Source organism: Amblyomma mixtum, chromosome 3, assembly GCF_055824585.1.
Source record: "Amblyomma mixtum isolate Tamu chromosome 3, ASM5582458v1, whole genome shotgun sequence".
Lineage (NCBI taxonomy): Eukaryota > Metazoa > Arthropoda > Arachnida > Ixodida > Ixodidae > Amblyomma > Amblyomma mixtum.
The window spans coordinates 239,675,761-239,747,849 of NC_143014.1; the positions used below are offsets into that span (position 1 = coordinate 239,675,761).

Genomic DNA, 72,089 nt, shown 5'->3' on the forward strand with positions numbered 1-72,089 from the left:
GTGATGTAGGCCGAGAGAGGCAACAGAAATGCCAGGATCCAAAAGAACCCAACAAAAGCACAACATACAGCTCTTGGGAAGGGCACACAACAACCACTCCACTATGAATCACAAGAGGAGAAAGCAATGGAAGTACTAGATTGTAAATTCCAGTACCACTTCAGTTCAATACAATCGTTTTTGAGAAATACATGTGATGATTTTCAGAGTGACCCCTTTCAAAGCACATAGTTTGAAACTAGAAATGTGCTCCTAGCACCGTTTCAAGAGCCACTGAGGAGAACTCCGTGCAAATATCTTCCTGAATAAGTATATTCTCTAGGTCTTTCTGGGCCTGTTGACTGCTGCTCGGCAGCAGCAGGTACGATGAGAAATTTAAAATTTGCTCTGTTTTTCTTTAAGGCAAAGCAGATCTAGCTTCTATATTTTGTTGTGTCACTTGATCCTAGACAAAATAGGAGTGTAATTAAAAGAAAGGAACACAGTGAAAAGACGGGACAAGCAGCATTTGTTCTGTCCTCTCACTGTGTCCCCATGTTTGGCTTGCATTTCTCTTTTTGCACAAAAGTAAACAAAGTGAAAATCTCACCATCAACAGTCCCAGCTGTCGACCCCTCCAGCTTGCTGGGTGGCGCACTGTTTTCGTTCACGCTCTCCCCAGCGTGATTCAGTGGGGCTGGAGATGAACATGCGTCATTGATGGCAATCCAGGAAGTACAGAACACACTACTGTGTACAACCACAATGTCACATTTCTATCCTAATTGAATGCAGAAATGCTACTTCAGGATATTTTTGGAGAAGGGACAGAACAGTTGCATGGCCAGGCTGTTTTGCATACAGGTGATCTTTTTAAAACACAATAGACACAAAATTACGAAGTTCAGAAACAAATTCCTGGTTATATAGAGATGCCCGCCAGGCAATAGTAACACTTCCTTTGGCCGAAAAGATATTTTAATTTGGTTTCAATCACAGGCTGTACAAAGACTTCATAATTCAAAACCCATCAAAACCGACACCTCCATGACAAGTAGTTGACGTGACAAACAATGTCCAATCATGCAGATACCTATGACACATAAAAGAACGTTGTGATCCGACTGCGGCGGCGCGTTTCGATGGAGGCGAAACGCAAGAGGTGCCCGTGTGCTGTGCGATGTCAGTGCACGTTAAAGATCCCCAGTCGGCTGAAATTATCCCAGGGCGCTACAGCACTTCCTTCTTCCTTTCTTCTCACACTCCCTCCTTTATCCCTTCTCTTATGAATGTCCACCGAAATGCGAGAGAATTACTGCACCACTTTCTTTCCTGAAAAATCAGTTTTCAATTTTTTAAATATGTGTCTATAGTACTTCAATAATTACATTTCTCATGCACCAGCATGGTGCATTGGTACCGTATTTTCCGGTGTATAAGACGCGGCTTTTTTTCAAAAATCTTGCTGGTGCGTCCTATACAAGGGTGCGTCTTATATGCGAATTTTTCGTTTTTTTTAGAGTTCAGAAATTACTCAGGTTCATGTTCAAGCCTTTTTTACCGAAAAAATATCACTAGCAATGAAGCGGTTGTAACACGGTTAATACTTCAATACGGGGACCACCTTGCGCAACTTTTTTTAGGTGAACTTTATCATGAAACGACGGGGATGACGACTTCCGGGATCACAAACACACCACCGTTTCGGAGGCCCGAAGCAAAAGTAATGTGAAATGCCAAAAGATGACGACAATCACGCTTCTCGCCATTGTCAAGACAAGCCAGGACAAGCCGGCGTTCTTTTTTCAGCCACCCTTTGCCACTTTGTTTGCTCCATGTACGTAGTGCGAAGAGAATATTTCAGTCGCGTTGCCACCAGAAATGGGCGAACTTTTTGATAGCGCATCCGAAGGTGAAGACTTCCAAGGTTTTAAGTAGAAATAAAATGTTCTTATGGACATGTGGGAGAGTTCTTTCGTTTTTCTTTCTTTTTTTCCAAAACGTGGGCAGGAATGGCGTGAGTGTTGCCTTTTTCGACCACTTAGCGTTGCTTAAGAATTTCTCACAAGTACGGTGAATTTCGTGATGGTCGCGCAAGCGTGTTTAATTGATCCTCACTAGCCCAACTGGGAAAACTGGGGTGCGTCTTATATAGCAACTTTCAATTACAGCCTGCATATATGGCGGGTGCGTCTTATACACTGGAAAATACGGTACATTTAAGGACACAAAAGAAACTGTCATGGCGAAACCAAAAACAGAGAGCGGAATATATGTCATGTGAATAGAAACCTGTTCGCAGTACTGTTAACGTGGGTAAGAGAGTTTGCCACGAAATGGTTAATGGCAGATTCACTGCTGATCTGAGAGCATGGCAAATGTAAAAAGCTGATGCCAAGTCTGAGCACGTTCCATTTCTCTGCAATTAGCTACGGTGGAGTTTTTTTCCCAGATTTTGCAAGCATACTACCATAAATCCCCAATCAAAACTAACACAATGTCGACCTTACATTAAATAGAAATGAGAAATGGTGTTTTAGTTTTAAGGCGGTTAACATCCAAAGGCGACTCAGGCTATGAGGGACGCCGTAGTGAAGGGCTCCGGAAATTTCGACCACCTGGGGTTCTTCAACGTGCACTGACATCGCACAGCACATGGGCCTCTAGAATTTCGCCTCCATCAAAATTCGACCGCCTTGGCCGGGATCGAACCCGCGTCTTTCGGATCAGCAGCCGAGTGCCGTAACCACTGAGCCACCGCGGCGGCTTAACAAATGAGAATTCATGTCTTACGTGGTGACGGCAGCTGTACAACATCGTTGTGGCCCTCATTTCCTAAAAAAGAATTGCACATGAACGTCTTGTTGAGTATGCAAAATAATTTCTCATCAATAAAGAAATATGAGAATTTCAATTACCAGAAACTGCCGAGCTTTCTAGGGCTGAAGTGAACTCGTAGCGCCGCACCTTTTTTTCGGCGCTCTTGTAGGATCCTGCAAACATTCTCAATATCTCGACAAAAACCATGTCATCTCCAAGCAACAGTACGGATTTCAAAAAAACAAAACAACTGAGGCCGCCTTACTGGAAATCAAAGAAAAGCTAATTGAAAACATAGAAAATAAACTGCTAACAGTTGGCATATTCCTTGATATGAGGAAAACGTTTGACTCGGTTAACCATAAGATATTGCTTGAAAAAATGCAGTGTTATGGAATACGCGGCGTTCCTTTAACCTTATTTGCTAGCTACCTTGACAACCGATCTCAAACAACTATCATTAACGGTATTTCATCTGGGATCGGTCAGATTGTGTCTGGTGTGCCACAGGGCTCCGTTCTAGGACCAACGTTGTTCTTATTATATATTAATGATATCGTCAACCTTCATCCAGCAGACAACATTATAATCTATGCAGACGATACTAACATATTTTTTTCAGGGCAAGATAGTAATATTTTGCAAGCAGCCTCCAATAGTTGGTTATCCCAATTGTCTGTTTGGTTAAAATCAAATAGGTTAGAACTTAATGTCAGGAAAACAAAGTACATACTGTTTAGAGCCAAAAATAAGGAAGTTCCGAACAACTTCCAAATTCACTTCGAGCAAGCTCCTATAACTCGTGTCAGCTCTACAATGTTCCTTGGAGTCATTTTTGAAGAACATTCACTCTGTACAGATCGTGTAAACTACGTTTGCACTAAAATGGCTCGCTCTGTTGGTATCCTAAATAAATTTCGCACAATACTGCCTCGAAAATTCAAACTACAAATTTATTTCTCTCTCGTCTTTTCGCATGTACAATATTGTTTGTTGATCTAGGGAACGACTACCTCAACCAATTTTGTGAAAGTACTTACTTTACAAAAAAGAGCTGTACGAGCGATTGATAACTTACATTACAGTGAGAGCACGGGTCCTTCCTTCCTCAACCATAGACTGCTAACCATCACGGCCGCTTACCATAAGAAGCTTGCTGTTTATATCAGAAACCTTATGAAAGGAAACTGGCAGACTTTCGAGAGCACATATTTAATTGCCCAAACAGCATACAGTCTTAGGCGCCCTCAATACCATGCACCAAAATCTCGTACAAACTATGGGTTCCAAAAACTAACTCACATAATTCCTCATAATTAAACACGTATCCATACTTAACAGAATTGTCACTACAAAATATGTCCGAGGGCTGCTTTGCTGACTTGATGCCCGTTCAGCTGCCTGTATAGCAACACTCAGGCCAACAGACTATCAGTTTGAAAGCCTGTGAAACACTCATGTGGCAGAGGCATTGTTTTATTTACAATTAAAAGTGTGACTCTGGTTTCTAGGATTTAACAGCTTTAAGCTATGAAGAATGACGTAGCGGAAGACTCCAGATTAATTTAGACCACATGGGGTTGTTTAACATGCACTGATATTACAGAGCACAAGCGCATTCTGCACTGCTCCATTTCACCACAGACAGGATGTAACCTGGGCCCTCGGCTCAGCAGCATGGACCACTCAGCCACTGCGACAGGCTAACAATTCAAACTGAACAAAATGTAAACAGCTGGATGAGTTGGTTCTGAATTTGCATTATGAAACACTGTCTCAGTGCACAACAAACATGGATGAGGAAAGAGCAGACAACGCAAAGCATCAATTGATGTCTGGCATTTGTATTGTGTGCTCTTTCCTTGTCTGTGCTTTTTGTGTGCCAAAAAATGTTTCATAATGCAAAAAAAAAAATTACCATACTAAACCTTTCTGTACTAAATATTATTAAGCATACTGAGTGCAGCACTAATTCTGGGAACTACAGGTCTTCAAAAACAAGGCACTAATGAGTTTCAGAAGTAGTTCATCAGCTTACAAGTGCAATAGCTAACAGTTCATTCTGCTCCTCTTTTTGACAGCTGGCTAAGCGGTGGCTATCAACATGACTTCTTAGTCGTAATTTAGCCATGCAGAGGTGCAGACTCACAGAATCTAGCAAAGAGGCCTTTACAATCGCTGATGAAGCTACCATCAATATGTCTGCAATAAGACTACTTATGGCAAGTGGTAACGACGACCACTGGGCAACGCATCCACTCCCCTCCGAGAGCTGGCTCGGCCTCAGCTTTTGCGAGCCGCGTCACCTCCGAGCTCCTGGCCACAGGCCAGTAGCACTCTTCTTTTGTCTCTGTGAGCCATCCGACAGGGATGACTGCAAGGCAGTCGTCCTCAAGAGGAAACTTCACCACAGCGAATGCTTTTGACATGCTGCACAGAGGAAACACGACAAAAGATTAATGGGGAAACAAGGATTTTTACCAGACACTGTCTGTGCCATACTCTACTGGCACTTGCCTGTTTGGGTGCCGAAAACTTCACACTACCATGACAACTGACAGGTACTCTTACAACCATCTCGTTCTACTTCGCAACGCACTTCTGAACTTTCATGAGTTGAGAGTTACAAGTGTCACGAGCGCCTGCAATTTGGGACTAATTTAAACAATATTTCTGTGCCTGCTGTCATGTGAACCAAATAACAGCCAGCAATAGTGGCGTGCAACTTCACTGCATTGAACATCAAACTGAGTGCAGTCTACCAGGAGCATAGTGATGAAAAAAGAAACCAGTAAAACGCAAGATTGACCAAATGAGGAAGAGAGAAAACAAGCGCGTTCAATTAGCGAGCTCGAAACTAGCACTCGCTATATGTAGAGTCACACTGATCTAGACTTTGTAATACAAGGCTCTGAGTAGCGGGAAGGGACACACATAAATAAAAAGTACTCTCAATTTTTTTTCTGTAACCGATCACTGGCAGGAGCAGCATTACTTCTGGCAGTAGAGAAGAATTGTGTTCAATCATCCTGTTCTTGTCACATTTCTCTCATCGCACGGAGACTCGCAACGCAACAATGTCAACAATGCCATGGAAGCATTTGTCAATCAAGCACAAGGCATGCAGGCTGCGACTCTATGACGTCTGACATGCATGCCTGAACCAAGCGATTAGCCTCACAAAAGCAAAAATTGGCGATGAAAAACACTCAACTGCATCGCACGGGGCAACTGGTTGGTCATGGGGGGCGCCGCAGAGAACGGCTCCGGAAATTTCGACCACCTGGGGTTCTTTAGAGTGCACCGGTATCGCGCACAGTACACGGGCCTCTAGAATTTCGCCTCCATCGAAATTCGACCGCCGCAGCCGGGATCGAACCCGCGTATTTCGAGTCAGCAGCCGAGCGCCGTAACCACGTGACGACTGTCATTGCGATCATGATCATAATATCTATACACGTACATAAATGTACGATGTGCCGTGAGAAACAAACCCTCTCAGAAGCAATGCGCCAACAAGATTTGCAGGGATAGTGCGTTCACCCTGATGAAGGAACACACAAACACACACGACATTTAGAAGCGCTTCCCTTCGTGTACGTGTGTGTTACTTCATATTACCCCAACCCTTACACGCAGTTACACCTTGCAATGCGCCGCTGAGTTAATCAAAAGACAACTGCTGACAGATGCCTACAGACAAGTTAGATAAAGGGGCGACACACGAGGCGTGCTCATTGTCCTCACTCGCGACAAGTTCACAAATATTAGCTGACAACTAACATGAAAGGGAAAAAAGGACAGAATGTATACTTACGCAAGCAGTGCCTCCTGGTTCCCCTCGGTGACTCACGCGTGCCGCCACCAAACTTCAAAAAGCTTGAAGAAATAAAAATTCACAAGCGCGCGCTTTGCTGCCAAACGTCCAAACGAAATGACCACAAGCTATGGATTGGGATTGGCTTGGAACGCACGTGGGAGCGAGAGCGGATGCCTACGTTTATGCGTAAAGCGGTGGATAAATACACGTTTAGTTTCGGAAAATTTCTTTGAAGCTTAGTGTTGACAACACCGCCAAGAATAATTTTTATCAATTTTTTACACTTCAATTTATTAATGAGCAAAACATCTTATTTTACGCGACAGCTAAGATGGAATGGCATGGCTACTTTTGACTACTTTCAGCTCAAGTTTTGGCTCCTTTTAAAATGTTCCCAACGGCAACCCTGCCCGCGAGTCATGCCGCGAGTGCTCGCGCTTGTTTTTCTTTTGTGGTGTGGAGGTATTGGTCGTACTGCCTGTCTGCTGTCCCTTTGTGCGGCTGTTGCGGTCCTCGTCTTTCACCGCAAAGCTTCTGCATTTCGCCATGAATGCAAAGCAACGCAAGTACCGTATCGTTGAAAAAGAATACCGTGAGATCTTGCAAGATCTCGGTATTTCACAACGGCCGGTCGCATCTACGTCTTCAAGCTTGGATCAAGGCGGCAGGAAACGATCGCACTCCGAAACATCAGTCGACGTACGCACCCCCCAACTCTTGCTACCGTCCGAAGCAACCACGCGACGCAGAAGCGAAGTGCGCGCTGAAGACGCGTGATTGAAATCTATGACCGTAATCAATATGAAGACGATTGACCGATAGCGATTAATACGTCCCTATCGAAAAATCTCGTATATATGTGTCATATGTGTCTGGTTCATACGAGATTATGGAATATCTCGTATGATTATGGAATATCTCGTATGTGTCATATGACACATATGTGTCATATGTGTCTGGTTTACAATTTTTGGGAAAGGAAAGGGAAGGGCTGGGGTGGAATTATAAGGCAATTAACAATAAAATAGCTTCCATTGAAGTTAGTAAACTAAAGAAAGTAAAAAAAAAAATTCGGACGCGAAAAAAAAACTACGCGCCGTTCCGGATTCGAACCACCGACCTAGAGATCCACAGCTCACTACACTACCCACTAGACCACTGCTGGCATGACGAAAACTTCTTTACATTTCGATGACAAGACTTATGCTATGCTTCCCACTACTTTAGAATTCGACGGTTAAGTGCGAGGACAAATGTTTATTTTTAAGGTATAAGGAGCTGAACTACAGCCGATTGCACTTCCACTGATATTGTGGATCTTGATGTGCTCTGTGATAAGCACTGAAAGATCTGATATTTGTATGTATTTTAATTTTCACAGCGCCTGCACCATTGATCGTAGTACTCTCATTGCGCACATATTGTTAACTACAGTCGGAGCTCTTGCATGAAAATACCTGGCGTTATTAGCTCAACTAAGCCCAGAAGGCAACATTTGCCTTCTGGCTGAACGTTTGTCCAAGCACATTGGAAACGCCTAACGTCATACTGTTTGGATAGGCGCGGTTTACAACAGGAGGGCACAAGCAGAGAATCAAGGAGAAAAATATTTGAAACAGGCCAAGAGTTTTTTTTTATGCGTTGGTTGGGCACTTGTTAATCGCTTGTTCATCCCTTCTTTTCCGCGTGTTTCAAACAACAAGGCCCACTCTATGAGAGGCACTCATCAGCGGCTATGTGTTTCGCACGAGATTGATGTAAGCTGATACGGTGCAAATCGGAGCTCTTGTGTACGCACGAGTGTCGCGTGTCAGTTAAGGTATGCCACATATGTAATCCATACAAGTAACCTTTCCGTAGCGCGTGAACTACTATATATGCAGCAGATGTGTTCATCTGTGACATTTGTGACGCGTATGAGCTCGTACGAGACACATTAATTTGTGACACACATGAACTCGTATGAAGTATATGTGCTGATACGAGGCGCATTTGTCGACACATATGGCTCATATGGTGCCCATATGAGTCAAACGAGGCACATATGAACTCGTATGAAGCCTATATGTGTTCATATGAGGCACATATACTGACACATATAACTCATATGGGCTGCATACGAGGCAAAGGGAGAGAACGAGTACCGTGGAGGCGCAATGCCTTCGCATTCTTCCAATTCGAGTTCCCGCAGACGATGTAACGTTTTTTTCTTAAGCTATATGTATCTCTTATATAAGCGCTGTCCTATCATGGAGCAAACGCACGTTACTGTTTACCGATTCCTGCTTTAATGGAGTGCTCGACACGTTGCGCCATGCATATATGTTTTGGTGCTGTTCTGCAGGTATACCGCATTAACTGCGACGCCCAAGCACATCAAGGTACAGCGTATTTAACGTTAGAGTCGAGAAGTTATTTTTATAAAATGCTATTTATAGTTTTTGAAATTCAGGCCTGAAAATCGGTGCTGCATGTATGTTTCTCCGACTCGCATTCTTTCATTGCACGACTGGACTTTTTACATTTACACAGAACGAAGACCACAACCTTAAAGGGGGAAATAATCGCATGATTGCATGCAACTTTGCATATTTTAGTTTAAAAAACTGAGATTTAAAAAATCTCACAGGAGGTTATGCGGGTTTTTACGAAGATATCATTATCTACGCCCCGAACTATATATGCTTATAAATAATTAACAATGTGCGAGCTATATATATATATATATCGCGCCTATCGCCGCAATTGAGAAAACTAAGAAGTCACAATAGCAACTGCATGATGCTCCATAGCAGTCGGCACTTCAGAGTTGCGTTCCCTATTGCAGGAATTGTCCAGCTTCTAAATATGGCAAAGTCAATGCTGGGGAAACATTCGAGAAAGTGGTCCAATACTGCCAACTTCTAAAAATGGCTGAGCCAAGGCGGGTGAAACGTCCGAGAAATTGGTCCAATACTACCAACTTCTAAAAATGGCTGAGCCAAGGCGGGGAAAACGTCTGAGAAACTGGTCCAATACTGCCAACTTCTAAAAATGGCTGAGCCAAGGCTGGGAGAACGTCTGAGAAATTGGTCCAATACTGCCAACTTCTAAAAATGGCTGAGCCAAGGCTGGGAGAACAGAGGCAACGCGGGGCCTTCACAGGGCTGTCGTTTGCCAACTCAGATCCTACATTGGACCGATGTCATGTGCTGCTTGGGCATGCGCAGCTTTTCTTTTTTATTATTTTTGTTCAACTCTGTTGTCAATTCTCATTAAGATTCACCATCTTCTTTACCTACAGTTTCTTACACTTCTAACCGTATGCCATATCTCTCTTTTTCAGCCACGAATCCTCCAATCGCTTTTTGCTATCTTCTACGGCAGATTTATTTACATGACCATTAAATCTTAGGGCCTCCGGAAGAGTTACTGTGCCTGCATCGACATCCGGATGAATACCATCACATTTGAGTATGAGATGTTCAATTGTTTTCACAGATCGACCGCACACTGCACATGTGTCATCTTCTTCGTGAAATTTCTTTTTGTAGCTGCGCGTTCCAAAATACCTTGACCTAGCTTCAAAAAGTGGGGCACTACCTCTTGAGGTATCATAGAAAAATTATTTGCTGATCTGCCTTTTCCAGTATCGATATAGTTCAACGCTGTGTATCTTTTCCATTGAATTAATCCAATTTTTAACTTCCGCGTTTTTAACCTGTCGTTTAACTCTTTCGGCCCTGGATTTTTTATTTCGGCCGCAGATTTTTTTCCGCCGCGGTTTTACAATGCCTAAGGCCCCATAACCACGCAGTAAAACTTTAAAGCTTGTGGTGCGAGTATTAATTGATTTACTGGTATGGTGTCAAAATCGGACATCAGGGCTTAATGGGTGCAAAATGCCAGTGGGACCGCTTCGGTAACCGCAACCGACAAGAAAGAAATTAACGAAAAAATTTCTTATTTTGCAGTGTGGAGACCTATAAAGAAGCTTTTTTTACTTTGTAAGGGATAGATAATCTCGCAGTTTCCACAAAAAAACTTCGCTCGCTCCTGTTTACCTTGCGTTTTGTATCATACCTCCGCGTTGTTGTTCCTGCCAGGTTTGTGTTCCAGCTTGTGTACGTCACGTCAACAGCTCACATGTTCAAAACTTGCGTAGCCTTCCTGGAAGGCGACTATGGTCAAGATAAAGGCTTTCCTCGAATCTGTAACGACCTCCTCTATCGAGCTTCACGAAGCACTTCCGTAGCGCCCAGCGCGAAGGTCCGCAAATCTAAGTTCTAAGCTTGCGCGCGGCACACTCCATCTCGCTTGCGCTTGTTTTCAAATCAGCTGTTTGCTATAGAAGAATTAATAAAGTGGAACATAATCTCGTCGTGTCTGTGCCTTGACCGAATAATGTTCCCTACAGGTGACAGGAAATTCCCTCTCATCCATAGGCTTATGAGTTCGGGATATCTCTCGGCCGGAGAGAAAGCAGAAGCTGATTATCAGCACACCAAATACGCTTTCTCAAGAAAACACAGCCAAACACGCTGCATTGATCCGAGCGTCGAGGGCGCGCCACACGTGCTGCACGAGCGGCGGAGCGCGAGTTTCAGTGTAAATACCCCGGTCGCTTCTTGCAGGTCAGTGTCGAGGCTCACAGCTCACGGGAACAGGAGAGAGGTAAAAAAAAGGAATAAAAGCGCAAGGTCAGGCGTGCATTTGTTCTCGCTATTCCTTTGGTCCGGTTGCTGTTCGCCGACATACGCATTGCTCAATCCCACGACATACGCCCAGGCTCAATCCGAATATTCACCATGCATAATAGCGAAAAATTTCCATTTTCCAATTCATCAAAAAGCAAATTTTAAGATTTTGTCCATTTTCTGCAATGAACATTCATGTCAGCAGTCCAAAAAGGCCGTTAGTATAGGTGCATCTGCTAAAATACTAGCAGATTCTATTCTACAAAGATGACCTATCATAACTCAATGGCCACCGTTGGCAACCGTTGAGCCCTGATGGTGGCAAAATCGCACATGTCAAAAATGTGTTCAAACGCAGCGTCTACGCATTCAGTAATATTTCCGAAGGGGATGTGAGCTTGGACAGGCGTTTCACACAACATATAAAAATCTGAGCGCAGAAGAAAGAATCGTTAGTGAGATAAAATGAACAAATTTGCTACACCTCGACTTCTTCATTCCATGCCTCCCACGCTGCTACTTCTTCTTCCTTAGACCGCACAGCTCAATGGAAGTCTGTGAACAGCAATGTCGATAGCAGCAGCGATCCCTAAGGAACTATTGTATTAAAAATTAATAGTATTTTGTTCTGTTACTGAGACGTGAGCGTAATATTTGTGTTGTGGTGTCAATTGACACCGCCAGGGCCGAAAGGGTTAATGCTCTATCTTTCTCCGTCATCATGACCGGCATACTTACTGGATAGTTTTCTACTTCTCTTCCGCCACTGTGAGTCAACGCTCTTCCTGTATAAATATTTAAATACCTCAGCTGCCCACCTGTTATCGTTTAATTTCCTCAGGCGTTCTTCATACAGTATTTTACTCTTAGCTTCCCGTGCTTCGAACGATGCCCAGCCCATATCTCCTTGTACTGCCTCGTTTGTTGTTTTGCCGTGGGCACCAAGTGCTAATCTTCCAACAGCTCTCTGATTTACGTCTAATCTCGACAGAACTTCTGCCCTTAAGCACAGAACCTCATTGCCGAAAGTAAGCCCCGGCACCATTATTCCTTTGAAAATACCTCTTTGTACTTCATATTTGTTGTACCCCCCTAATGCCTTATGTTTCATTATCCCGGCATCTCTTCGTCGTTTTGCCCTAAGATACTGTTCATGGTTTTCCGTGTATATCTTCCCTTCGTTTAGCCACATCCCGAGGTATTTGTATTCGGCCACTTTGGGTATTTCGTGGCGTTGTATTGTAAGCACCTGATCAGTTGTGTCGTTGAAAATCATCACACCGGACTTAGTTGCGCTAAAACTAAATCCTAGAGCGTCGCCTTCGTCTCCACAACAATTAACCAAAGTTTGTAATTCTTCCTGGCTATCTGCTAACAGTACAATATCGTCCGCATACATTAAACCCGAGAGTCGCTGCACAACTACATTTTCGCCTAATCTGTACGACAGATTCTAAGCTAGATTACTTTCTTCTAGCCTTCTTTCCATATTTACCATATCAAGCATGAACAGCACCGGTGATAGAGGACAGCATTGCCTTAATCATTTTGCACCCCCACAGTTGTGGTACTTTTATTCCCTTCCCATGTAATTTCAACGTTATTATCTCGGTAGATTTCCTCTAGAAAATCAATTACTTATGACCAATACCTCGATCTTTTAATATGCTCCACAGGAGTTCCCTGTTCAAGTTATCGTATGCACCGCTTATGTCCAGAAAGGCTAAATACAGGGATCTTTTTTGCGCCTTAGCTATTTCTATGCATTCGGTAAGCACGAACAGGCTATCATCTAAGCGCCTACCCCTTCTGAACCCATTCTGAAGTTCCCCGAGTATCTGATTACCTTCTACCCATGACTGAATTTTTAATTTCACCGCCTGCATTGCCAGCCTGTACATAACAGGTGTTATCGTAATCGGACGGAAGGATTTTATGTTCATCTTATCTCCTTTTCCTTTGTAAATCAAATTCATTTTACTCTCTCTCCAGGTGTGCGGAATTTGCTTTCTTTATGACTGTCTCCAATGTTTTTATCAGCGCTTCCTTGCCTCTTGGGCCAAGTTCATTAATCAGCTTAATTGGAATTTCGTCTATCCCTGCAGATGTGGTTTTACGAATATTTGCTACCGTTTTTTCCACTTAAGACTAGTCAGTTCTAAGCTGTTCTCTATTGTGCTGTCCTGTGTTGCCGCCTCACTTGGGGAGATTACCCCATTGTCGTTGCTAAAAGACGCAGCTATAAATGACGTAAAAGAGTTCACAGCATCGTCTCCCTCTAAACATTTTCCCACAGCATCTTTAATCTGTTCCTGCTCTCTTTGATTTGTTTTTCCCAACCAGCTTATATGGTTCCAGAATTTTCTTGGCCTCCATTTATTTGCCTCCCAAACTTGAGCCAGCGATTTGTCAGAGGACTGCTTTATTTTAGCCTGGACTAGGACCTGAACTTGCTGTTTCTTCTGTTGATAAGATTCCCAATTTTTTGCGTATTTCCTCTTCAGATAACTGCGCCCTCTTTGCTTGTCTGTGTTCCCTTGAAGCCGCCCGTCGTTGTTCGATGGCCTCCTTAATTTCCATATTCCACCAGCTTCGTGGCTTCCTGTTTCCTCTCCAGCGGGTTACTCCTTTCACTTGTTTCATTTTTGTAGAGATGAGTAGTGCTAACTGATTATAATCGCGCTTTTCCATGGGGCGTTTCTCGATTACTTCTTCTATATCGGCTGCAATTAGTGCTATTTGTTCATCGTTTAATTTTGCGTTGCTTTTTTGACTTCGCTGCATTTCTCTTTCGACTAGGGCTCCCAACTGTAGACTAATACGCTTATGATCACTTCCTAGGCTGCACTTCCCCTCTTCTTCTATTTCCATTCCCACGTGATTTGTCCCTCACATTTAGTTTCTCTATTCGCAATAACTAGGTTGTGTCGCTCACAGAAGTCTAGCATTAACTTCCCGTTACAATCTTTGTATCCATCCAGATCCTCGATGTGGCCATTCATGTCTCCAAGCAGAATCATATCGAGACCATCTCCAAACTGCTTTATATCGTCATTGAGGCACTGAACTAGATCCTTGTTTTGTTGCCTGCATTTGTCCCCGGTCCCTAAATAAACTACCCCTAGCCTTGTGCTTTTACCAGCAATTGTAGCTGATACCCAGACATATATTTTGCAAGTTGATTTTATTCTTTCCCAATTTGTTCCTTGATGTATCAGCATATCTACTCCTCCTCCCTTTTTCTCCGTTGCTTTTCTGTTGCACCCTTCCCAGATATAGCCATCGATTAAAGGTGGATCTTCTAGATCCCTCAGATGTGTCTCGCATAGAGAGTACACACCTACTTCTTCGTCCTTTAACTGCTGTTCTAATTCTGGCCAATTCGCTCTCTTTCTACCCCCTTGAATGTTTAAGTAACTGATCCTGGCGTTAGATTACGTTTTCGTAGTTTTCTTTCTGGGCCTTCTAGTAGCCACTTTGTTGGGCTCAGCCGCCACTGTTACATTTACTACTTCGCTTGTACCTACCATTACGTCCTGAGCCAGAGTGAACCCCCTAAAAATGCTACCGCTCGGCCTCCCAGGCGCCAGCCTATCCCGCCTCCTATCCTTCCACTGAAATGGATGCCATCTCGTCCAAAGCCTCTCCCCAAGCCTGCTCTGTCCACTTCCTTGTTTATGTCTATCACCTCAAAGCCTTTCTCGAGCCTTAACTGCGTTATCTCTCGATTAAGATTCACAACATCGTTAGACAACCTCTCTATTCCTTCCTTGTACCTCCGTCACTGTACACACCACGATCTGCGCTTGCTGTGCTATCGCCCTTATACCGTCAACTCCATCTGCTAATCTTTTCCCCACTTGTGCGGCGTCACCAATCAGGCCATCATTTAGCCCCGCCTCTACCACAACCAAGTTACGCCTTGCAACATTCTTGGAAAGTTCACTTTTTGTCTCTCTCAGAACATCGTCCATTGTCCTTCCTGGAAACACCCCGACTGCTAACCGCCTGTCACCCTTTACACGGTCAAGAATAGCTCTTTTGCAGTGCCTCATGTTTGAGCCGCCAGCGATAAGCACTCGCGTACTCTGCCCCTCCCTCCTAACTTCCGTGTCTTGCTGCCTCTTACCAGCGACTGTGACCTCATTTCCTGGAATTAGCTCGTTCCCCTTCTCAGTATCGCCTCTCGACTTCCCAGCTGCCACCTGTGCGTAGCTGTTCCTGTCTGAACATGTCTGTCTTACTTGCTTCTCTCTGTCCATGCCAGTGCAAGCCCCATCCACGTGGCTGGCGCTGGAATTCCCGCCATTGTGCCTTCCAACGGCGGTGTCAGCCGTTTTTGACTTCAACTGACAAAGCTGTTCTTGAAGCTTGCGCTTCTCTGCCCTCTCTACCTGTAACTGTGTTTCTAGAGCATCCATCTTTAGCACTAGTTTGCTGTTCGCGTGTTCGGCCCTGTCCAGGCGTGCGCCTAATACGAAGAATTCGCACACAAAATCTGCGCCTTCGGCCTCCTCCACCGAATCGAACCGCGATTCTTTTAAATTCACCAACGCCTCACACTCCACACATCTAACCTTCAGTAGCTTAACCATCCTAGCAACAATCGATTATTGCTTCCACCAAATACACAAAATACTAAGATATCTACAGGCTCAAGACAACAAACACTTGAAAACACGTGCACAAATAAAATAAAATTCTGCCTACCGCAAATGCCGATCGATCACTAGAAAAAAAATAGCTATCTCTCTAAAAGTTAAGGCACAAACAAGCACTGAAAAAAAAAGAGCAATCCTCTTGCGGCCAGCGCCCTGTGCGTTTTTCATCGCTCCAGCAACCACCTCGCCCCACTGCTCCGCGCCACGGACAGCACACTTCCCAGTTCTTTATTCGGGGACAGCTTTCTGTGGCTATGCAGTGTAAGGTACTTACGAGAGCGAGGCGCAAGGCTTTCACAATCGCTCCCTTAAAATGACTCTTATCACGCGCTCACAAGGGAGAGAGACAGACGTGTAAGCTATATAGCTTCCACTCCATAGCCACAGAAAGCTGTCCCCGAGTATAGTACACTACAATTTAGGACCGGTTCATCTCGCGCGCCATGGTGGCAAATTTGCCTTTGCCAGGCGCCGCGTTTTCGAGCGACACGCAGAGTGCGGCAGTGGCGGTTGCTTTCTTTCTCGCGGATGAATACTAGATCAGCATTGAAGAGAGTGGAAGCAGGACGTCAGCAGCAGGGTGTGCACACCATTAAAGTAAAAAAGAATTATTAAATGCCACGCACGATTCAAGAGCAGCAAGCGCGGAAACTCTACGGAAATCTTATTTTCAACTTACTGCCGATATATCTTATTTCTGAGGAACTGAGCATCCGGTTCAACGTAAAGCCGCGCATACTCTAATCCTGAAACCAAACATTCAGTCCACCCCGTATTGCCCGTATCCCTCACGTACTGCTCAATAAAGCATCGACTGGCACTGGCAAGAATCAAGCGCCACTGAAAAAAAACGTCGAGAGAAGAAAACGGAAAATTAAACTCGCCACGAAGCATTTAAACGTTGAGCGAGAAAGGGTAGTGTAACTCACCAAGACTTGCAAAGCAGGTTGGACTCGGTTGGTTGGTTTATGGGGTTTAACGTCCCAAAGCGACTAAGGCTATGAGAGACGCCGTAGTGGAGGGCTCCGGAAATTTCGACCACCTGGGGTTCTTTAACGTGCACTGACATCGCACAGTACACGGGCCTCTAGAATTTCTCCTCCAAAGAAATTCCAGCTGCCGCGGCCGGGATCGAACCCGCGTCTTTTGGGTCAGCAGCCGAGCACCATAGCCACTGAGCCACCGCGGCGGCGGTTGGACTCGAGTGATGTGCAAGAGCGTAATAGAGGTTTCTATCGTTTTATAGGGCCAGTCGGGAATTTCCCGAGAGATCGCATGGCTGGCCTTTGTCTTTCCTTTCTCCTTCTCATGACCATTACTCCGCGCGCGCGCACGTGCGAAGAGATATCATGGTTTCAGCACACAGTGATGGCGCATTGTTGCTTCCGTACAGGTTTTACCCCGTCGTTCGCATTTTTAGAGGGATTTACGGATCTGCCTCAGACATGTGAACTAACTGCTCCGGAGATAGCTATAAAAAAAGGCTGCGTATCTTACTTCCACTGTGTTCCTAGGAGGTAAAACCATGTCAGCGATATGTGCTTCAGACCAATGTCGTCAGCTGTCTGCATCCTTTTTCAACTTGCGCTGTTTTCATGAAGTGATATTATTTCCTGTACGTCTGCATTTTTTTTCTTTTTCGAGGTTTTTACTAACGCTGTGTCGAGGTGGATGGCAAAAGTAATACAAACTAAAATTTCTGACCGGGGTACACATTAATTTTTCAGCGCAACGGCACACGGCCAAAGAAAAGAAGCAGGAAGAGAAGAAAGACGAGCACAGCGCTGACTGTCAACTGTTTATTTAGGGACGCACACACAGCTTAAATACACTCAGACCAGCGCAGGCGCACACCGTGCAAGGTATACAGGAAAAAACTCTTTTCACATCTTTATCGCAAAAACTTTGATAGGAACATCTTTTCTGCAGCATAAACATGAACTGATGTATCGCTGACACACTCTGACCCTGCTCTCTGAATATAATATGCCTCTATCGTTTCACGGGTTGTTTTTTATTTGCTTGTGCTCAGAATCCGTACTCCTGAAAATACCGGTGTACAGTCCTTGCAAGTAGCGCAGTGCTCGACAATGTTAGCACCTTCCCCATTCCTTAAGTCTCTTGCGTGCTCCCTGAGCCGGTCGTTGACGCAGCTTCCAGTTTGCCCGATGTACGATCTGCCACACATCAAGGGGATGTCGCACGCAACGCCTGTAGCGCATTCCGCAAAGCGGTTCCCGTGCCTCTTTTTACACCCAGGTTTTTTGTTTTCACCTGTGATGCGTTGGGCCAACTGGCCAAGCTTCCGAGGGGCTAAGAATACCAACGGCACGTTGTGCCGGTTTACCACCTTTTTGAGGCCATTGGAAACTTTGTGCACGTAGGGCATCACTTCAGGCCTTACTTTAGCCTGCGGAGGGGTTGCCTCCTTGCCAGTTCCTGGCTTCAACCTCTTCAAGAGCGCTTCTGCAACAGCGACATCAACCGACCCAGGGAAACCGGCGGCCTCAAGCCTAGCCAATTGTTTCCCGAAACTATCTTGCATATCATGCACACATGATTTTCGGAGCGCAGACTCTAAGCGCAGTTCAGCGATCCCTCTCTTCACAATTTTAGAATGGGATGAATTATAAGGAAGAAGCTCTTTTTCTGCTCTATGCGAGTAATACCAGCAAACATGCTTATTGGTGAACCTAATTCTTAAATCCAAGAACTGCAGGCTGTCTTCAATCGGGAGCTCGTACGTGAAAGTGAGCCCCTGCCATGATTTTCGAAGTCATGCTGTACGCTCATAAGTGTATCCTCATTGGGAATGGCGCAATGTTTCTTCAAAACAATTAAAAAATCGTCCACGTAACGAAACACTTTTGTAACAATTTCACTCTTAAAATGATTAAAATGATCATGCAAATGGCGATCAATGCACGCTATAAAGATATCACAAAAAACCGGGGCAACGCATGACCCAATACAAATCCCCTTCTTTTGCAGATAAAACTCATTGTTAAAGGCGATAAATGTACTACACAAATAAAATTCTATAAAGCGCTATAAAGTTATTTACAGTCATCCTCGAGGCATTCTGAAACTGAACGTCGTAAGGGATGAACTGCGTCGGGGATGACTGTTAAGAGCGGAAATGCGCTTAAGAGCGGAAATGCGAGAACATTTCCCTGCCCTCTTTTTCTCCTTCCATTTTTTTTGGATTTCGTGTTTTCTTTCTTTAATTCTAGTGTTTGTATTTTTTTATATTTACAATTTTTGCTTTAAGATCACTGCAGCAATCCGCACTCGATCAATGTGAAGGCAAAGTGCTCACATACTGTACGACGCAATTGCTATTTTGACGTCCAAGTACTATATCGACGTCCATAGCTATTGCGACTTCTAAGTGTGTTTTTGGCATTAAACTAATTAATTGCTCCACATAAACCAAATTTGGAATTTTTCGAGATTTCTTCACCCACTGCCTAATGCAATAAACTTTTTTTCATATATCTTTATGGAACGACATGAATATGCGGACAAATATGCGGAAACCTTTTGATGACAAGTACAGTCTTTGCCAAAAGCAACCAGGCTGCATGTTTTTCTTCTCAGTCGTATATTAAAGCTATTATGCCAGCCCTCAAGCTCTAAATCTCTATAAGGTAAAAAGAACTCCTGTTCTCATCTTCAAAGAGCTTTTTGATCTTTAGGAAAGCCGTGAGGGCTCTGTTATACGAATGAGAAGACAACCATGGAGCCTGGTTACATTTGACAAAGACTGTACGTAGCCATATAATGCTCGCGCATTAATAAAAAAAACTCCGCGTGTCGACAGAATCGCATAACCAGGCCTGGGGTGCAGCCTGATCTCGGTGACCAGAACCGAGAATGCACTACCTCACCACAGCAGGATTTGGACGCCCTGGAGTAGTACTTGGCCACAACCTTCTGTAAACAAACCAATTAACCCTCAGCCCTCAGCCCCAGAGGCTGATGTGCAGGTGACCAAGGCGGTGGTCAGACCTGTGACGCAGCGGAGGTTGCTAAGAATCTCTGGCTCCAGACAGGCCAACTTTGGAAACTGAACCTGGCAACGTTTAACGCTCGAACCTTATCCCCTCAAGCTAGCCTAGCAGTGCGTTTCGAGGAATTAGTGGGTATGAAATGCTATGTCATGAGGCTTAGTGAGGTTAGGACAGATGAAGCGTACACAGTACTAAAGCACGGTACGTACTGTGCTATCGAGGATTAGCGAACAGACGATAATTAGTGTGGGATTTCTCCTCAATGAGGATATAGCTGGCAACAAAGAGGAGTTCTATAGTATTAACAACAGGGTGGTAGCTATTGTAATTAGGAATAATAAGAGGTACAAGCTAAAGGTGGTGCAGGCCTACACGCCTACATCCAGCCATGATGTCCAGACTGTTGAAACCTTGTATGAAGACATGGAATCAGCAATGCCCAAGCAAAATCACAGTACACTGTAGTGATGGGTGACCTCAATGCGAATGTAGGCAAGAAGCAGGCTGGAGACCAGGCGGGAGGTGACTGACACAGGTTCTAGGAATAGCAGGAGAGAGTCATTAGTAGAGTTTGCAGAGAGAAATAATTTACGGATCATGAATGCATTCATCCGGAAACGAAAGAACAGGAAGTGGGCGTGGAAGAGCCCCAATTGTGAGACTAGAAATGAAATAGGCTTCATACTATGCGCTCACCCTGGTATGGCGCAAGATGTGGCGGTCCTCGAAAAGGCGTGTTGTAGCGACCACAGAATGGTGAGGTCTCGAATTGGCTTAGACCTCAGAAGGGAACGGAAGAAATTAGTGAAGCGGAGGCCCATTAACGAGTTAGCGGTAAGAGGGAAGGTGGAGGAATTTGGGATATTGCTGCAGAACAAATATTCGGCTCTAACTGAGGAAGACGATCTTAATGTTGAAAGAGTGAACCATAATCTCTCAGCTATTATTATGGAGTGTGCAGTAGAAGTAGGTGGTACGAAGGTTGGACAGGATACAGTAAGCTGTCACAGGAGACGAAAAATGTGTTTAAGAAATGCCAAAACACGAGGGCATGTAACTCAACTGACAAGAGATCTGGCAGAGCTGCGGTCTCAAGGAGTACTGCGGTCTCAAGGAGACCAAGCAGGTGGGCATGTGTACAACATTTTCATTTCATTAACATCAAGTGATAAATTATTCTCTTGTGTTTGACATGGGGGAGCTGCAAAAAGTGAACAAAAATTAACAAGTTTGCATTTCAATTTTGCACAATAACGACCTTCGCATAATAAGAAAAAAATGCACTTGCATGCACTACTGCGCAGAAAAAATACATAAAAAACACAACTGAATGAAAAGACGGGAAAATGGCACAGAAAGAATATTACGTTACAAAATACATAAGTAGCGCCTGGTCAAAATCGTCAGTGGAAAAAATTTCAGCCGGCGGATCGTTCCACTGACTAACTGTACGAGGAAAAAAGGAATTTTTACATAAATTAGTGCGTGCGTGGAAAGGCAGCAAATTGTGAGCGTGACGGTGTCTTGATGCGCGTGGCAGGTATGGTTGAATGTACGGCCGTCCGTTGAATTTCAGTGACTTATGATACATCGTGAAAAGAAATTTAAGTTGTGCTATAGATCTTCGTGACTCTAAGGTAGGTATGTGGTTGACAGCCATGAGTTGTGACGGGGAATCTGTGGACCTGAACTTGTTGAAGATGAACCTGACTGCTCGTCTCTGAACCATTTCAAGTTTACGTTTATCCTTCAGGTGAAAGGGATACCATACTATTGCTGCGTATTCTAATTTTGGCAATATGTAAGTTCTGTAGGCTAGAAGTTTTAAATCAGGAGGTGCTGTTTTCAGTTTGTGATGCAGAAAACCGATTTTTCGAGAGGTGGCTGCCCAAATGTTCTCAATGTGTTTTGACCATGAAAGAGTGTTTGTAAACGTTACGCCTAGGTATTTGTATTCTGTAACTTCCCTTATTTGGGTATTATTGATGCAATACGAAAATGAAAGTGTTTGTTTTTTGTTCGTAACGAGAAGTAAGACAGTTTTTTCTGTGTTTAGGGTCATGGACCAAGCCGAACACCATTCATTAAGTGCGGTTAAACTATTGTTTAATTGAAGGTGATCACCAGGGCATGTAATCTGTTTAAAGAGCAGACAATCGTCCGCAAACAGTCTGATGTTAACATGAGGATGGATAGCACTAGTTATATCATTAACATATATTAAGAAAAGAATCGGTCCCAGTACACTTCCCTAAGACACTCCGGATGAAACCAGTAATGCCTTGGAGAGATGGCCATTAACATCCACGAAGTGATTGCGGTTTGAAAGGTACGCTCTTATCCAGTTTATAATAAATGAAGGAAAAGCGAGATTAGTAAGTTTTTCAAGAAGTTTGCCATAAGGAAGGCGATCGAACGCTTTGCTGAAATCAAGGAATTTAAGATCAGCCTGCCCAGAAGAATCAAGTGTTAGAGCGATTTCGTGAACAGTTGTTAAAAGCTGCGTACATGTTGACAAGCCCTTCCTAAATCCATGCTGGAATGGAGAGAGTAAGTTGTTATCTTCAAGAAAATTAGTAATGTAGTGCGCGATAATGTGTTCGAGTGTTTTGCAGCTCGTAGATGTGAGCGAAATGGGGCGGTAGTTTTCCACAAGCTGACGGTCACCCTTTTTGTGGACTGCTATGACACGGGCCACACGCCATTCGTCAGGTAAAGTTGCCGTGTTAGTAGATAAAGAAAATATAGCTGTTAAAATGTGTGCAATAGGCTCGGCGTAACGGTGAAGGAAAGAATCCGGTATTCCATCCGGGCCCCCAGATGATTTTTGTTTAACATTTAGCAGTAATGAAAGTACGCCCTCAAATGATATGAAGTCTGACACTTGGCATAAAGAAGACGAAGCCTCTGTAACACTATCTTCCTGGTTGAATACAGAGTGAAAGTACTCATTCATTATGTTAGACATTTCCTGGGGATCAGCGACAAGCGTATTGCGCTGCCTTATTTCTTGCAAGTGCACGTTCTTATTGCCAAGGTATCGCCAGAATTTATCGGGGCAAGTTTTTATGTGCTTCGGCAAGGTACTGGAAAAATATTTTTGTCGCGCTAGCAATAATGCATCAGAAAGCTGGGTTTGCAATTGACGAATATCTTCAGGGCTTCTGTTCTTTCGCTTTTTCGCGCGTTTTAGCCTACGCTTTAAATGTATAATTCTTCTGTCCACCCATGGGTGTGCTCGTTGAGGTTTAATATGTTTGGTCGGAACAAAGGCACCAATGCAGTATTTGCAGCAAGTTACAAACGCCTGCCATAGTGAAGTAATATCAGTTTTTGGTAAGTTGTCAACCAGCCTCCATAGTTCATCAAGGGTAGATTGATCATCGGCATGAGCGAAGTCTTTAAGAGTTTTGCGAAGCTTAATGTCTGGCTTTTTACAGTTCCCAAGCCTGCTAGTGAACAGCACAAGCTTGTGGTCAGATATTCCCTCCTCCACGCATACTTCGAACTCTGTAATATTTTTGCTAACAAATACAACATCCAGCATTGAACCAGTGTCACCACTTTCACGCGTGTTTTCAAGTACAACTTGTTTTAAGTCGCATGCAAGCATTATGTCAAGAAGAGGGCAATCTGGAAGCTGTATTTCAGGCCTATGTAACCAGTCTACAGCAGGCAGATTAAAATCACCCGCCATAATAATTTTCCGGGGTTGAAGCGCAGTCATGTGATCACGCAGTGAGGCCAAGAACTCTGAAGAGGATCACGCTGGCCTATAAATTGCACATACCACAACTACGTGTCCCCAACAGTTAATCTGTTAATGGATGAGCCTGTTACCCAAGGCCAAGAGCCACTGGATGAACCTATTGCCCAAGGTTCAGAGCCACTGGATGAACCTATTACCCAAGGTTCAGAGCCACTGGATGAACCTATTACCCAAGGTTCAGAGCCTTCGTGCTCACTTTGGGCGCAGGTTATATCGTCGGTCGCTTCTATAAGGGAAGGTCGTTGGCACCGAGCCGAGCGTGTGAAGATCTCCATCGACCATTTCCCAGCTAGTCATTCTTTTTGGTGGGTTCATCTTGGGGGTCAAACGGAATTTCGAAATTTCCGCTATTGAATACGCCACCGTTATCTTCGCGGGTCTCAAGTTGGGTCGTGACAATCTGTTGAACTGTACCTCCTTCGCCAACCACCCGTCGAGCGTATTCATACCGCCTCATCTACGTTTCCCAAGGGTTCAGTCCGTGGGGTTGACTCTCAATTGAGCCCTTTGAAAATGCTTGAGAACCGGTCTTCTGCAGGTGTGATTGCTGTCCATCGATGCAGCAAATGGTCGAAGGAGTAAAGATTCCTACAGAGTCCGTCATAGACACATTTGCAGGAATATCGTGCCCTTCAGGGATAAAACTCTCGCCACTCGTCTTTTGAGTGGATGCGATTAACTCTCGGCCCCTTCAGTGTGATAACCGCTGGAGATTAGCCACAATGGAAAAGCCTGTAAATCGGTCTTACGTTGCTGTGCATGTTGGGAAAGTCATGGTAGGGGGAATGTCCCAAACAACAAGAGGAATGTTGTTTGTGTAGAGGAGCCTACTCTGCTAACCCGCCTGACTGTCATACACGAGCTCAAAAAGTTCATGTGCTCTAAATAACCGACAATTAAACGCCTTTACACACGGCGAGAAGCTTTTGCCGCTGTCAAACAAAGAGCCTCAGGCGGCCCTAGTGAGGCGACCAAATGACCTCCCATAATGAATGCCATTTGGCCGCAGGCAATAACAGCGGCATGGTAAAAGCTATGATACAATGGAGCGCGCTATGGAAACCATAACGTGGACTTCCCAGGTCATAAGATGTCTCATCTGCTGCAAGTGCCCACTGCTCCGCCCTTGTCTTCTTTGGCTTCGGAAGCTCCTCCACCTTCTGTGCCTATCTATTGCGCTCCACAGGGCCAAAGTCATTATCAGCGACCAACGACTACTGAAGTTTCTCTACATGAGAGCGCTATGGACGTATCCTTTATTGCCTCTTTTGATATGGAATCGGGTATCCACGCTCAGAAACGCAGTGGGTCTCCTTTTAGTTTTGCAGGGCCATCTTTTCCCGAGACGAAGTCAAATAAAACCCGCGATAGTCAAAATCCCAAGACCAGGATTCTAGAAAAGGCAGTCGCCGTTGTGGCACACCCGCCGAGATAGGTCGTTAAGTGTAATCCAGTGGAATTGTTGATTTATATCCTCAGCTTCAACATTTTTCAAATGTCTTTGCGATCAGCTTCTTCGGGATTTAACTGCGTTACAGGAAGCATGGCTGTCTAAAGATTTCAATTATCATCTCAGACATTACCATTCGTTCCGGTTTTACCGGTCAATACGAGGGGGAGAGTCGTTAGTGCTAATTTCTTCAAAGTTTTGTCACGGGGCATGCCTTTTTTTTCAGTATGCGGAAAATCAGTGTCAAATCATTGTGGTTCATCTCAGTATCCCAGGTCAACATCCCTTTAATATAGCTAAAGTATATTTCCCATCAGGTGTGCATGACACTTGGCCCCCTGACTCAATCATGTGTAGTTGCCGATCTGGGGTTTTAATACTTGGAGATTTCGATTCGCTTCATGTAACATGGAGGTTCAAAAACAGGTAGCTTCAGCTCTAGATTATTTGGTGGGGTTCCTGACGACAACACGTTGTCTACAACAATTCAGAATTTCCTACAATTGTCTGTGGTCAATGCCGCTCTACATTAGACTCAACTTTTCATCACCAGGAGTGTCTGCTACGTCTTCGGCCCCTGTTGACTTTGCAAAAACAGTGATCATCTGCCGATTAGTTTCAAGCTTGTATGCAAGTTAACCATTTCCAAAAGACAACAGCACTCCATCATAAACTACAGTTGCTTTAAAGAAACTCTAAAATCAGCTCTCTAAACCGCTTCAGACCCAAGTGCCGAGAAAAGCGCTGTAGACAATGCAACACATCTACGCCCACGGTTGGAAAGTGCAAGGCGAAAGTCTGAATATTTTGTCAAGGGAAACAAGAGTGCAGAGGCAAATAATCTTCCTTCGCCCAATCAACTTCCTTATGTCGGCTACCTTGCTCTTATTTATTTACTTTGATAGCTCTGCCAGTTCTCTTGTCAGTTGAGTTACATGCCCTCGTGTTTTGGCATTTCTTAAACAGATTTTTCGTCTCCTGTGACAGCTTGCTGTATCCTGTCCAACCTTCATACCACCTACTTCTACTGCACACTCCATAATGATAGCTGAGAGATTATGGTTCACTCTTTCAACATTAAGATCGTCTTCCTCAGTTAGAGCCGAATATTTGCTCTGCAGCAATATCCCAAATTCCTCGACCTTTCCTCTTACCGCTAACTCGTTAATCGGCCTCCGCTTCACTAATTTCTTCCGTTCCCTTCTGAGGTCTAAGCCAATTCGAGAACTTACCATTCTGTGGTCGCTACAACACGCCTTTTCGAGGACCGCCACATCTTGCGCCATACCAGGGTGAGCGCATAGTATGAAGCCTATTTCATTTCTAGTCCCACAATTGGGGCTCTTCCACGCCCACTTCCTCTTCTTTCGTTTCCGGATGAATGTATTCATGATCCGTAAATTATTTCTCTCTGCAAACTCTACTAATGACTCTCTCCTGCTATTCCTAGAACCTGTGTCATAGTCACCTCCCGCCTGGTCTCCAGCCTGCTTCTTGCCTACCTTCGCATTGAGGTCACCCATCACTACAGTGTACTGTGATTTTGCTTTGGTCATTGCTGATTGCATGTCTTCATACAAGGTTTCAACTGTCTGGACATCATGGCTGGATGTAGGAGTGTAGACCTGCACCACCTTTAGCTTGTACCTCTTATTAATCCTAATTACAATAGCTACCACCCTGTTGTTAATACTATAGAACTCCTCTTTGTTGCCAGCTATATCCTAATTGAGGAGAAATCCCACACTAATTATCGTCTGTTCGCTAATCCTCGATAGCACAGTACGTACCGTGTTTAGTACTGTTGACGCTTCATCTGTCCTACCTCACTAAGCCTCATGACATAACATTTCCTACCCACTAATTCCTCGAAACGCACTGCTAGGCTAGCTTGAGGGGATAAGGTTCGAGCGTTAAACGTTGCCAGGTTCAGTTTCCAATGTTGCCCGGTCTGGAGCCAGAGATTCTTAGCAACCTCCGCTGCGTCACAGGTCTGACCACCGCCTTGGTCACCTGCTCCTCAGCCTCTGGGGCTGAGGGCTGAGGGTTAATTGGTTTGTTTACAGAAGGTTGTGGCCAAGTACTACTCCAGGGCGTCCAAATCCTGCTGTGGTCAGATAGTGCATTCTCGGTTCTGGTCACCGAGATCAGGCTGCACCGCAGGCCTGGTTATGCGATTCTGTCGACACGCGGAGTTTTTTTTTATTAATGCGCGAGCATTATATGGCTACGTACAGTCTTTGTCAAATGTAACCAGGCTCCATGGTTGTCTTCTCATTCGGATAACAGAGCCCTCACGGCTTTCCTAAAGATCAAAAAGCTCTTTGAAGATGAGAACAGGAGTTCTTTTTACCTTATAGAGATTTAGAGCTTGAGGGCTGGCATAATAGCTTTAATATACGACTGAGAAGAAAAATGTGCAGCCTGGTTGCTTTTGGCAAAGACTGTACGTGTCATCAAAAAGTTTCCGCATATTTTTCCGCATATTCATGTCGTTCCATAAAGATATATGTAAAAAAGTTTATTGCATTAGGCAGTTGGTGAAGAAATCTCGAAAAATTCCAAATTTTGTTTATGTGGAGCAATTAATTAGTTTAATGCCAAAAACACACTTAGACGTCGCAATAGCTATGGACGTCGATATAGTACTTGGACGTCAAAATAGCAATTGCGCCGTACAGTGTGTGAGCATTTTGCCTTCACCTTGATCGAGTGCGGATTGCTGCATTGATCTCAAAGCGAGAATTGTAAATATAAAAAAATACAAAAACTAGAATTAAAGAACAAAAACACGAAATCCAAAAAAATGGAAAGAGAAAAAGAGGGCAGGGAAATGTTCTCGCATTTCCGCTCTTAATCAATGTAAGTGCAATTCTGTATTTTTTTTAGTTTAAACACGGTGAGGAATTAGCGCTGGGATTCGAACCCGGCCTCCTTTCACGCGAGGGAGACTCTAACTCGACGCCAGCGCAGCGGTTTTTTTTCTTTTACGGTATTTATTCTACATGGTTATGTAGAGAAAGGATATATATACAGGGTGTCCCAGCTAAATGTAACCAAGCTTTTAAAAAAGACGAAGTGCCCTAGCCAAGTGAGACCAACTGAGGGCTGTTGCCAGTCGCGCGTCCTTGTCTGCGGTATTTTTTTTATTATGCAAACGTAATTAATTAGCAGAGACTCATTAGCTAACTTTTCAATTATTGCCTTCAGAAAGAAAGTGTCAATGCAGGAATTGTAGACCCCATAGAGAAATAACCGTTTGCTGTGTTTGCAACCAAGAACCACTGATACAGCTTCTTTTATTTGCCTTAAAATAAAGCCCGCGAAATACAAAAGGAACCACGTGATAGGGAAGCAGTTTCAGCGCTCCCAAACGACCGGTCAAGCAACGACATCCGCTTATCTTTGCAACGCTGTCCCGAACAGGGTTCGACGTTTTGCGATGGTTGCGAGATATACGCCAGCAACTCTCGCATGGGCGCTAGGGCGACCGCTCCTTCAGCGCGTGACGGTGCAAGTTCGGCGGCACGGCCACATGCTATCACTCGAGGCGAGGTTCCGCGTGAAAAAGAGCTCCATGCGAGCCGCGCTTCAATTCCATGAAAAGCATCGCCCGCTTACTTTTCACGACGCATACAAGGTAGATGTACTATGGTAGCGTAGGCTCCATAGAAGCCCATACGTTCAAAACATGGCGGCTTGTGGTGCGCAGCCAGCGCCGTCTTCGAAATGCGTGGACAACTAAAAAGTGACGTCATAATTAAAACAAAAACGCGACGTCAAAGTCACGTGTTTTAGTGACGTCATATACGTGACGTCAGCGTCAGGTGCTGCTTGGCGGGAAAAATAAACTGCTGAACGCCGCGACGCTTCAGCGCGACACCCGACACGAGAACGAAGAAAGAAGACACGACGAGTGCCGACCACCAACGCTATTTTTAGGTAGTCAGTTCTCGTTGTGCCTTTTTCCTTCATCCTCACCTCAGGTGTCGCGCTGAATGTCGCAGGTGTAGCGCTGAAGCGATGAAATGTGACATGCACATGCAACATCGATACACTAAGCGCACTCAAGCAGTTAACTGCACTCAAAACAAGACATGACCGCACAAACATGCAGGGGCAGCAGACACAAAGCTTACCTTCTCACGTCCTTGGGAAAGCGATGAAATGTGACGCCGCCAGACAGGTTATCGCTCGCACATCGTGCAACCGCACACCTCTTTTTTGCGTACGGGGGCGCCATGGCCACAGACGATGCCCTTTGGGGGCAAAAGCGACAGAACCGCACCCAACGGAACGAAACTAAACAGAAGCGCTGGCAAAAGGGAAAAGCGGAAACTGTACACGAACGATGCACACCAAGAACTCGAGCAACAAGCAACGATCTTTCCTCCATGAGCAACGAGGAAAAAGTAGGGCTAGCAGAATGGTCAAAAGATATGACAAGGGTATGACATCAGAGCACCGTCAACCTTAGCATCGTCCCGCTGCCATTGCCGCTGCTCTGAGCGAACGCTGTCATAAAAATTTTTACAAAGCAAGCGCTATACTTTCTAACAAAATGCACACAACTAAAACATTTTAAAAAGGAATCACTGCAATTGTTTTCAAATGCTTTTGAAACACAAAACATGTCCTAATTATTTTCCTCTTCTAGTCGTGTTTGTCCACTCATTTCATTTTGGCGCTTTAGTTCCACCCCTAATTTGATGTCGCTAGCACTTGGTTCTGGACCGGATTCGGGCTCCGGCTTCGCGACCTATTTCAATAGACCTTGACGCATATCTCAAGGTAGATGTACTATGGTAGCGTAGGCTGCATAGAAGCCCATACGTTCAAAACATGGCGGCTCATGGTGCGCAGCCAGCGCCGTCTGCGAAATGCGTGGACAACTAAAAAGTGACGTCATAACTAAAACAAAAACGCGACATCGAAGTCACGTGTTTAGTGACGTCAGCGTCACGTGCTGCTTGGCGGGAAAAATAAACTGCTTAACGCCGCGACGCTTCAGCGCCACACCCGACACGAGAACGAAGAAAGATGACACGACGAGTGCCGACCACCAACGCTATTTTTAGGTAGTCAGTTGTCGTTGTGCCTTTTTCTTTTGTCCACGCCTCAGGTGTCGCGCTAAATGTCTCGGTTGTAATGTGGCAACATGCGCAGTTATTTGTTACTGCCACATTAGTTTTAGGTGTAATGACTGCTTGCTTGGGTGCTGTTTCTGAGCACCCAAGTTTGGAAGAAATGGGCTGTGGTAGAATTGTGTTGAGTTGTGCTCACACAGAAAGGACAGTGATGCGATCTTTTTAATAAAAGTGATGATTTAACGAGTTGAAAGCCACAGTACACAAGAATCTAATTAGTGACACAAAAACACAGTGCTGATGTAATCGGCGAGGAAAATTTAAAATATAAAAGTAGGGTAGTTTGCCTGGTGTGCATAAATGCCATAAATGCACTGCAAGCAGCACTGCACTTTCCCAGCAAAATAGGGGCATCCTTTAAAACACGCAAAGGACAGACATCTTCATCAGTACAATCAAACGCAATGCACATAAATAAAACAAAACCGAGGAGTACTCGTACACAATGGGGAATCAAGAAAAAGTTAATATTCAATTCACCTTTCTTTTTAAAAAATGAGCTTGTAGTCGCACGAAGCGTTCAAGCTGGCACTAGCTCCTGTATATTACTGAGGAAGATTCCGATATGAAACGACTAACCTCATTAAAGCCTGGTGTGTGCCTGGACCCTGGCCTGCGTGGCAGTTTTCTTGAACGCAAAAATGTGTCGCGTGTGAAATGAACGTAGCTATGCCACCAACGTGCATTCTGATGGGAGGTTATAGCACCTGCAACGGTGCATTTTTTTGCTTCACGTTTACGTGCATTTCGCATGCGGCTTGTTTACGCCAGGAAAATTCACTCCATGCAGGCCAGGCTTAACACACTAATAGAAACAGTATCTGTCTGAGCACTGTACATCTTGCATAGCGACCAGACCGTAACATGTGACATATAAGGCACTTTTTCCTGATATATGATCACTATACAGTATCATGTCGACATGTCTACAAAACTGAAGGTGTACAAAATCCTTTTCAGTCGCAGTTTTCAGTGCTCAGCAAGATGTAAGCACCGTAGACATTCAAAGCAGGATTCACTTGATGTTTGCAAAAGACAAGGTTACAGATTTCTTATTGATGTCTTTGTTTTAGGGGGTTTAACGTCCTAAAGCGACTCACGCTATGAGAAAAACTCTCCATTATTGAAGCGCTGCCTAACATTCTAAGGGATATAAAGCACACTTACTTAAACCCACTGCCAAGTGCATATTGATCCCAGTGCTTCTACACCATAAACACCATTGATGCTCATGCATGATTTACCCTAGAACAGTCAGCAAACAAGCACAACCATTGTCCTATTGGAAGCGCTAGGAAATCAGCAGAATTCCCTATGCAGCATGCACTTCTGTACAAACTACCATCTAACCATCCGAACGGCACATTCGATACCTCTCACCATACGGACCATTATATAGGAGGAAACTTTCTGTCTTCCTTGGGAAATCAGTGACAATGCCACAGCAGTGACAAAAGTAATATTGTAGCATCGCAGCACGATTTATGAGTATGTAACACATAAGACCAGCCTGAACAATGCAAAACAGTAGCAAAGGCCTACTGCCACTAGATTATCACTGCCAGAAGGTATGTGCACTGCAAACTGATACTCAACATGACTCACACAATATGACAGTTGCAGAACAGATGTTGATGGCAAGGCATGGATGAAAACATTTTTCATGAAGCAGTGGTACATACAGAGCGGTAGGAAAGTAAAATATTTTTACATAAAGATAAGGAAAATTGGTAGCTCACTAAAACACCACACCACAAAAAAGCCGCAAGGCCACTCATGCATTCCCAAATTTCAGATTACATAATCACTGCAAACAAAATGGCCGAGCACCTCAGCACGCGTCACACACATACAGTCGATAATTCACTTGTGTTGCAGATAAGTCACAGTAATGACAGCGTGTATATGGCACTACAGGTGTTCAAGCTGCACACAAGATATAACAGAGACCATAGTGCAGAGCTCCAGAAATTGAGCTAATTGGGCGCATAACATGTACTAATAAAGGGGATGCAAGCGTCCTAAAGTAAGCAGGATCCACTGCAACAACTTATTTCAACTGCCCTAAATGTACAGACGCAGACATCAGTTAATGAAGCCCACTATTGTGGCCCGACTGCAATCTTACCTGCCGTAGTAAACGTTGTAAAGCAGTGTGTGTTCATGAGATGAGAAACAATACCAGCAATCATTGTAGCCTGCCATGCCTGTAAACCTATACCATGCAGAACAGATATGGCTTCAATGTCATTGCAGGCTCCGTTTTGCTTCTGTTCGCATCTGCACAAGCCCTAACCATCTTGCAAACAAGAGGTTACCCCACATACCGCTTTGCTTGCCTCTTGGAACCATTGTCGCAAAATGCGCCGCATCCTGATGACGCCAAAATAATGGCAGGGATTAGGCTATTACAGTGCTACATATGTACACACACCACCAGCCAGAACAAGGAATGACGAGAATAATTTTGCAATTGTTTGCTTCTAATACCTTTGAAGACACACAAAGACCTTTGTGTTCATGCTTACTATTTTGACGGCATGGAAAACATTTCCCTCAATTACTTAATAGGTCATGACCATCTATTTCGCAAGCACTGTTTGAACAGAGCACTTATTTATTTCAATGTAAACAGGAGCTTTCAACATGTGGAAAATGTGAAGGTCATAACAAGGAATGGTCATGGATAGTTTGGTTTGGTTTATGGGGTTTAACGTCCCAAAGCGACTGAGGCTATGAGAGACGCCGTAGTGGAGGGCTCCGGAAATTTCGACCACCTGGGGTTCTTTAACGTGCACTGACATCGCACAGTACACGGGCCTCGAATTTCTCCTCCAAAGAAATTGAACCGCCGCGGCCGGGATCGAACCCGCGTCTTTCGGGCCAGCAGCCGAGCACCATAGCCACTGTGCCACCGCGGCGGCAATGGTCATGGATAGTGCCCTGATGGCATGGAAAGCATTCCTGAAACAGTTATATGTTAGCAGCATCTATTTCACGAACGCAATTCGAACAGAGCGCTTATTTCTATGAAAACAGGAGCTATCGACATGTGGGAAATGTGAAGGTTACAAGGGACGTTCCTGCATACGACCCTCATGGCACGGGAAATATTCCTACAAGAGATGATTATCATTATTAGATCAAGAGCATCTACTTCACATGCACTATTATTTCTATGAAAAGAGGAGCTAGCAACATGTTAGAAATGTGGAAGTTACAAGAAAACCTTCATGCATACTACCTTGATGGCATGGAAAACATATTCGTCAATCAAGGAGCAGTTATTTCACAAGTGCTTTTCGAACAGAGCGCTTATTGCTATGAAAAGAGGAGCTATCAACTTGTGGGATATGTGGAGGTTATAACAAACAACCTTCCTGCATACGATCGTGATGGCGTGTAAAAGCTATTATGGAAACATATATATTGTGACGAAACATAGGGCGAGATCTCAAGCAAACAGCGTTCCGCAGTCAGCCAGCGCGAGACACACTTCGACGTCCTTGTCTTTCATGCGCCACCTGAGAACACCGGAGACGCGAGGTGTCAATATGGAGAAAGTGCTATTTATGTGTGAACAGCGCAGATTGCAGTTGCATAATGGTTGCTGAATACTAGCGCAGCAAGCTTAACAGGCATGTTGAAAAATTTAGGTTTAAATTTTTACCACAAACACTGGACTCGAATAGCATTTCAAGGCTGCTGGGAATGTTTTTCGCAACCTTCTTTTAAGGATGAACTTTCTGTTCTGTGGTGCGGTACGCTACATTGAAATGATACTTAAAAATACATATTCCTCAAGCACTTCAACAAATGAGGAGCATCAAAGAGTAAAAAAAAAGCCTTGCCATTGGCATCTATTAATGGTTTCTTGGGGCTTACAAGGCCCTGGAAAGTAGAAGTGTTCTACTCCCTTGGTCACATACAAGGCCTATTGGCCCAATGTCAGCTTGTAAACGGGAATCGAAGCATTGGAAAACGGAACTCTAAAGGGGATCAGCAACTGTAGCCCTGGGGGCAAAAAAAAAAACACGTGGCTGCTTCCATCGAGTTTGCACTGTTTTATCATGGAGCCGAGGGCTTTGCAATTTTCGCACCTTAATCTTTACTATTGAAACCTGTCTGCTAAAAGGTTGCATGACAGCTCTTTCATGATGTGTATTTCATAAAGTATGTGCAGCAGAACCTGCAAGCAGCTCTAGCAGCTCAAAAACTTCCGGATAAAATCCAACTCTCAGTGGAACACGTTGAAGCCAGAGCTGCAGTGACCTGACAGATGGGAGCTTAAGAAGCCTTCTACAGTATCTGTACCCTTTTGGGCTATGGAAATACAAGCCCATGGCAAACTACTTGTTCTGTGAGGACCATCGGCGGGCAAACCTGCTAATGTGGCTCATTCGCAGTTGAGCCTCAACAAGTGATGCGAAGGCTGGCAAAACGTGGGCACGAACGCCCTCCACTATCTCGGCGACAGTCCTCATCTGACGCTCTCGTTGGAGCCTTCGTTGCAGCCTCATGCTTTGGTACTGGAACCGGCGCGCCTTCAATTTCAGCGCATGTAGCTTGTGCTTGCAACGGTGGGCATGGCACGCTGCAAGATGAGAAATCAGAGCCATCAGAGGAAACACATATCTTCCACATACAGGTATAAAATTCACATCTCTAAAGAATATTTAATTTCAATAACCATGCCTGATCGAAACAATTAATGTCTAAGTTCTAAGTTCTATCTTTGTCTATGTTCTATGTCTAAGTTCTATCTCCACAGTTTTTTTAAGCGTCTTACTCCAGTGCGCTGTGGAACATTGTATACTATGATTATTATTTCACTTTTGGAATAGTACTGTAGGAGCAAAACATCATCGCGAAAGTTTCCTTGAATCGGTAGCAGTACTAACGTTCACCACAAAAACAGTGGAGGGGGCCAGTGCAAGCCTCCACTAGTAGTTGCCCAGGCGCCAACAATTTCTCATCCCTTCCAGGCAGCACATAGGTGTGGTCACCTGTACACAGAAAGCAACAAGGAAGATGGCTTTCAATCTTCAGAACAGCCACAACAAATAAACCACGTTGAAAACAAATCGCTGGGCACACCAACATAAATGATTTACATATTTCATACTTCCGACAGTACTATGCTGAAGAGAAGTCACTGGAATACAGATACAAACGGATTCCATATTTCGCCCTTCTATATGTAATGTAACTGTTTTGCTTACTCAGTAATGTCACTTACATCCACAAGCAGCAGCAGACGCAGCAGGGCAAGCCTCCACCAACGGCTGTGCAGAAGGCGAAACTGCCATGCCATCCATAAGCTTACACAAGATTGCCGGTACCAATATCTGTTAGAGACAAACGTGACAAGACAATGAGGGACAGTACACGGGACACGTAAACTTTACACATGCTTTCAGGGTTCGTTATAGACGAGAGGCATTACAGTTGCGCCATCGTCAACTCTTGCAGCTGCCACAGAAAAGTCCGGGCATAGTTTAAAAGTAAACACGATAGACGTAAAAAATGCACGTCAATCGTTTTCAGCACTACGTACTCGTCACATAGCGGCATGCATTGCATTCGTCAACTGATGAAACTGCCACACAAGAGTCCGGGCGCAGTTTAAAGAGGACACGAACGTATAAAATGCAGTTCAATTGTTTTAAGCATTCATTACTTTCTAATGACACAGCGGCATGCATTCAAAGTGCGCACCGGCTCACGGCTGTGTATCGTGCACATGCAACATCGATACACTAAGCGCACTCAAGCAGTTAACTGCACTCAAAACAAGACATGACCGCACAAACATGCAGGGGCAGCAGACACAAAGCTTACCTTCTCACGTCCTTGGGAAAGCGATGAAATGTGACGCCGCCAGACAGGTTATCGCTCGCACATCGTGCAACCGCACACCTCTTTTTGCGTACGGGGGCCCCATGGCCACAGACGATGCCCTTTTGGGGCAAAAGCGACAGAACCGCACCCAACCGAACGAAACTACACAGAAGCGCTGACAAAAGGGAAAAGCGGAAACTGTACACGAACGATGCACACCAAGAACTCGAGCAACAAGCAACGAGGATAAAGTAGGACTAGCAGAATCGAGTTTCAAACCAAAGCAAACAGAATGGTCAAAAGATATGACCAGGGTATTACATCAGAGCACCGTCAACCTTGGCATCGTCCCGCTTCCATTGCCGCTGCTCTGAGCGAATGCTGTCTTAAAATTTTTACAAAGCAAGCGCTATACTTTCAACAAAATGCACACAACTAAAACATTTTAAAAAGGAATCACTGCAATTGTTTTTGAATGCTTTTGAAACACAAAATATGTCCTAATTATTTTCCTCTTCTAGTCGTGTTTGTCCGCTCATTTCATTTTGGCGCTTTAGTTCCACCCCTAATTTGATGTCGCTAGCACTTGGTTCTGGACCGCATTCGGGCTCCGCATTCGCGACCTATTTCAATAGACCTTGCATATCTCGCCACCACCTCAAAACGCCGAACCCTGTTCGGGGCAGCGTTGCAAACATAAGCAGATGTCGTTGCTTGACCGGTCGTTTGGGAGCGCTGAAACTGCTTCCTTATCACGTGTTTCTTTTTGTATTTCGCGGGCTTTCTTTTAAGTCAAATAAAAAAAGCTGCATCAGTGGTACTTGGTTGGAAACACCGCAGCCGGTTATTTTTCTATGGGATCTACAATTCCTGCATTGACCCTTTCTTCCTAAAGGCAATAATTAAAAAGTTAGCTAATCAGTCTCTGCTAATTAATTACGTTTGCACAATAAAAAATACCGCAGACTAGGACACGCGACTGGCAACAATCCTCAGTTGGTCTCACGGGGCTAGGACACTTCGTCTTTTTTAAAAGATTGGTTGCTTTTAGCTGGGACACCCTGTATATATATATATATATATATATATATATATATATATATATATATATATATATATACATGTATAGGGTTTTTCACGTAACTTGAACCAAGGATTCAAAAAAGCGGTACACCGCAACTCGCTGAAACCAACGATAACATATTTCCCATAATGTGGCGCTACTGAGAATGTTTTTTATATTCTTCTTAAGGAGTAAATTAACTACGATGAATTATGCAAATTTTAAAATATTAATTTTAGTGCCAAGATTGTTGCGTTAGGTTTAGAAACAATCGATCTAGTTTATTCTAGCATCGTATCTCTGTCAAGCCCTGTGAAGCCGCTGATAAGAGCGGCGGCCGTTTACTTCGCCACGGTCAGCGAGCACGCTCCGTTTTATCTAAACGCCGTTGGGAGCGCTGCGATATGGTAGCGCTCGAGCGCAGTAACGTGGGATTTTTTCATATTTCGCGGGCTTTCTTTAGATGCCGGAAAAAAGGACCCCGTCGTAGATACGATGCTCCAACAACTGGATCGGTTGTTTCTGAACCTTCTCTACAACCTAACGTAACGGTCTTGGCACTAAAATTAATCTTTTAAAATTTGTATATTTCATCTTAGCTAATTGACTAGTTAAGAAGAATATAAAAAATATTCTGAGGAGCGCCACATAATGGCAAACATGTTATCGTTCGTTTCAGCGAGCTGTGGTTTACCGCTTTTTTTAAATCCTTGGTTCAAGTTACGTGAAACACCCTGTATAGAAGAGAGAAGCCAACAGCCACAGAAACGAAGGAACACCCGGTATTTTTATTTATTTATTTATTTGGTGCTGTTTATCAATGGAGAATATTTCTATATATGTTATCGCTTAAAGTTAATTAATTAGAAAAGCAGGAGAAAAAAAACCACCTGCCGTCAGTGGGAGCCGAACCAACGACCTCCGAATTACGCGTCCGGTGCTCTACCAACTGAGCTACGGCGCCTGCTGTCAGATCTACTTTCGGGGCCATTTATGGTTACAATTGGCCTAACCTTGAGAGTGTTCATCTGTGCCACCCATGTACGTAAGCGGCGGACTTAGTACGTTCTCAATTACCGCTGGTGTGACGTGGAACGTTATCGAAAGGCGAGAGTGGAAGCTGTGTGAGAACCCTTTTATCCTTCCTTTGGCATCAAGGCTGCAAGAACCAAGGCCCTCGTTAAGCAATTAAGCAGACAAGGAAGGGGGAATGAGGCGCTCCTTATACATATGAGACAAGCCAACAGCCATATAAACCAGGGAACCCATGGGATTTTCATTTTTTTATTTTTTTATTTTGTGCTGTTGATCAATGGAAAATATAACTAAATATGTTATCGCTTAAAAATAATTGATTAGAAAAGCAGGAGAAAAACAACCACATGCCGCCGGTATGCATATATCTGGGTGTGTGTATACACACAAAAAAGCTATTCACAGAGCTCCTGGGTAGGCGGTACATGGCACAAACCTGACAGAAACATAACAGAACCAAAAAGGCCGGCACAGATATACTGCGCATCAACAGAGTAAACCACTCCGGTAAAAAGTCCAATTCTTTGTAAATGTCCGTTACCTGCAGCAACAGTAGGCTAAAATGAATTCTGGCCGAAACAACAGGCTGGACGTTGCGCTCTTGCATGCGTTTTCCAAAGGCAATGAAGTCCAATGAGAAGGATCATATCATAGGGTTTCGAGTCAGGTTGGGAAACAACAAGGAAGAGTACACTGTATTAATATAGGAGAAAATTTTCTGCAACATCGTCTGCAACACATCCCAAAACAAAATCGCCTCTTTGCAGTCTATAAAACGATGTTCAATTGTATCAGGGACATTGCACAAAAAAGTTTTTCGTATCGAGCCACGTGTTGACAGGTAGAGTTTCTTCAGTACGACCAAAAGCGTCCTGGCGTCCTCTTTGCGTACCGTGCGTCGCAGACACGGGCACTGTCGGACAAGAAGGCCCCCCTTTAACCGAGTTGAATGAACCTGTCTCGGTGGCCTAGGGGTAAAGTGTCTTACCCACGATCCAAAGGACATGGCTTCGATTCTCAACTTGGCCGAATTTTCGTTTCGGTGCAGAAAATTTACTTTGCATTCTTGCATGTCATAATGAACTTAGAGTTATGTTGCAACTTTGTATTCATAAACAAGCTGACGTTTTAATCGTTTTTTAAGTGTCCTGGTCTTTGTGTGAAGTCGCTAGCTTTTTGACCAAGCCGCAATTTCTCGCGTGCCGCCGGGCTCTCCGCTGAATGGGAACCTTAATGTTATCGTGTTAATAAGTGTAGTGAAAAGCGTGGGAGCTCTCTTTCATTAGAAACTTTGAAAATTCCGTCCTAAATCTCTGCTGCCTCGCTCTGCATGCAGAGAGGCGCTTCTGCTGCGACCAGGAACAGGACCTCTTCTCGGAAACCACCCTAGCTGACTTGTCATGCAGGGAGGAAGACCCAATGGGCCGGTACAGAGAGCTGTACCGGCGCAACACAATGATCCATCGCACCTCACGCCCTGCTACCCGCTCAAGACGCAGCAGAGCACCATTCCGGCGACAGCCCTCAAGAGGGACGGCAAGGTTGTGTACCCTCCGACACTGGGCCAGGATGAAGACTCGACCAAACGGAAGCGGCCGACGCAGTCGAGGAGCAGCGACGAAGGTGCTTCCAAGCCCATCTGGGTGAGTATATCCATCGAACCTATTGTACACCTGAGTCAGAGTGTTCCCTATTATTGTTCAAGAATTGGGACTACTTGGCAAGCAGATCATTGCCTGCATTTTGCTTGTCTTCTTCGGGCCTAACCTGAGCAAAAGTTTGACTTGTCAACGTCGATCAAAAATTTATATCTCGGCTCAGGCTGCTCTCCATGCCTTGAAAGGCATCCAGGGTTTTATGACACGTGCTTAGCTGAGTACACAAGCAGCAGAATAAATTTTCAAATCAAAATTATCAGCGCTGTTACAGTGAACCGTGTGGAGTTACTTGGCTGCTAATATTGGCAAGCAGATCTGTAGACGAAGCAACCACCTTGAAGGGCTGTTCAATTTCTAGTAAGGAAACAGTGTGGGAGCAGAGGAAATTGTCTAGAACTTTCAGTGTCACGTATTGAGCAGAAATTATGCATTTAGTCTTTTCATGCCGTAATTGCCGCACCTGCATCGTAATGCACACAGCTTCAGATGTGGCTCTCATGCAGGTAAACATTCCGTGCACATGCATGTGCCTATATATAGCTTCACAGAAGAGAACAGAAGGCATTTAGTTTTGCAAAAAGCAGTCATGCCCCATGGTAATTGACAGATTGGGTGATTAAATACAGCTTCATACTTAACACAAGTGAGACACTGGTACAGGTACTTTCTTGCAACAAGCATTTCATCTACTGAAAAGTGCATTCACTTTTAGCTATTCTTGTCCTTTGTGTTGTGCCTTAAGATGTTGGAAAACATTTCCCAATAGCCCGTCAAGCCTGTATGTTGAGATGCAGGGTTCTTTTCTTGCTTTCATTTAGTAATCATAATGCAGTCGTACTTGATTTCTATTCTGCAGCACTCAGTCACTGTTCGTGTTCACCAAGTTCAGTCAGAAGAAACTACATTTGCTGGGTGCGATTTTTTATGGCAAAGCATGAATTCAGCAGAAGACGCTGTTTCGAATAAGCATTGGAAGCTTACCACATTTTCCAGTGCATAAGTCGTCATTTTTTCATTTTTTCTGAGTGTATCTTATACAGTGTCGGTACTTAATGCAACGAAAAAATATGCCCTATTGCACATCATCTTCCGCCATGCCCAGTAACTCTGCATGAAAAGAGATTCCTTGTGTAAAAGAAAAATAATTAATTTTTTTTTAATGTTACCTTTAGGATAAAATCGCATAGTATCTTCCCACAGCTGAATGAAATGCAATGATGGCAGTGCTGCCACGTTCACTTTGGCCATGTTATTGCAAATTTTCGATTTCAGTGTCGGTTCCATAAGTGTCACTTCCATTCGCATTGTTGGATTTATCTCATGCACTGAAACGTGCTTCGATGGCGTCGTGTCCTTGGTCAACATGAAGCTGCTATGAGGCGAACGAGCTGCGGTACAAAGTTCCAGATGTATGCCGTTGAATATACACTTGAGCACTAGCGAGAACCAGGAGGCAGGGAGGCAGTTTGATATGGGCAAAAAAAATGATCAGACTTGCCCAAAACCACAAGTACTCTCTGGTCGATGAAGCTGAGATAAAAAGTAGACCGTGGGAAGAAGGCACGCTGGCCAGAGCTAGAGTATTAGCATCTGCACATGGCAGCGGCTGCGAACATTTTTAAAGTGATAGCTTCTGTTCAGTAGAAGGCTTCTCTTCAGTAGAAAACTCGGCGCCAACCCGTCGCCATCCAGGATTGCGCTGTAAAACTCTGGATTGGTTAAAAAGGTGGCTACTTCATACTTGAGGCGGATTTGAAAAAAATATGAAGTCAGATGGCTAATGTAGTCAGTAATAAATTATGCTATATTGGCTTGCGATTCAGTCATGTCCACTGATGAAAATAGGAGAATGAAATAAAGAGGGCATGGTAAATCTTTCCGAGAGAGCATTTTTTTAAACTACCAGGTAGCAATAGGCTTGCAGTCATAGCTCTACTTTTTGCACGATAAGTAGGGGTGTGCGAATATCAAATTTTTCGAATACGAATCGAACACGAATACCTGATTCCGAATATCGAATCGAATATCGAATAATCAAGGACAGACGCATTTAACCACTACAAAACATTTATTTGAGCACCTAAGAACATCACAGTTCTACTATCGATAATTAAATGAACACAAAAGGTGTGTGTGGCTGTACAAAAAGTATCAGTCTCGAACATTATTCTTAGAAGAGTGGAAATAGCAGAGAGGATGGCTAGTACACAGCATTGATTAAGGCTAGCATGCCATCAGCACAAAAGCGCGTTGCTGGGATAAACAGAAAAGGTTGTCGTGAAGGAAAACCAGCTGCTCCACATGGTCAGGCAGAAGTAGTTCCCTTCTAGCTGAAACGACTCCTCCAGCCACAGAAAATGCCCTCTCACTTGGCACTGACCTGGCACGTATTGCGAGGTACTTTATGCACAGCTCTGACTATAGCAGCTTCGCAGGTATAGCCACAAAAAAGCTCACCAGCGCAGTCAGCTACGGCATGGCCCTTGGAGGAAGGAAAAATTTTCCTTCATCCATGCCCATTGCTCTGGGCTCCGCCATGTTGTTATGTCTCTGTCGATAGGGCTTGCGGACCGAAATGAACGCCGGCGCTCACAATGAATATTCGGCTAGATACGAATATTCGCGTCGGGTCGAATATTCGCAAGAACACGAATACTTGGATTTCGAATCGAATTCGAATACTAAAAATATAATATTCGACATATATTCGAAACTTTCGAAATTTTCGAATATATGTCGAATATTCGCACACCCCTAACGATAAGCTATCATCCTTACGACAACTAGATAACGATATTTCTGTCAGTGGCAACCTGCAGCTGCGATTGTTTTAAGAAGTGAGAAGTGAACTCCATTCGCAAATGCATGGCGCAGGAGCATCAGCTGCTGCGCCGTGCACAGCCAGGCGCTAATAAAATTATGCAAATCTAAAACATCGGCGTGAAGAAAACGAGTCAATACAAAACAGAAATCAACTTCGCTTCAGCACGCGTTCAGCGGCACTCACCGTAACGGCCGAACCGCAAGGAAACGTTTTTTCGGCGCCGCGTCAGCGAATCTCTTACCGTCGTTGTCGCTCGCCGCCGCAGGAGGGCGCAGTCAAACATATGAGGGCGTACGAAGTGGGGACTCCGCACGGGCGTTAGGTATGTTTTGTTTCGTTTGTTCTTGTGTTCAGCTCGCGCACGAGATGCTTTGTCATCCTCGCGCGTGCAAATGTGGCGCTACAATGCAAATTTCTTATGACTGTAAATATACTTGTGAGTACACAAGCAAATAGACACAAATTTTATAAAGTTAAATGGCTATAAATACAAAGTTGTAGTGTTTATAGCCCCAGATACATGCAAAGTATCGTATATATACTATTCCTGTACATAGGTGTCAGTATATGTAAATAAAAGCACATAAACATCCTCCTCTTTTCAACAGTCTGTGCCCGATGTTCATCAACTCCACATCAATGAGCTCAAAATCTCCCAGACTTCATAGAAAACTGAAAGAAGCAAGCAGCCGTACTGCACATAATAAACCGGTGCCAGTTTAATGCTGCTGCGAGCACGCCTCGTCAGCTTCCCGGACCGCTTAATTTATCCGCGCAAAACAATTTTCGTTAACCATGGAGCCGCGAAAGAAACGAACGTAACTTACAATGCTTTATTCGTCTTGCAAGGAACAGCAATTAGTGGCGCGAACCCCTCAAGCAGCGCCTCAAGTATTAAAGTGGCTTTTAGGGCTTGTTGGTCAGTGATCATGGTTAAAGAATGCAGCGCGAAAAGACAAGGACAAACGAAGGGTGCGTTCCAATTCTTTAGACGTCCGACAAGACGTCTAGTGTGACGTCTAGGAAGCCGTCTACATGTCTGCATATTGGAACGTGTCTACTTCACGTGCCGCCTTGCGGCATACAAACTGAACTAACATTTGTGAATAGTTGCACTCCTATATTCTTAACAATTCTTAATAAAACAAGTTAAAAACGCGCTGTTAGTAGTTTGCTAGTTCTTATATTGTTTTTTTTTCTGAAATAATGGTGCGTTCCTCGCTACCGCTTCAGCAGACTATCTCACCTGCATAGCAGACGATCTCATCCGCACGATTTCCTCTCGCGCGATTCACAAATATAATCGTAGGTCCACAAAGACGGCTTTATTTTCCGCCAGTTCTTATAAAAATCAACTTAACGGAATGACTGACACTTGAAAGATGGTGCGTCTCCGGGCTCCAGTGCCCGCCAAGAGCACGGCTCACTCAGCTCTGACTGCACCAACTGCTCCGCCATCTTTAGACAGGAAGTTAGCCTGCATCGATGTGGACTTCGACGAAGCAGTCTTTTTGGACGGCTTCGTGAAAAATGGAACGCGTCTCAAAATGGCGGCTGTCCGGCAAGACGTCTAAGTCATAGAGTTTCTTACTATTACCTAGAGGGAAAGCTGGCGGCGCTGCACTTCAGCCACCATGGACGCCCAAAGCATCATGGGGCGGTGAGCTACTTGTTGCGAGACAGTTGTAGTTTTTCAGGAACACGGAGTGTCATTACTAAGATGTTTCATACCAAAAACGCTGTCCGTGTGTGCGCAAACGACTTTCGCGCGAACGCAGTGTGCAAAAGCCATAGTAGTGAAAACGCGACGACACACGACGCCAATAAAAGGTTTCACTTTTCCGAAATGCCATTAAAAAACCTCTTATAGTATTTAAGCAACAACATTTTTTTTTTAAAACATATTTACTTTTAAAAGTGCTACTGTTAATTACGCAATATTAGTTTTTATAGTGTTCTTTACTTGGCCAATAGGAGAGCGAGTCGTCTCTTATTTTGGGCAAACTTTGCACTTAAATCCTTTTCTGCTCGTTTGTTGCAATCATTAGACAAGATATTGAATGCTAGGACGTTTGTAGTTATCAAACAGCTTTATTTTTCTATTATTTTTTGATCAAAAGTTGCAGTTCCGCAACAAGTAGCTCACCGCCCCATGATGCTTTGAGCGCCCATGGTGGCTGAAGTGGTCTCGAGGGGTCGCCATGCAAACTCCCATAGACGGGCTGCCAGCTTTCCCTCTAGGTAACAGTAAGAAACTCTATGGCCTAAGTAGACGTATACTCGAGAGTATTGGAACGCACCCGAAGAAGTGGACAGTGCCAGTCCTGTCCACTTCTTCGTGCGTCCTTGTCTTTTCGCGCTGCATTCTTTAGCCTCAAGTATGCCAGCCGCGATCCTCGAGGGACAAGCGGAGCGAAAGCCTTGCGGTGGCCTTGTGGTAGAGCATCCGCCTCGGCTCTTCTAGGGTGAGATGCTTGGGAAAAGGGTCGTAGACCGAACAGTTGCCTTGACGGATGAGAAATAAGTTCCCCCGTCAAGCAACCCTAAATCCGCCTCCTGCGGTAGAAGCCCAACTTGTGGCTCTTTGCACACAGTGACGGGATTTGAAGGCATAGGCTCCTTTGCCAATCATTGCAGCCCTAGGAAGCAGAGCACCAGGCCGGGGCATCGCTTGTACCAATTTTGAAAAACCCGATGGGTACCTGACCGGCGGCGGGAGCCGAACCCACCACCTCCCGAAGCCGAGGCTGCCGTTCTTCCTTTACGCTTGCCAAGGAATTTGTTTTCGCCGCACAAGCAGCAATGCTTCCAGGCATGACTTTGTGCTCGTTGCCAGTGGGTTGCTTTCGTTTTCATCGTCCAGCACACACTCGTACGAGCCGTTGCACTCAGGACCGACTGACGACTGCCGAGCAATACACCTCCGTTCCAAGTCGCCGACATCGAAGACGACCGAAGCGGCTGGTCATCCAACATTTTCAATCTCGGGAGCTGAACCTCAGCCACTGAGCCACTCTGTCGTTTGGTTGGCCAGAACGAGAAATAAGAAGATTATGGCGCTGACTGATCACGTGCGAGAGTGAACAAAAAAAATTGTGATGAAGAAGTTGACGGTGTGCGCCATTGGGATTTGTTAGGAGAACAACCGCCACCTCTGGGTCAGCAGTGACCAGCGGCACTAAAGTGTGAAGCAACACAGAAGAACAACAAGAACGAAACAAAAGAAGTTGTACGCCACCTCCGTACCCTCCTAGGCCTGGTGTTATATCCTAAAAGCGGCATCGCAAGCAACTCTTCGACACGTCACATAATGAAGAAGGTGCAGTGCGAGAAAAGCGTTCTGGAGGGCGGTTCGGAGGCATCTGGGCGACCACCTACGTCTTACCCAGTCCCGAACACCACGACACTAACGTCAGCGCAGAGCGTCGCCAGTTACCTGGTCAGTCTGTTCGAGTGTCCCGTGTGCCGGGACTACGCGCTACCGCCCATCATCCAGTGCAAGAACGGCCACATAACGTGCTCATACTGCCTGCTCAGGCTGAGTCGTTGCTCCATCTGCAAGAAGCCAGTGGGCAGAATCCGCAACCGAGCCATGGAGAAGTTGGCACGGCTTTTGTCCTTTCCCTGCAAGTACGAATTGTACGGCTGTTCGGAGAACCTCCCTTCCTTGCAGAAGACAGACCATGAACTGTTCTGCAACTTCAAACCCTACCCTTGCGTTCTGGGTTCGGACACCTGTGCCTGGGAGGGATCGCTTGAAGAACTGATCTCTCACATCGAGAAGAGACACACGTTTGTCCCCAGATTTCAAGGAGAGCGCATTGTGATGTGTGCGGATGGTTTCAACCGTCCCGAGCCCTTCTGTTGGGTGGCCCTGCAATCTTGCTTCGGCCATCACTTCGTGGTGCAGATTAGGAATTACCAGCACGGATTCCCGCCCATGCAGCATCGTTTGTTTGCCGCTGTACGGCTGGTGGGCCCGCGGAGGGAGGCTCTGAAGTTCGTCTGCCGCTTCGAACTCCGAAGCCGATGCCAGCGCCTAGCGTTGGACGCCATGGTCCTCAGCGTCCACGATAGCATTGCCCCGACGCAAAACGGCAATGGAATCATCCTCGAAATGGACACCGTCAAGATGTTTGCAGACGGTAGCAACTTGAACATCGGCGTGCGCATTTACATGGCTTTCGGCCCGCGGCAGAAGGCTTCATGACAGCCTCTCGGTGCTTTACAAGAGACGGTCATCTGGGAACACCACTGACAAATGTGTATCTTGTAAACACGCGAGAGACCATCTAAGTAGAAGTTTGGTCCCCGAGTGTGATTGTTCTGTGTTGTTGGTTTTTGTGTATATATTTAAACCTCTGAGGACAAAAATCTTTAGTTGCGATGAAGCGCTGTGACCCCTTTTGTGTTCTTGTTTGATAAAGTTTGAAATATTCTACAGGGTCTGAAATATTCTAGTGGTCTGGGCGTCCGCTTCAGCTGCGGGAGGTGGTTGGTTCGAAACCCATCGCCCGACACCCACCGCCAAAAATGGGTGCAAGCCACCCGCGGCCCGGCGCCCGGCTTCTTCAGGAGTGTGCGCTTTGAGGAGGCTCCGCAAACCCCGCTGCGCGGCTTCGGGCGCAACCTAGTTTCGAACACTCTGCCTGCAAAGCTGGTTCGTGTTTCACTGCAAAGTGAAGAGTTCGACTCAAAACTCGTACGCTCTAACCAGCGTGTCTCAAGACGCGAACGCGTCCTGAGACACGCTGGAACGCCTCCGCTCACCTCTGCAAACGGCCGGCAAAGCTACCGCTCCAGCCGATTGCCGTTGGAAAAAGCGCGGCGCCGCGGATGAAGCGAGAGTTACGTAAGAAGGGGTAGAAAGAAAGAAGCTGGCACGTAGTGCAGGAGAAGGACCGTCATTGCTACCACGTGCCATGCGCAAGCAGCGCTACCTAGTGTACCTCGGTAGCGCCGCAGCGCAGCAACTAACTGAAATGAGGCGTACCGACGGCTCCCATTTGAAGCGGGCGATACGGCTGGCGATGTAAAAATGGAGGACTTAAATTGCCCCCACTAGTTCGTAGAAATTGAGAATAAGCTCGCACCATGTAGGAAAGAATGAATGGCTCGCAGAAACACGTTCGTTCTCTGGCCGATTTATTAACTGCAGGCTGGCAAGATTTTTTTTTTTTTGGTTTGGCGAATTATAGAACAATCCACTTTTCTGTTCCACGCCGTGTTATTTGGCGTGGCTTGTTTGGAAATTGCTCGCTCGTGCGAGTGCCGCCAGGTGCTTCAGTTGTATTTCATGCCCAAGCACCACTACGGAAAGGAGGAACAATAGGAAGTAGAAGAGGATGAAGAAGAAGAACAACCGGTCGTGCGCACGGGTGCGCGAAGGCTCTTGATTGGAGCTACTCATTTCGGGCCCCTGACTATATCCCTATTTTTGTAGCTGAGTTTCTGGCCATTGAGTTGGCCTTAATAAGGATTCCCTGCAGTATCACTCGGGTTATTATACTCTCAGACAACATTTCTGTTTTGGCAGCGCTCGTAACCTCGAGTGATACTCCTATGAGCCGTTCCCTTCAATTTTTTATTCCTCCACATGTTTCAGAACTTCGCTTTCACTGGGTCCCTGGGCACTGTGGCATTGTTCCTAATGAGAGGGCTGATTTTTTACCAAAGTCTGCCCTTGATGGTCCTATTGTCCCTTTCGTCGCAAATACTGTTTACTTGACTCTAGCACGCTTTCAGCGATTCCAGCGCTTCCACACCTTGAGCCATGAGCCTCTCCTCGCTGCAGCGGATTTTCAACACCTGGCATTTCCTTGGAGTGTGCGGATGTGCAGTTCGAGGCAATGTGAGGTGTCCATGACCCTTTTGCGCTGCAGGATACCGCGGCTAAATCTTTATTTATGCCGATCGGGGCTTTCGATATCCAACCTTTGTGAGTCTTGTGGCGAAATTGAGTCTATAGAACATTTTTTCCTCTCCTGCCGGAGGCTCGCTGCTCTCCGTATAATTTGCTTGGAGATCCCCCTCGCTCGGCTTTGGCTTCCTCTATCTATTCCGATTCTCTTATCCTTCGGGGCAAGCGCCAAGGGATATGCCCTGAAACCACTGTTCGATTCTATTCACGATTATATAATTTCATCTGGTAGATTCCTCTGCTAGAATGTGAATTCACAACTTTTCTTTCTCCGTATTTTTTGTATTGTACCAATTCTAGCTCTGCGTCCCAAATTTTTAGATTTAATTATACTCCATTCCCTGTATATGAGTGCGTTTGTATCCGCTATGCACCCTGGCCAATCCCCCGCCGTGGGTATGTGCCATTCAGCCCGAGGACATCATCATCATCATCATCATCAATTCCCCGTCGTGGGTATGTGTCATTCCGCCTGAGGACATCATCATCATCATCAATTAGAGGACAACAACAGTAACAACAGCATCCTGCCACCCTCTTTAAGCATTCGGTGATTCGAACGTAGGCACTACCTCGAGCGCTCCTTGTTTTGCGACGAGCAGCCATTTTTCAAGACCGCTCCTCCCGGGCGCGCTCTCGCAACGTCGGCGCGCACCGCCGGGCCAGCCGGGCCTCCCGATTTCTCGCTGTTGGCGTGGCCCCGTCGCGAAAGGGTTCGCCTGCTGCCTCGGGAACTCCGGTCACAGAGCTGGCTCTGCGACGTGGTCACCTGGGCGGCCACCGATCTCTGAGCTCTGCCAGGGCCTCGTCGTATCGGTCCGACGCTGTAGCAGCAAACACAGGGGATGAAAGGTAAAGTGGCCGCCGCCACCGGGCTGCGAGTCAGCAGCAAGCCTGGCCCTGCCGTCAGCCCATCGACCACCACTGCGCTCTAGGAATGGGGATTAACGAATGTAAAGTAGGAATTTCTGAATGAATGAGGAATGATGAATGTGGATTTATGAATGTAAGAAAGACCAGTTTATGGGAAATAACCCATTACACTATCACGTCATATCGTTAAGGCGGAGCTTAAGTGTCCTCTCCATTTTGGTCCTATATATTTCAAGCCTGTTCAACACATGTCAATATAGTGATATTTGTGAATGTGGGCTGCGAGGAACAAGTAAGACAAATCGGAAATAGAATCCATTTTTCTGCAAACGGTTCTCAATGTACTTAGACATTTTCTCATGTGCTTAGAAACCTTAACACGCGCTTAGAAGAAGCAATAACACGTTGTACTTTTGTACTTTATCTTGTCTCCCGACCTAAAGGTATCGTTGTGACCACATTTTCAAGTTTAGGCACTGTTTTCTCAGCCGTATTAGCACCAGCCGCTATCACACACTCAAATTTTTTAACGACGTAAACTCCGCGACTGAGGAACGACTAGATCAGCTTTTAACATCCACTGCTCTCCATGCAATGGAGGCCAGTGAGGCTCAAAGAAGTACCTCTTCCTCGCTTCGAACGTACCCACTTAGTATTGCTGTATAGTTCCTTGCAGGCTGATAACAAAAAATGATAGCGTTCAATCAGTTTGATGCAACAAATTTGTGTTAACAGCATATATTGTACATATCGCTGTTACATTTGTTGCCCTCCCTTTCCTCTTTGAATTTTGTGTAGCCGTCGCTAATTCATTCTGCTCCTGCGTTCCACTTCTATAACTGGGGGCGCTGGAGTGTAGGCTTCTGGAAGCACGAACGAAAAAACATATAGGAGGGAGTGCAACACCAAGCGGCCAGCCTTCCCAAGCAAGGTGCTCGTGAAGCCGCTCCCTCCTCCATTTTTCGCTGTCTGAGCGAGTCCGTCTGTTCGGGTGCTGGTATGTTTTAGTGGGTGCATCTGCGCGGCCCATGGCGTGGGCGTCTACATCACACCAATTGTCACACCAAAACGCCTCAGTAGAATTTGAAACCATGGGTGAGGTCCGCTCTGGTTCATTATCGAAACAAGATATCGCCAGAAAGCACGCTTATTGGCTTGACACTTTGCGACCCGCGATCAGAAAGCTCCAAAATCTGGCAACATACGTGCGACCTTCGCATCGCGACTTGCAGGTGTGAATCTGCAGGCCGCACAGGTCGCGCTATCGTTTCGGCCAAAAAGTGGCTGTCGCGGGATGGTTGCACACCATTTGCGACTCTGGTGCGGCCCTCTGCTCCGCAATTTGGGATGCGCTGTTGGCTGCCACCCTCTTCAGTTTGGGATGCGAAGAAGAGTCAGTTCAATAAGTTCAAACTGCAGTCACCACCTAACTTCTCACTAGGACGATGAAGCTTTGGGCGCGCACAGGACAGAACCCTCGCTCTGCTGCTGCCGCTCTGCCATTCACTACATCAGCAAGTGCTCTAATAAATATGGGTGAACAGAATGAAGGCTGTTGCGGTCTGAAAAAAAAAACAAAAAGTGATGACTGAATATTTTAGACCAAAAGAGTGTAATGTCGCTACCCAACTGCTTCCTGGTCGCAGTGTACTGCATATTCAGTTCACTTCCATTAGTTCGATCTTGTTAATTCGACTGCGTTGGCGTCGGAATTCGGATTAACAAGCTTTTACTGTACTTTGGAATTCTTTCATTAGGTTGCATGCCTGAGTAGAACTTCTATGCAGTTGTGTTGAAAGAATTCACCAGTACTGTTCGCACTGCATTCTAACAAGCCACCCTTCTATTCTCCCAGGAAAACATGTATAAAAAGAAAAGTCCAAAAATTGTAAATGTAACCGTACAAACCACAAATATTGATTGCACGCGCCTCGAAGAGGCAAATCTAAAAAAATATATTACACTGTTCAAATTTTCTGACATATGCTCCTTTAAACTAGATACAATCAACATCTAAGTTGTTACTAAGCTGGACATCACTTGCAGATCCAATAACATAAGCACGCATGCAGCTTACACGTTTTGACACAGACCATTCTTTTCTTGGGCTTGCAATTTACCTTGAAGATTGCTTGCAAGAAGTTTTTTTCCCAAACTTTCCAAACTCATAGGCGCCATAGTGCAGGGCCCTGGAAAATAATCCAGAGCCCTCCACTATGTCGCTTAACACCCCAAAGCAGAACATCACATACCATGTTATGCCTTTCCTGTCATTGTTCACAAGATGCGAAAGTTTCAGTCTCCTAATGCTCTAATGATAAACGATGACTACAGTAGAACCCCGCTTATGTGTCCCCCGTTATGCGCATTTTGTTACGAATTCGCGCTAGTCTGGCGAATCGCCCAAAGGGATAACGCATTAAAGGCCTCGATTATACGACGGAACAATATGCACATCCCACTTCGTACTATGGCCGGCGCGAAACACCCCGAATTCCCGGGAGATGCTGGCGAAGCACTTTATTGGCAGACGTGATGTTAACCAGGCTGGTTCAAGATCGGAATCAATATGGAGACGTGCACACAATGATGGGATAGAGAGCACGACGATCTGTAAACTGTTCTACAGACGGCTGGTACTCTTGACTCCGCGCGTGCAACCCGCTGCCGTCGGTGCGAGGCGGCTCGCCTGGCCTATTTTTTTTAGTGCTCTGCTGACAAAGGCACTTAGGAGAGACGCTTGGTAAAAAGATCTTGGCCAAGTGTCTATTTGCATCTTCCATCTACAAATACAAAATGAATATTTAACTTCGACCTGAATCATGCCCATCATGACCCCCAGCACAACAAGCTACTACCGCAGTCTTTCTTCTGGTAGCGCTCCGATTTAGAAAATGGCGGATTAAATTATTAACCAACTAACTTCAAGTTTTTCTGCTTAAGGCATAATCGGTAGGACAACACCACAGGACAACACGGCGTGGTGTTGCCTTTCAACCACTATATAATTCATAGTTTATGCTTTTACTCCTTATGGGGCTTAAAGTCGCAAAACGACTCAGAATTATGAGAGACGCCGTAGTAGAGGACTCCGGATAATTCCGACCACCCGGAGTTCTTTAACGTGCGCTGATATCGCCATGCACACGGGTCTCTACCATTTCGCTTCCATCGAAATGCGACCTTCGAACCCGGGATCGAACCCGCGTCTTTCGAGTCAGCAGCTGAACGCCACAGTAACTGAGCCACCGCGGCAGCTAAATAATTTATAATTGAATTTGTTTCCTCATGCTGTTTTGGTTTCATCAACCTAATGATGGCTGTGACGTATAGTTGACGTTGAGGTCACGTGAGACAGTAAAAACTTGCAGTATAAACTCTGTTACGTAGATTTAAGTCCCCACATATCTTAGACCAGCCTGCTTCAAGAGCTGGAATAACAGGAAGCGGCGTATCAGAGGTTATATCGCTGTTTTTTTCCCCCCTTGCGTTACCTAAAGTTCAACTACACGTCACAGCCACCGCTCGATTGATGAAACTGAAACACTGTCAAGAAGAAATTCAGTTATAACTTTTTTAGTGGTTTAGTGGTCGTAAGCGAATATCACGCTGTGATCCATGTATATTAATGTCTCATGCATCATTTGAAAGAAGAAAACACGGAAGCAAAAATTTGGTGTCTATAGTACTCGAAGTGTCGCTTACACAATAATGCCTAAATTAGTCCTGTGAGCATGAAAGCCATTGAGCTGAAAAAATTACGAGGAACTTTAGCGGCTAAACTAGTGAAAGGCGAAAGCCTGAGTGCTGCATTCTGCTACGCGATTGTTCACTGCACATTTTGTTGGTACATTAATTAACTGCCAATTAATGACGCTTAAGCTTCGCCTTTAGGAGTGGAACGCGACAGCGTGTTGTAGCGCTGCCTCGGAGTCCAAAGAACGCCACCACCTGTTCGGCGCGGTGCGTTGCCCTTCGAACGCAATGCTTTTTGAGGAAAGGAAATGGTCTGTAATTCTCTGTCATCTCGGTGGACACCTGAGCCGCACCGTACAGGAAGGGAGGAAGTGTGAGTGAAAGAAGGAAGAGGGGCCGTAATGAACAAAATGAAAATTGTATTTGAGGAAAGGAAATTACTTATTAAATGTCTCACATATCGCAGTAGAAACTAGTCGAAAATTGTATTTGAGGAAAGGAAGTTGCGCAGTAACTATCTCGCATATTTCGGTCGACACCCGTCCAATTTCGCGCGCGGTGACTTCACGACAACTTGGGTCAATCTGAAACGCGGACAAATACGCCTTGCTCGTCAGTGAATTGGTTTTTGAGGAAAGGAACTGTATCTGTCTCTCATATCTCGGTGGACACCTAAACCTCGCCGTAACGGGAAGGGAGGAAGATGGGCCTAGACGCACCTTTGTTCATTCCAAACCATCGAGCTGGCATGGCGGAGTGGTAGCGTGCTCGACTCGCACTCCGGAGACCGGGGTTCGATTCCCAAGCTCAGCAAATTTCTTACTGGGTTTTATTTATTTATCTGGTCTGACTAGAAAGGTTTGACTAATTGTTTTAAGTAGGGAATTAATTAAACTCAGTCTAACTTACTTGGAGCATCACTAAACGATTACTTTAATTGGTTGCATGGTTAGTAGCCAAAGTACAATTGGCCCCGTTTGAAATTCGCGCTCTATGACGTCACGACCGTTTCGACCAATTGAAAAGCGTGACATTTCTGTTGACAGCTCCTGCTTTCAACGATGAGGCATTAAAGGCTTCCGCCTTAATACACAAAGCCCGAGCTACTGTACTCGTAATTCTGCGCATTGCAGGACTGTCACCAGGAAAGAGTCAGTAATAAGGTGTCAAAATCTTTTGCTCCTATCCCCACCCCTCGGAACCTTGTACCTGAGCTCGTTGAGGTGAAGCTGTCTGTGACTGCTAAGCTGCGGTTGCCGTTGTAAAACAACCGGTGTGGTGCTTTAAGCCCGAAGCATGGTGTAAGAATTTATTTAGGTGCTAAAATGCGCCCGGTGGCGCAACCAGATCTTGTTCGCTGCGCCCTGTGCTTCTCTCGAAAGCTGACAGATGGCGCCACATGATGGTGGTTTGTCTAGTGTCCGAACGCCGGCGGCCGTAATCGCCGTAATGCAGGTGTGGCGCTATCTTTCGGTGCCGCACTTTGTTAAGAGCAGCAAGGCACAGAAGGAGTGTAACTGTTATCGGCACCGAATGATTTTGGCTGACTTCGTGTTTTATACTTGCTGTGACTGCATGGGTGGGTGGAACAGCAGCGAGGACGCGACCCTGCGATCCTTCTGAGCTCTTTATCGAAATGCGTTCACTGAGAAGTGTTTTCACTCATCCGCACGAGTGGTGAGAGCATATATATAGTTTACTCTACCGACCTTTCAATATAAACGGTAGGATGCAACGCGCATGCTCTAAGATTTTGGCCAAAGAGTTTGCGCGTATATTCAGACATTTCTTGAGCAGTTTAAAGCGCCGACGCTTTGAGATGATGCCCGCCGTGTAGAGAACATGGTTAACTTCTGCCAATTGGGGTTTTAACCTGCACAGAAACCTCCAGGGCGTTTCCGCATTTCGCCTGCATCAAAATGCTTCCGTAGCCAAGAATAGAATCCGCTCTCCTGTGCTTCCTTGCGGAACACCTCCACCGCTGTAGACCGTATACAGCGCGCAGTTCTTCCGTTTAAGACCAGGTGGCGCACAGGCCATTTCGGAACACGGCACCATTAGGGACCTCGCAAGTCGCCGGCGTGTATGCAGCAAACGCAGCTGTGGAAATATCGCGGGTGGCTGCCGAATGTATTCTTTCTACGAAGATATAAGAATGCAGGGAAGATGCGTGCTGTGTTGTGAATTGCAAGAATTGAGACAGATTTAAAGGTGCGGGATGCGATCGTTTACGAGCTTCACGGGATCGAACTGCACAAGGACGTATACTGCCCTTGTTCGCGCCCGTTCGCCATGAACTATTTTCGAACGGGCGAACGCATCAAACACGTTCACCAGCGCTAGATAGCCAATACAGAAAGAAAGGTTTCGATCCTGAAAAATCTGTGAGTGTAAGTGCACAACATAGCCGCATGAACAAGCCGTTCCGCCACCGAAACCGTCACTTTGTGCATTCAGTTGCTGTGCAGTTGCTTCTGCGAGTGTAGCGAGACCCCAATGCTCGTAAATTAATGTGTGTGGCCATTAGTAACTGGAGCACCCGAGGCCGAATTAGGAACGAAAAAGAAGGACGACTTACACTCCTGGATACCGCTACTATAGAATGTGCAGTGTACAGCCGTGCGAACGGGCAACGCTTACCATCAGTACAAGTAATGCATGAAATCTCGGTGCTACAGTTGAACTTCGCTGAAAGTAGCGCGGCTTTTGTGGGCGATATTCGGAATCAAGCATTTGCGTAATGGCTGCTGTGCTGGGTAGTTGTCACTTCCTCGCGGTCCATGCCACAAAGTACCACTCCGCAGGCCAGCGCTCAGAGTGAATGTGTTTACTTACCACCAACGAGACCTCGAGCATTCTCATGTCCGCATATTGAGAGTGGAGCTTAGCACAATTTTAGATGTGAGGCCAACATAACTATGAACTTCGTGTAGTACGAGCGCGTTGCCATGCACGCGTTATGGCAAATATATCGCGGAATCATTCGAAACGATTTCGCACCAGCTAGCAAAGGCTTCTTGATGCATGGTACTGCTACCATGATAGTTAACATTTGTGTGTATATTTATTCTTGTCGCCCTTCTGCGTTTAACAAACCGGTAGAAAATATTTTATGCTCCTAAGCACCGTTTAATGTTTGTAAACAAATGTCTACGATGTGCGCGTGAGCGTTTTACAGCGGTCTGTGCATGCATGTACACAATACGACAACGACTTTCGTTGCCTCAGGAGCATTAAACCTTTCCTTTTTAGAAAATAACAATAAAAAAACATCCGGCGAAGCCTTCAGCGGATGCAAAAACAAGCATTCAGGCGATCCAACCGTTGGCTCGAATGCGGAGCTGAGCAGCTTTATGCGACATGAAGCACGATCTCGTTTTCACGCCTCAAGTGATCAAATTAGGGTTCTCACATGTCCTTCGAAGCCTTCGCCAAACCATAGTGTCATGTTCCCGCTCCTTTGCAACCGTATGACCAGAAACGCTGCCTGTCGGAACCGAACCATCAGACGCTGCAGCCGTCGCGACGAGGCGCGAGCCGAGCAGTCAGGAGGGGTGTAATGGCGACGTGATCAAAGATGATAGGCCCCATTATTGTAAAGCGTCTTTAGGAACGAGCACAGGGACCGAAGGAAACCAAGTTTGCATTTGCGATGCTTTAATGGCTAGTGCAGAGCACTTTTAGCTACGCGACGCGAAAATCGCTAATGGAAATTCCCCTGGCATTCCTCCTGTCAAGCACATTTTCGGAAGAAATCGCCGACACCGACGATGCTTAGCTGTTGTCTCCCTCATGGAAAGACTGGCATGCACGCGCAGAAGCAAAATACTTACGGGACTCTAAGTTGGGACTAGCCGATGTCAGTTGAGAATAATTGTAGTTGGCATGGTAACGCGACTTGTTGACCTCAATAACTTTGGGCCACGGAATTCTAAATCGATCGTTCTGGGGTCCGACAAATTATGCAACTGCATATTTGTTATAAGTGCTACCGGCTTGTTTTCTGCTTTCATACCACCAAGTTTTCTGGCACCAAAATCTACAGCGGGTGAAAACTGGCCACAAGAACGCCGACCAAAATTAATTGCTCGCTGCTATGGCATGCACAGGGAACGCTGAGAACCTAGAATGTTAAGTACCCGGAAAAGTGGAGAAAAGAACAAACCTTGGCACCACGCATGCCGATGAAGACGGAGCTTGCACTTAAGTGAGGAGGCGCCTCCATGTTTCAGGGATGAAGAAGAGCATATTTCTTGATCAGTTCACAAGCATTATGTACTCCAGCCAACTGTGCACTGTTTCTTATGAGGGCTTCATGATGAATCGGTCACATAGGGATCGACCTACATTGGGCAGGTAGAGGCCACTGATCCAGATCATGAGAGAGAAATAACTAGAAGAATAAGAATGGGGTGGAACGCTTCTGGCAGGTTCTCTCAGATCATGAATGGCAGTTTACAAATATCCCTCAAGAGAAACGTATAGAGCAGCTGTATCTTACCCGTACTCACCTACGGAGCAGAAACGTGAAGGCTAATAAAGAGGGTCCAGCTTAAGTTTAGGATAACGCAGCGAACTGTGGAAAGAAAAATGATAGGTATAACGTTAAGAGACCAGCAGGGGGCAGAGTAGGTGAAGGAACAAACGCGTAGTAATGACATCCTGGTCGAAACCAAGAGGAAGAAATCGGGTTGTGCAGTGCTTGTAATGCGAAGCCAAATAGCCGCTGGTCCTTAAGGGTAACAGATAACGGAGTGGATTCGAAGAGAAGATAAGCGTAGTAGGGGGCGGCAGAAAGTTTGGTGGTCGGATGAGATTAAGAAGTTTGCGGGGATACGGTGGCCGCAGCTGGCAAAGGACAGAGTTAATTGGAGAGACATGGGAGAGGTCTTTGCCCTGCAGTGGACGTACTCAGTCATATGATGATGATGATGACGGATCGACTTCTTTCTTTTTTTTAACAGGCCATTCCCTAGGCCAGCGAGGCAGCGGCGTGTGCGGACCGCTTGCTGGCCTGCTTGGCACACGTGGCTGGAGACTGCCATTTTCTAGGATACTTTATTGAACTTGTCTGTTTTGTCAGATATTTAGGAAAACCGGAAGAAACACTTGGCACAGCATTCGCCAACAGCACCGGGTTCCGTCAAGGCACCGGAACGTGCCTTGCAGTTGGTGAACTCGGTGTAGCACGATTTTATATCGTATGCTCGAGAAAGTGCTTCGCGCAGACGTGGTCGCTCGGTTTCAATATCCTGTCTGCTCTGGGGATTGCCTAGCGCCAAAGTTCCAGGCCAGCAGGCTCCGACGGAGCTTTAAAAATTGACGCTTGGTCTGGACAACTCTGACAGGCCAATCTGCAGTTGGCTAGGGAGCACCTCTTACCCATAATTGCGCCTAGTCGACTTCTGAACCCGGGTGGACCCCTCACGTGCGCCACAGCAACAAACAACACATCACAGCCACCATGTCTAGACCAGAGTACGATACTCCCGCACCGGGACAGGTTCCAGCGCGCTCTCAAAACCAGACAACAGGCGCCATCTTCCGCCGGGCCGCCAAAACGCTACGAAGTGTCTTTGCGCCATGCACAACAAGCGAGCTTTGTAACCTCTCGGAGTCCTTTAACTTCTCCGTGTCGTCTTCCTGGAAGTACAAGAAGTCATCTAGTCACAACTGAGCCGTCTACGCATGCATAAACAAGAAGAGGAAAAGAAGCAGCTGGGTTGTGAAGCGCTGTTTGCGATGTGCGCGACGTGCGTCGAGAGCTTCGCCATTGCGGAATCCTAAGTATGTACCGTTTCCTATCGGGCGTTAAACATTACGACCTGCATCAATTATGGATTGCCGCGGTGCATAAAACGAAATGCAAAGCAAATACGAAAGCACGAGTGAGTACTATGAAACAGCCAACCTATTTGCGTGGCCATCGCAATACTTTAGCATTCATTGACCGTGTTATGGGAGGATGCTGGTGTGCTCTGAGCATTCGGGATGGGGTGAATAAACGTCTCCTTTGTGCAGTTGGAAGCCTGTTTTCTTTTAGCGAGTGTGCTCTGCCGCTTTCCTCCCTGCCGAGGTTGCGTACGTGCGTCGCAGCGGGGCCCGTGAAGCGCGAGGCTACAGCGTTAATTTTGTGTGTTTACACGTTAGCGGCAACGATTTATGTGGTCGCGCTGAAACAGCGCGGGGGTTTGCAGTATAACCGATAGAATCCTAGGAATTCATTCGAGTGGGCACCATGAGCCCATTTCGGTAATTCGAACCGGCTCGCATTTGCAGCTCGACTGCTCATGTGCTATTAAGTGGGTAACGCTTCGTCAGGATTCCCCGAATTATCGCATACCCCGGATTTCCTAATATTGCGACTACGCACGTTCGTAATTGGTAGCTTCCAACAAATGCCAGCCTCAGAGCTAGGGTTTGAGATAGTGGATTCGTAAAACCATGTCAGCCGGCTATTTCTACACGCATTCCCGCATTATCGCGCAAAGGATAGGCATGCAAATGAACAGCTCGTAGCACTGCTCACTGCATTACTGTACTCTGCCTGATCGTTTAATAGGGTTTGACGCTCAGAACGACTTTGGCTATTTGGGACGCCTCATCGTTTAGCGGACTTTTAACACATGTTTCGAGAAAATCGCATGCGAAGTTCTTTCACTCTGCGGAGGCATTTGCCACTGCGGGGGACAAGGGGCGTGCAAAACCCCTCACCTGTGGACGCAACGGCGTCGGTGAAAGTCGCAGGATAATAAACTCGATAACTTCAAACTGTCTTCAATTACGGCGCCGTGGAGCTTTTACATAGCGCCGTTTAGCTGCTGCTCCCGTGTGCGCCCTGAGTCGTGTCGCCTCGCGTGGTAGCCCGGAAGTCCTATCTCAACAGATGGCGCCACAGTGCTTTCAAGAAAGATGGGGCGCTCAAATTTATTTCGTGCTATGGTCTATACATAGGTCGCGCCACCGTGTGCGTTTGCAGAACGATCACTGCGACTGGTCCCAAACCGTGACAGAGAAACCTGGTTCTAGCAAACTTTGTTCGTGCAGAGTGCCTACCACCATGTGGAAGCCGAGAACCTAAAGCGGTAACCGCATGAGGCGGTATTCCTTCGCGATGCGTCGCGCGATGACGACGCCCTCGCCCACCGCTGTCGCGGGCGCAAACCGCACGAAGCGACGGGACTCAGCGTCGGAGGGGCGCGTTTTCACTGTTGCTCGATTGCTGCCACTTCAGCGTTCAGGCATTTTACGTTCATTAACGCGTAGAACAACGCTCCTAGGGCTCCATACAAGATAAAACACAATAAAAACACTGACAAAAATATATGTGGGCAATAATTTTATTTTTGTCTAATACGCAAAGTCACGCGACATAGAAAAGCGCGCCCATTTTTTCCTTCCTCCATGAGCGCGCGCTTTTCCGTTTGCTGCCGGACTCCCCAGCGTCGTTGTCCGCCATGGAACGCCTACGGAAACTAGCAATGTTCAGAACCTGCCATGGTGAGGGGTACGTCGGCTGCTGCTCCGCTTTTAAAAAAACGACGACTTTCGCGCGCAAAACGGATTGGAAGTTGCGCACCCGCAAGACCTGCCGTCATTGGCTAGTCTCGCACGCCATTTCCGGGCGATAGGCGAAATTTTCTGCAAACGCAGAAACTGGGCGACGCGATGAGCGACAGTGGTTCGGCGGCCCTCAGCTCATTGCGTGATGCCATCGCGCGGCGTCTCGCCGCGAATTATCGCCTCGTGCGGTTAGCGCTTAATGCCCACACCATTTGATCCACTCTGGCAGCGCAAAACACCGACAAACATAACCTAAAACGGCAACCAACTCCGTGCAAACCGCTTAGCCGCGTCCGCTGCTCCGCAAGCGAATGGTCATTAGGGTGCCTCGATGCGCGCGCGCATCGAGACACCCTAATGGTGACTAAAGCGCCCACGCGCCGCTGCGGTTGGCGCATGTACTAGAGGGCGAAGTCTGCCAGAGGCATAGAGTTAATACAACCAACTCTAGAGGGAAAGCTACCCATTGAGCCCATGCGTACCAGTGGGCAATGCTTGAACGCCGCCATGATCCAACGGTTTGTGCGTGTTGCCAGCTGTTAAGACACTTTCTAAATCTGGACAAAGAACGGAGTTGGAACCTGGCAACGTAGTCCGTGGGAAGATGGCGGTATGCAGAGTAGCTCTCGACTGCTCGAAACTGCTGTAAACAACGGGGAAATCGCCGCGTTTGGATCATTTCGAATTGTATGCAGTGTCGCATACCGACTGTAATTTCATATAGGTGGCTAGTGTCAACTGCATTGTTATTTGAAGGCAAGTACCGCGATTGTGGCGCGCTTGCAGCGTATTTCGTGGGTAGAGCGCGCGAGATTTTGCATGTCCTGTGTTACGCGTCGGAAATTTGCTTTCGCCCCAAATGGACGAACACAATTCGCAAAGGAAACGTATGCCAAAGGTAAATGGAGCAACTGCTCTGCCTGGTCTGTTGGGAATGTTCACCGTTTTTTTATATTGAATGTCGAAGGTTTGTTAAACTACCGCGGGCCTCTCGCATTTTTTTTTTATCTTTGTCCTTCGCCGAGGAAGACTGTGCCGTGTCTGTTCTGGCGCGGGTCGAGCTCATTATATAATGAGTTTTTTCGTACGCAGCAACGCTCAGAGCTTCATTACGAACGACTGAAACTAGGTGCAGGCAGAAATCTATGAAACAGCATGTACCGGTCGAGAAACTTTCGTTTCACGTCCAGCATTGTGCGCACTAAATTTTGGGTGCTTGGCTGGTTGTTGTGGTGCTTTTGTGTTGTGTGTTTTTGCCTCTAACGTATGACACTACGTTTTTGCTGAGATTTTTTTTAATCCTCTGTTTGGTTTCAAAACCTATTTGTGAGAAGCTAGGGCCGCTAGTACTTTATACGCACGGGATAAAGAGGGTCCTGCTTTTACATGTATGCTGTCTTGTTTTCATGCCGATTTCCTCTCACTGGCTCTGTTCGGAGAGATAATGCGCTGTGTCACATGCTTAAGCTGAGGATCATAAGTGTGCCTCTTTCCGTCTAATAAACAGTTTGTAGAGTACGCATGTGTTGTCCTCCTTACTGTGCCGTTGTGGTTGCGCGGTCGCATCATTTCAACAGTGTTACCTTTAATTCCCGCACGCATTAGTGCTGTAAAACGTAATAAAAACGCATTTAAGCAAGAACAACTACATCCTTTATAAGTAGCACCAATGTGTACTCTGTCAAGCAGATTGAGGCAATGGCGTTAAGAAAGCCGAATACCGTGAAAAAAAAGCGAACTGATTCAAGGTTTATTCGCTTGTACAACAATAACTGATGGGCACGTTCAGACATGATTTGTTGTGCCGTTGCGCTGTTGCACAAGAAATCATTCGCTTGGTGTCATCCGCCTTTAAAGAGAGTTCCGAGAGCGGGAGATTTTTGTTGAGCGCTTTACAGTGCACAGTTATCGCGAAATGTGCATATGTATCACTTCCCATGTTTGCCCAAAATTAAGCGAAATGCCAGATCTTTTTGGGGTTTCTGCCATACATCAACGCACGAAGGTGGCATCGATGTGCACGAGAGCGCGAGTGACTCCTTGTCGTATGCAGCTCCTTGCATTAAGTGTCTGGATCCCATAGCTTAAGCAACTTGAAATCAGATTCGAAAGCAGAAGTTTAAAACCGAAACTCCGAGAGCGTTTACTCAGTTTACTCGTGAACATGTTCACAGTCGTCCGATATTAAAAGAAATGACCACAGTCACTATGCTAACGATTACAAAATGCGTTTAAAACATTGAAAATACGCGTAAGAGTGACATATAATTATTTTCTCTGCCGCAGTTTTCCGAATTCAAGTTCAGACTTCACCCATCTCTGACTTGAGAGAAAAAACTGGGCTGGCCACAATAGTGTGTTGTAAGATTGCATTCAAGATGGCGACTTACATGAGTAGACCGCTTTGCTAGCTCAGCTTTACCCCCCTGGCCAGAGGGCGAAGTCTGTGCGCGCTCACCGTCGCGGCGGGCGGTCAGTGTCAACACCTAAATATTCTTTCACCGCAGCCCGAAGCAATACCTTTCTCGTCTCATTAAACACACAAAAGCAACAATGCCACGCGCGTATCCAAGAATTAAGCTCCTACTGTGCAAGGATAATGAACAACTCAAGGCTAAAATCTAGATCCCAAGTGGCTGAGCTTTCATCAGCAGAACGCAGATGAGCATCATGATGGAAATTCGGCTGTATTTCTATGCCTGCTCCGCTACAATATGAATAAAAGGTGTTCAGAGGTACGCCCGATTGTTAGCATGGCATTTAGTGCTACAACATCCAAATAAATAAAATAAAACTGCTTTGGGCACGACTAATGTGTCATTCCATCAAATATTGGGTTAAATAAAATCAAATATCTCGCCCTCTCTTATTACTTCGGGCCCTTAAGAACAAAAATAAGTGAAATGAAAAGATAAAACGTAGGAAAGAAGTAGACAACCGTATGCTAAGTTTATCAATCCACCCACCCGTTACAGGTGGGTGAACCAATGTTCACATACACGCTCAGAAAAATACCGCTCTACATCCGAGACCTCGCCCAGCTTCCTGACTCGTAAGCCTACAAGGCGGCATCTCGATCACAAATATATTAGTCATGGTTACCTCACCTGCCGCCACGGCATGAACTATCGCTGCTGCTACGGGATGTAGAAGCGCGTTAATTAACCGTTGATGCGTCGGGTTTGCATTCCTTCAGCTTGGCAGAAGTGAGGCCCGCAAAGTCAGCGCAGGATAAATAAGCCGGCATTTGTTCTGTTTCAGCTGCCCCCTGAGCTCTGGTGAAGTTCCGAAATAAGTTGTTCCTGCACTCCTAACACGAATTATCCTATACGGGAGTAAAAAGAGAGCAGGCTGTCTACTAGCGCACTCCCTTCCAGAGCACGTTTTCTGCCCAAGCACTGGGCAGTGTTCCATCACTAAAATGCGGAATACTTAAGGTTGGCAGCGGAAGTAATAGCAGTTACGAAGATTTTAACAGAGGATTCAATCTCCTCCATTTTCTAAACTCAAGACCCCCGGTAATCATTTTAAAAGCATCCTCCCATTGATAGCGCTATTATGCTATGCGGGAAAAATGGGCGTCTGTTACCAAGAGTATAAGCATTCCGCATATTTAATGATCGAAATCTACCCTGGAACTTGGGCACCATGCTCTGCCCCTAAAGGAGAGGGTGCTAGAGGACAGCTTTCTATCTCTTCACTCAAATATAGGCTAATTTGTGTTTGGAGTGCACTTGTCCGAGACCAATGAATGGGGCGAGTTGGTAGAGTAGTTAGCAATATGAGAAGGAACAAAGTTTGAGCGTTCATTTATCGATTACGACGTAATCATATGTCAAAAGCAGTTATTTCTCCTCTGCTTCCTCTTGGTATATTACATGCAAAAGTTAATCTCAAATTTAGTCTAGAAGTAATCAGAAATTTTGCTGTTTTGTGCTAAAGGTTCGTTTCCTTCTATATAGCTCACCACTGTTTCGTGCCAAATTGGGCAGCGCAAACTCTGGCAAAAATGGGACGAAAACAGACTGCACGTATTACGAGCGAATGAAATTTAAATTAAACAGTTGCAAGTAAACGTGCGTCCTGTTTCGCAGCCTCTGTTCTCGTCCTATCTTTGTCAAAGTTGGAGCTGCCATGTTCAATAAACACGAACTTTTCGCGCGCGCTTCCACTGTGATGGAAGGTTGTATTTTTAAACAAGTAGCGTAACCAAATGTTTTAGGGGAATCCCCCAAGCTGAATTAGATTTGTAAAAAGGGGGTAGTTACTCACTGACGTCCATCCAAGCGCAGCCATACGGCTGCAAAGGAAAGCTAAAAAAAAGCTGTGTAGCTTTCCTTTGTAGCCGTATGGCTGCGCTTAGGTGGAAGTCAATGAGTAATTACTCCCTTATTATAAGTACCGTAACGCCGTCTCATCTCTTCCGTGTGGTTGGCGCCCGGGATAGCGAGATTTCTTGCTTCCTCCATTTCTTTTTTCCTCCGGGTGGACTGGATGTAAGGTGGGCCGATGGTACGCGGCGTTTCTAGTCGCCTGCCTATCGGGCACAAACACAAGCAGGTAGGGAAGAAGTTGGCCTTATTTTCGAAACGCTGGACAGCTCATGACGCAAACTGTGCAAGAAAAAACGGGAAGGTCTTATCAAGCGCAGCTGATACATGTAAACGCGAAGACCGCTTTTTTTTGCCCCAGGAAAAAACAAACAAACTTGATAAATATATATAGGAACGACATCAGAAAACTGCAGCGCGTGTCACCTTGGGCATTCTTGCTATCTTATCGCTATATTAAAGACAGAAAGTCTGCAAAGATGGCGCCAACAGTTTATCATACAAGACGAAGAATAAAAAATATACAGTTCTGTTCTGAAGCCATTCTAGTAGTAACAGTCGGCTCGAACAATAAACAAACCCAAACTGGCAGCGAGGAACAAAACGTGCAGAACTGGCACCTTTCCAAGCACGCACTGCTAAAAAAAAAGGAGGGTAGAAAAAGCAAACGACCGAGATTGCTGATTCCCAAGCATCACATTGTGGAGGAACTGCTCGGAAAGTGCGAGCCAACAAGTAATATATGTACTTCGCGCCCGCGTACCATGTCTGTGTACCGTCTTACGCACTGTTCCCAGGCTGTGATGCAGCCAGACCATTATGAAAACATAATATAGATGCGTACTTTTAGGCACGATCCTTTTAGAATTTCCACAGGAAGATTGGAAAGTCGGAAGTGCATAGTCAACATGTAAACGAGTTCATTTACAAAAAGAGTTTCTGTCTACGAAAACTGAAACCAGTCGAGAAATGGCATAAAGGGTTTTCATTGTGATTTAATTAGTCAGCCGTTCTTTTTTGTTCGTATGGCAACTTGACTTAAATAAAAAAATAAAACGTTCTGAGATGGCTGTGCAAAACGGAGAACGTATTCTTTATCGATAGAGACCAAGGCTGTTATGGTTTAGGCTTATGGGGGCCTGACAATCCTAAGTAACTCAGGCTATGAGGGACGCCGTAGTGAAGGCCTGCGGAAATTTCAACAACCTGAGGCTCTTTAACGTGCACTGGCATCGCACAGTACACCGGCCTCTAAAATCTTGCCTCCATCATAATTCCACCTCCACGGCAGGGAATGATCCCGCGTCTTTCGGGCTAGCAGCCGAGCGCCTAACCACTGAGCCACTCAGGCACTGCGGCCGCTCCAAGGCTGCTATGAATTTGCATTATGTTCTATGTGCTCGCCAGAAAAGCTGATTTTTTTTTATCTCAGAGAGATGAAACTGATGAAAATAAACTTCACTGAATTGCAGTGAATTGGATTGTATTGAAATGAAAACTGGATTGAGTGGTTCCCTTGTAATCTGCTAATTTTCAAACTAATTTGCATTAGCGTTACTAACTACACCATGAAATGTTGTTGGAGCTATTTCTTAACCTTCACTTTAATCGCAAAATAACATTGCTAATTTAAGTTATAAACTTCTGCGGTCGACGACGATTTTCCTAATGTACATGGTCACTTTTATTCTCTTCACAGAGCAAGTTTTTCTTCCTTTCTTAAATACATTACTCGCGCAGTCAAGTTTACGGAACCTAATATAAGCGAAAGTTAATTGCACCGTGATATAGGTTCATACTTATGAGTGTGCTAATTGCGCAGTGCACCGCATAATCGTAAACACGGAGTGTTGAGCGCAAAAAAAATTAAACTCCTCGAAAGTCGCGTTCCATAGAGTTTTGTCAGCCGCTATACATTTTCTTGCACTGAAGCCGCAGCAAATGCCTTACAGCCTAACCGACTAGGTATGCATAGAACGTACAGTCAGAAAGGCCACGATTTATAATGTAATCTGCCCTGTAAGGCTCTTCTTTGGTCTCCAGGTCTCGGTTGAGTATGCATGTGGCTGAAAACAAGCCCTCCCTGCGAACTTGTGTGTGTGCTAAAAGCGACCAAAATCAGTTCTTAGTACACAAGTTCTTTCACCCAAGATTTCAAACAAACTTTTTAAAATGGGCTTTTTGAGTTAGAAGAGCGCTTTTATCGGCACAGCACAGGCCTCTAAGTAATTAAGGAGATTAACAGTAATTGTTGAAAAGTTCACTATTGAATATAAGTTAACCAGCCTGCTAGTTAGCGCCTTTTGGATCCATTTTAATGGACTACATAGCTGACAATACTATGCCGAAAAAAGCGCTCTTCTAACTCAAAAAGCTTATTTTTAAAAGTTGCGGAAAGTGTTAGATGAAACACCCTGTATAGCGTTTTCCTTCCTATTCTTGTTTCTACACCAATGGTTCTGCTCGAAATCCAAAGGTTTCAGTCACTATTAGTGAGACCACCACAACAAATTATTAACCACGTAAATCTTCTGCTGTTCGTACCTGGTGTTGTTTGCACCTGAAAACCGGCAGTAGGCTCGTTCCCAGTGTTGTCATCATAAACCTTGTCTCCAAAAATGGTACCTGTACAAAGGAAGTTCTAATCATCGTACAATCCAAATACCGAGTGTTCACGGCAAGACTGAGTGATTTTCAGAAATAGGTTTTCTGAGGTAAAATAATTTCTTCCCGATCATAGCAACGACATTAGAGGACAAAATGAAACAAGTAGTACGAGATAATTAGTAATACATTTAACTAAAATATCATAATGGCCACGTTAATTTCTTGCGTTAGGCGCTTGAACGCGGGCATTGTCGCGCCTCGCATCCACCGAAATCCGAGCGCCATGGCCTGAAGTCAAAACGAAAACTTGTACTGAAAAGAAAAGCTTTGTGGCCGCAAAGACACAAGCGTTCAGTCTGTTCCAATCAGCCAACCATAGTTTTAGCCTAAAGGTCCATACAATGCATTCATCATCATGTTCGCGTCTTATTATTGGTGCATAAGCCAGAAGCTTAGTTTCGGTAGTTCCTGTGACGAGTTTACGCTCAAAAGGCGATCCGCATAAATTAATGCAACAGCTGAGGTTATCTTCTTACTGTAACGCCGTGATATTTGTACTTCCTCGCGTCGGTTAGTTTTTAAGACCGAAGGGAGTCAGGAAATGAAAAATAATACAACTGCATGGTTAGTTTCATGACCACAATTTTTTACTATTTAATTCTTTGTTCCACTTAATGCACCAGGCAAGAAAGCATTCAAGGAAATAATTCAATGATCAACTTCAGTTGCTGGGCGATTTGGCCCAACTTTTCCCGTCTGTTGTTTGTTCAGAACTAGTAGAACATCCCGGAATCGGCTTCATTGAACAGCCCACAGCCATCAGCAAACAATTTCAGAATAATCACTGCTTCCTTTAAGAGTGACAATAATAGTTGGGGCAATTAACAGTAAAATTCAGGTAATTACCCATACTACAAACTATCTTTAGTAAGAGGGAAGTGCACCCTCTAAAAGCGGCATCTCTATCATTTTTTTACTGTGTACTGTTGTCGGCGCGCCGTGGGGGACTTTGACGCCGGAACGGAGGGAGAAAATGTGGGTGACCTTGGCGTGTTATTGTCTTGCGCCTGCGAATTGGCACCCTATTCACCCTCTCTTCACCTCGTTGCCCTATCCACCTAACCGGTAGTGTCTCCCGATTCTAAAACTCTCCTCAGAATGTGCTGCTGCGAATCATTTCATTCTTACGTCTGCTTTTTTTTTCGTTAGCAGCGCTCCCGATGTCAGCGCCACTGTCAGCATAGTGTCAGTCGGACCTTTCAAAATAGTTAAAGATTCTTTTTAAAAAGCTGGGTTTTACCTTTGCGAGAGACGATGTCCATACCCAGTTTCACACATCACGTACTACGCTGTCAAAGCTACCACTGTTGTTTGCGCTGCCCTCATCCGCGTTGAAAGAATAGTGCGTTCCTTGTGGTGAGCGAAAAATAATAAATACGTTTTTATTGCTGCCGATGCGCTCTGGCTTTCCCGTGGTTTAGAGCACTCGGCCACAAAACAAGCGCGGAGTAGCATGCTTCCCTTTATTTTTTTATGCGGACTATTTCCGTACTTTCCACAGCGTTGCACATTGTGTACTAACGGTTATTAGTTGCAAGAGGAAATTATTAAGGCGTCTGAAGTTTCTTCCAAAAGAAATTACCGTTTGCATTGCGCTCGGCCAATTCATAAAGCATAGGGGCATGTTGGCGATATTACCATACTGCATGGAGAGCGACGAAGTTCTAGCACAGCGCGGCACCACCGTCCCTTCTGGCCTGATTTTATTTGCCACTTTACGTTACAAACAGGGGTTGAAATCTCGAGTAGGCAGTTTTTAACCTTCGTCTAGACTGCCCCTTTAAACACAACAATGAGCTACATTTGGCTTGAATCTTACCGGCAACACTAAAGACGGCCACTACTAGGCATATATTCTTCATGCTTCCGTTCGAGATGCTGCTGTTGGCTCGGCAAAAAAAAAGAAGAAAGAAAACAGCCCGCGCATGGAAGAGTGTAGTTAATACTTCGTCAACACATTTTCTAAAACGCTAAAGTGCTTCCGAAGCGTTCAATGGAATGCAGTCTTCTAAAAAAATTGGCAGTGGTTTAGCTCTGGTTAAACCAGGAGGGTTGCGAAATCAACGAGGAGGGGGAGAGCGCACTGTCTTTCGGCCGCTGTTAAACAGCCCTTTATTTTTCCCGCCTCTTATCGTGTAGCTTGTCCCAAATAAACCGTTCTGTTTGAGAAGGCCGAGGCATGCTGTCCCGACCGGCAACGTGTAGTCGAACGACGGAAGAACGCGCTAGCAAATCTTCGTACCGCTTCTGCAAATTTTGATCCCGGACATCGTGCCATTATTGTTCACCTTCACTGTTTCTGCCGATCATCGAAGATCTCCGTTGTCCCTATCTTAATTTCACTGCCGCCTTCGCCCCGTTTCTAATAATTCCATGCCGCAGGTCTAAGTACCATAATATGTAAACCTAACTGCTGTACCAACCTCCCGCTCCCCTTCAGAGACCGCTTAGAGCAGGCGAGGAAAGCATATGCAATGGTTAGCAACCGCGTTGCGTAACAAAAACTGCTTTTAATGTTTTTTGAGGGCTGAGTGGAGCACTTTGGTTTCAAGACATGAACTAAAAGGGTACAGGCGACTCACTGCGCCGCGTGTTACACGTTTTCCTATAGGATAATGCGGCAACCACAGCATACGCTTTGCACGGCAGGCAGACGCACTAACTGCATATGAACAGTCAGCCTAACATGAGCTCGGCGCGCTACATGTCAAAGGAAACATGCAAAACAATAAAAATCATGGAGCTGCAAGTGTTGGCTCGTGCACGACCGAATGCCGACTCCACGATCTGAATACCTTAGTTTACTCTAAGAAGGTTCCAGAGTGCTTTTCTCGGTAACGTACGGTCTTTGTCAGAAATAAGGGTTGGCTTCTAACGGGTGTTATAGTGTTTTTGAAGCATTTGCGGTAGCCCTCAGAGTACAGGAGGCATGAGAGTTCATTTGACTTTCAACATATATGGAACTATGGCATTGCATAATGAGCCACACAGCAAGACCCAGAAGGAAACGCCTTGGGCTCTAGACTTATGACAAAGGTTGTACCCCTCGTCCATGGGCCAATATCTGAAACGTAACCGACCTTGGAGATCGAACCACTGCATCTATGGAGGCGTAATTCTAGTAACTGCGTCCACTACTGGCGTTCTTCGTTGGTTTCCGCAGCGCGTTTCACACGCTGCCGTTCTCTGTTTACTTGTTGGCGGTGCTGGCGTTCTTCGTTGGTTTCACTTCACCGGGTTTCACGGGGACACACACCGCTGAAACCCGGGGAGTGCGGCTAGAAGTGCTTTCGCACTAACAGCACCTGGAGAAAGGAAATAAACCAAGGATGTTGGACACTTTATTTCACATCTCTTGGCTATTTAGGAGAGAGGGAGCGACACCGCAGCCTCCTACCCTAAAGCCTCGGACCTGAAGCTGCGCCTCTCTCCCCGGGTTTTCTGGTTGCTGCTCTCGTGTCGTCGTTCACCGTACCGCCAAGGTCTCAGGGAGGGGGGTCCGTGCAACGGTGCGAGGCCGCGTCTGTCTTTGAGTGCGTTCGAGAATTACCTCTTCCTCGGTTCCTTTGTTCGGCACACACACCGAAAACGTTTACCTGTGCCGGGATGTCGCATATGTGGTAATGGTGAATGGTTCATGAGCGAAACTGTGCAAATAAGTTCTGGCGGTTGACAAACATCATTGCTGCACGATTATTTGAAAAAATTCTACTCGCAATTTTGTTTTATAGTTACTATTTGTCCAGCATCACATTTAAAACAAATATTATAGAGCTAACTTTAAAATTTAAACTAATGTTTGCGATGCGGTGGTGAATTAGAATTGGAAGCGCGGTTCTCTCGTCGACGAAAATCCCGTGTCAAATTGTTCTTTCTAGAATTCTGCACCACGACTGGAATGAATAAAGATATTGACTTAAAGCAACCACATTATATATTCCAAACGAACTGATGCATGACTTCGAAATTCGAGAATACCTGACCAGAACGACCCTTTATGCTAATTGATTCTTTGTGCGAATCATAAGAGGGTACTGGTACCGGCTGTACAGGGATCAAGTATGGTGTAGCAATGATTTGCTCTTTCCAAAGCTTTCAATCCTCTGCTAACGCCCCCTTGGCAAAGCATAGTATTTCTTAATTAAGAATAAAGAACTTGAAGAATATTAACGTCAGCATGCAAAGGAACTAGTCTGTTGTAGATTATCTTTACTCCAACTAAACTGTTTCACAATACCAAACGCAAATGCCGTTCCCCTTTTTTTGACGTACCGAGATGAAGC

At 45.5% G+C, this 72,089-nt stretch overlaps 3 protein-coding genes across 4 annotated transcripts in view; 1 reads left to right on the forward strand and 2 right to left on the reverse strand.

The window, feature by feature from the left end:
* The window catches only part of LOC149354124 (uncharacterized), a 14,124-nt gene extending 7,301 nt beyond the window's left edge, over positions 1-6,823 (reverse strand). Inside the window, exons 1-4 of the mRNA XM_089575935.1 lie at positions 6,617-6,823; positions 2,898-5,229; positions 2,773-2,814; positions 590-676 (exon numbers count right to left, since the gene is read on the reverse strand). Of these exons, the coding sequence (XP_089432061.1) occupies positions 590-676; positions 2,773-2,814; positions 2,898-3,006 (238 nt within the window). The 5' untranslated portion in view covers positions 3,007-5,229; positions 6,617-6,823. The remainder of the gene's footprint in view (positions 1-589; positions 677-2,772; positions 2,815-2,897; positions 5,230-6,616) is intronic.
* Positions 6,824-34,565: 27,742 nt separating this feature from the next.
* On the reverse strand, positions 34,566-36,259 carry LOC149354125 (uncharacterized). Of its 2 annotated transcripts, XM_089577460.1 has the most exons (4): positions 36,177-36,259; positions 35,575-35,683; positions 35,237-35,341; positions 34,566-34,929 (listed from the first exon to the last, which is right to left on the reverse strand). In XM_089577460.1, exons 2-4 carry the CDS (start codon positions 35,651-35,653, stop codon positions 34,685-34,687), a joined length of 429 nt encoding a protein of 142 aa, XP_089433586.1. In that variant the 5' UTR covers positions 35,654-35,683; positions 36,177-36,259; the 3' UTR covers positions 34,566-34,684. The 2 variants fall into 2 exon arrangements, with proteins under 2 accessions (XP_089433586.1, XP_089433587.1); XM_089577461.1 differs by lacking the exon at positions 36,177-36,259 and having other exon boundaries at positions 35,575-35,779.
* A 9,807-nt stretch (positions 36,260-46,066) lies between these two features.
* On the forward strand, positions 46,067-46,966 carry LOC149354126 (E3 ubiquitin-protein ligase SIAH1-like). The gene has a single exon (XM_089575936.1). It carries the CDS (start codon positions 46,067-46,069, stop codon positions 46,964-46,966), a length of 900 nt encoding a protein of 299 aa, XP_089432062.1.
* Positions 46,967-72,089: the final 25,123 nt, after the last annotated feature.

Bases quoted from the DNA above. Each gene is read 5' to 3' on its own strand.
- LOC149354125 (XM_089577460.1), bottom strand. From the start codon at position 35,653: ATGGATGGCATGGCAGTTTCGCCTTCTGCACAGCCGTTGGTGGAGGCT. The intron at 35,342-35,574 runs GTAAGTGACATT...TTCTGTGTACAG, and splicing joins GTCTGCTGCTGCTTGTGGAT to GTGACCACACCTATGTGCTG. The intron at 34,930-35,236 runs GTTAGTACTGCT...CTCATCTTGCAG, and splicing joins CCACTGTTTTTGTGGTGAAC to CGTGCCATGCCCACCGTTGC.
- LOC149354126 (XM_089575936.1), top strand. From the start codon at position 46,067: ATGAAGAAGGTGCAGTGCGAGAAAAGCGTTCTGGAGGGCGGTTCGGAG.